At 53.0% G+C, this 54,758-nt stretch overlaps 1 protein-coding gene across 1 annotated transcript; it reads left to right on the top strand.

The window, feature by feature from the left end:
• Positions 1–1,700: 1,700 nt before the first annotated feature.
• Positions 1,701–49,651, top strand: SLC9A1 (solute carrier family 9 member A1). Its single transcript, XM_060624345.2, has 12 exons — positions 1,701–2,868; positions 36,314–36,774; positions 39,994–40,244; positions 41,159–41,376; positions 42,587–42,789; positions 44,308–44,397; positions 44,882–44,952; positions 45,072–45,245; positions 45,486–45,600; positions 45,737–45,838; positions 47,024–47,096; positions 47,755–49,651. The coding sequence occupies exons 1-12, from the start codon at positions 2,514–2,516 to the stop codon at positions 48,090–48,092; spliced, it is 2,451 nt and encodes an 816-aa protein (XP_060480328.1). The 5' UTR covers positions 1,701–2,513; the 3' UTR covers positions 48,093–49,651.
• Positions 49,652–54,758: the final 5,107 nt, after the last annotated feature.

Here is a 54,758-nt window from a genome sequence, read left to right on the forward strand (position 1 = left end):
CTAACCCTCAGTACCTGTGAATGTATTTGGAAATAGGATTATTGAAGATGATCAAGTTAAGATGAAGTCATTAAGGTGGGCTCCCATCCATCTGACTGGTGGGCCTTGTAAAAAGGGGAAATTTGGGGGCTGATTCCCCTTAGATGGCTCAGTCGGTTGAGCAGCTGATTCTTGATTTCTGCTCAGGTCATGATCTCGTGGTTCGTGGATTCAAGCCCCGCATCAGGCTCTACACTGACAGAGCAGAGCCTGCTTGGGATTTTGTTTCCCTCTCTCTCTGCCTTTCTCTCAAAATAAATAAAAAAATAAAAAAGGAAATTTAGACCCAAAGACAGAGACCCAAGGAGATCACCATGTGAAGACTGGATTTATGGTGCCACAATCAATGAACACCAAAGACTGTCAACAAACAAGCTAGGAAAGGGGCAGGGAACTGATTCTTCCTCACAGCCCCAGAGAAAAACAACTCAGCTGACACCTTGATTTTAGACCTCTAGTCTCCAGAGTATGAGACAAATTTCTGTTCTTTCTTTATTTTTTTTAAACAATGTTATTTATTCTTGAAAGAGAGAGAGAGCTGGGGAAGAGCAGAGAGAGAGGGGGACAGAGAATCCCAAATGGGCTCTGTGCTGACAGCAGAGAGCCCAAAGTGGGGCTCGAACCCATGAACCAGGAGATCATGACCTGAGCCGAAGTAAGGATGCTTAACTGACTGATTCACGCAGGCGTCCCTCTTTATTTTTAAAGAATGTTTTATTTATTTTATTTTGAGGGGGTGGGGAGCAGAGAGAAAAATCCCAAGTAGGCTCCACACTCAGCTCAGAGCCCAATTTGGGGCTCAATCTCACAAACTATGAGATCATGACCTAAGCCAAAATCAAGAGTCAGACCCTTAACCGTCTGAGCCAAATTTTTTTTTTTAACGTTTATTTATTTTTGAGACAGAGAGAGACAAAGCATGAACGGGGGAGGGTCAGAGAGAGGGAGACACAGAATCTGAAACAGGCTCCAGGCTCTGAGCTGTCAGCACAGAGCCCGACACGGGGCTCGAACTCACGGACTGCGAGATCATGACCTGGGCCGAAGTCGGCCGCTTAACCGACTGAGCCACCCAGGAGCCCCCCGACTGAGCCATTCAGACACCCCAAACTTCTGTTCTTTAAGCCACACAGTTTGTGGTACTTTGTTACAGCAGCCCTACCCAATGAATGTAACTATATACTAAGTTTTCTGATCTGCAAAGCTGGAATCATAATAATGGTTCTATATGCTGTGCTGTATTCTAAATACTTCATGTAGATTATCTCATTTAGTCATCATGGCATCCCTCCAAAATAGGTACTTCTACTATTTCCACTTTACAGATGAGAAAGCTAGGGAACTGAGAAGTTAAGTAACTTGCTCAAGGTTATATAATAACTAAATACATAAGGTAATAATATATCCTTCACAAGACTGTTAGGAACTCTTCATGAGACTGCAGATGTCATGTGAAAGCATTTTGCAAATGGTAAAGCATTTCACCCCTGTTAGTTAGACTTTCTCTTCAGTCCCTTTTTTTGCCATTTCTGACTCTTCCTCTTCTTACGCGTACTTCCTTCCCTTGGCGACAGGGGTCGCTGCGACGAGAGGGCGCTGACAGGTCTCTCTAGCCTGCTGCGCTGGCTGCTCGCTGGTGCCTATAAATTGCAGCCCCGGGCTTAGCGAGGCATCAGTGCACCGCCGCCGGGGCTGGGGCCGGGGCTGGAGCTGTCATTGGAACTGGACGCGGCGGACCTGAAGCTGGGCCGGGGCGGAGCGCCGCGCTGCGCCGGGGCCGCAAGGAGGGGTGTGTTGCTGCCGGCCCACCGCGAGCCGCCCCCAGCCCGCGCCGAGGTGCCCTCCTGCCAGGCCGCCTGCCTCCGCCTTCCGCCTCCCTCCATTTCCCCGGAATTTCAGCCCGGCGCGCCTGCACCCCGGCCCTTCTCTGGGTGGGGAAGCTCCGGGCCGCTTTCCGGCTTCACTCCTTCCTCGCAGGCTGGGCTCCCAGCCCCCTCTCTTCTTTTCCTGGATTGGCTCCCACCCCTTTCGTTCCCCTTCCTTTAGCTCGGGCTCCCTGCCCCTTCCCTTAGCTGAGTCCCAGCTCCTCAGTCACTTTCCTCAGCCAAGGGTCCCAGCCTTCCCTCCTCCTTTTCCTTGCCTGGGGTCCAGCCTATCCTGTCCCTTCCTCTGTCTCTAGGGTGCAGTCTCTTCCCCCACCCCTTTTTCCAGGCCTGGAGTTCCAGACCTTTTAGTCTCTTCCTGTGGTCCTTTCTGGGTCCTTGTCCCCTTTCCCCAGTTTGGAGTTCTCCATTGCAAACCCAGCCTCCCTCCATTCCCAGAGATCTGCTTCCACACAATTACCTCTCTAAAACATGAACTTTTCCTAGGAACTGCCCCAGACTGTCTCCTACCTGCTGACCCCTTGCTACCTATGTCCCAGGTCTTACTCTCACTTTGCTGACGGTCAAGGCCTGCTGAGCCAAGGGATCAGCATGATGCCTCTGTGGTCGGGCATCTGTGGCCGCTCTCCCCCACGAATCTTCCCTTCATTGCTCATGGTGGTAGCCTTGGTGGGGTTGCTTCCGGTTCTCAGGAGCCATGGCCTCCAGCCCAGTCCTACTGCCAGCACCATCCGAGGCTCAGAGCCACCACGGGAACGCTCTATTGGGGATGTCACCACCGCCCCACCGGAGATTCCCCCCGAGAGCCGGCCTGTTAATCATTCCGTCACTGAACACAGCATGAAGACTCGAAAGGCCTTTCCAGTCCTGGGCATCGACTACACACATGTGCGCACACCCTTTGAGATCTCGCTCTGGATCCTGCTGGCCTGCCTCATGAAGATAGGTAAGTCCAGTTTGCTCTGACACTTCTGGTAACACCAAATTGGTGAGCCTCTTGTCCCATCCTTACCCCTTGAGGCTGCCCGGGAATAAGGGTCTGGACCACTCCAACCTCCATCCAGCCATCTTTGTTCTTCTCAAACTTGAACTCTGTGGTCTGAGCCTTCCCGAGATCGGAGCCAGCTTTGTGCATGGGAGAAAGCAGGATTAGAGCATGGGATGCTTCTGGTACTGGGTACTTTGAGCAAGGGCTCCAGGCCTGCAGGTCTCCTCTGGCTGGGCCAGACCCCGAGGGGAGCCAGGCACCTAGCTGTGTGTGAGCCAGAGGAGTGTCTTCCAGCAAGTGGCACAGCCTGCTCTGTCAACAACAACCAGTGCAATTACATGCTTCATGGGAGGGCGTTCCAGGATGGAGTGTATATCTACTTGGCCTGTCTGAGGAGTTTAAGTATAGCAGGGGACCCGTGTGCTGGAGACCTAGAAGTGTGGCGGAACATGAGGGATCCCCATAGTATCACCTTCCCTTTTTCCCAGAATGTTATCTGTCAGCTCTGCCTGCCCAGGCTGGCTGGGAGCCCCTGAGTCAGTTTCCGGCCCAGGAATGCCATCCCTTATACAGTTTATGGGACTGGGGCCCTGGAAATTTCTGAAGTCTGTTTTGGAGGTGGAAGGGGAGTGGAGGAGGCTGAAGCCTGGTCTGGCCCCTGCTCACCTCCAGGTTGGCACCCGGCTGTGTCTCAAGGTGCCGTATGGGCTGGCCAGTCATGCTGGCCACCCACTCAACCAAGTGGGAGAGGGACAAGTGGATTGGCTTGGGATGCTCCGGTCTGAAGAGACTTTGAAATGTTCTTTTTGGGAGAAGGAACTAGAAAAGTTGTTCCCTCCCCTCCCTGGGCTCCCTCCCTCCTAGGCCTGAACACTCTGTTCTGCTGGGTGATTGATGGAATTCACCGGAGCCTGAATAGCCCAGAAGTCCCTGGAAGTGTGTGTCCGGGGGGCTTTGGAAGCTGCCTTTGAGTTTTTAGCCTCAGCTAGCTGTGGAAGGCATGAGGATCGGGGATGCTGCAGATTTGGGTTTGGGGAGTTGGTGACTCTTGGTAGGAAGCCTTGCAGCTTTTCCAAGGGCGTGTAGGAGCTGAGTGGTGATGCCAGGCTTGTGTGAGGCAGGCTGTGGGACATGCTGCAGGAGGACACTCTGTTTTGACAGATCCGGTGGCTGGCGTGTAGCTTTGGTGCTGTGACGGTAGCAGGGCCTGTATATGGAGCTGGGCCACCAGCACCTATGCCCTGATGGCAGCCAGCTTCCTGGTAAAAGTCAAGGACTGGGCAAGAGGAGCTATGTGTACTGATTCTGACAACAACATGACCTTGAACAAGCTGGGGCCTTTTTCTGCAGGTCTTGCCCAGCCGTGAAACTGGCAAGAATCTCTAAATGTGACCATATCAATTGAGTCATGAAATCAGTGTCTGAATTTTTTGTAAGAAACCGGTGACCATGATGTGTCATTTGTCTGTGTAAGATCAGGAGGAGACCTGATCACAATCACTGTTCATAAATTGCCCTTCTCTCTCCATCTCCCTCACCTCCCAACGACATCTGGCATTGTGTTAGGGCACCGGGAGCTGGTACACACACTGCCAGTCTCAGTGCCTTCTATTGGGACGACAGTATGACCACAGAGATCCTACTCAGGGCAGTAAGGAGTTTGTCCCTGCAGGCCTGATATCTGTTTTTAATGGGGTCAGGCTTGGCCTGCTTTGTCCCCACCGGAACCTGTGCCAGGGACCCTGAGCAGGTGGAGAACAGAGATGATGCCATGGCAAGGGCATCAGTCTAGAAAGTTAGGACTTGGCTTCTCATCCCACCTCCCTCTGTGACCTTGGGCCAGTCATGCCTCCCCATCTGTCAGCTGATCTTTGGCCCCTTCCAGGACCGACATTTCTGCCATTCCACTGACTCGGGTAACCCTGGCACGTCATTCCGCCTTGGGCCTCAGTTTTCCCATTGTAAAATGAGGAGGCTGGATATGATCTCCGAGGGCGTTTGCAGTTCCAAAAGTCTGTGTCTCTGGCTTGGAAGGGCGTTCTGAAAACAGAGGGGCCCTAGCACCTGGCCATTCTGGGAAAGAGAGTCAAGAGAATTAACGACCAAAGGATCTCAAGGGTCCCTGTTCAGGTGGCAAAAGTGAGCGCCCATTTTTTCCCTTTCCCTTTGCAGGGTAGAGTTCCGGTTAGATAAAGTCTCCACCACTCTGCCACTTAGCCTGTCTGAGCTTCAGTTTCCTCATATATAAAAATGGGGGAAGTAATAGTACCAGTTATAGTGCTGCTGATGTGACAGTGACATAAATTCACGCATGTACAGTCAACTGGGTACCTACAGGAAGCACTCAGTGAGTGGCAGCTGCCCCTGTTGGTATTTTAACCACCGAAGGCAAGTGCATCCCTACCTCAGCCACCCATGTGCCCTGCCGTCTTCCTGTGAAGTTGGAGGATTACAAATCTCTCAACCCTAGGCTGCCACTGGGTGTCCTTCCTTAAGGTTTCAGGGTTTTGGGTGTGTCCTACCCACTGTTCTTCTTTTCACTTCAGCTGCCTCCCGGGCTGGTCCTGGGGGGAAGGGAGATAGCACCTACTGACTTAGGGGACGGGGGTGGGGGCTGAGGCCACACTCCCTCTGCACGCCCAGATCCCCAAGCACCTAGGAGTTCATTCTGGGGTCTTGCCTGTTCTCCCAGCACCACAGTGTGGGTAGGAGCTGTGTTGGAGCCCTCATTCTGTCATCTCTGGCAGCTGCTTCCCTTGCAAGGTACCCCTCCTTTAAGATTAGAAAGTGCCGTGTGCAGTTCTCTTTCCTGCCCTGATCATTGAGCAGAGCCTCAAGTAGACCCCGTTGGAGATGGTTGTGGGAGGGTGGGATTGGCCAGCGCTGAAGTTCTAGAGTAATGCCTCTGGGTTCTTTTCTAACTGGCTCAAGGGTTGACATCTGGCCCGTCTCTGGGCCTCTTTGCTCCTTCCAACAGTCAGGGATTCTTGACTTTTCCTTGGTAGGGAGGGGCTGGTGGTGTGGCAGGGGGGAGTTTAGACAATTGGGAGTCTTGTGAGAATGACCCCCAAGAAGCCTTAGGCTGTGTCTGCCGCTGGCCCCCTCCCCACCTTGTGATCTGGACCCTGTGTGAATTCCACTTTGTCCCCGGTTCACCGGACTCCCAGTCTAGCCTTTTTCCAAGGGAAAGCCTCACGGTAACACAACTCACCACTGGCACCCCCTGCGTTTGTTTGCCCATATCCCTGACCTGGAACTCCTGGCAGAGGCCCGAGAGCCCATAAGGCAGGTATTCATCTTGTCTCTGGACCAGAGACAAAAAAAAAAAAAAAAAAAAAAAAAGCCTTCCTTTGTCTCTTCACATGTTATAACAATTTTTTTTGGTTTTGGTCTTTGCAAGGTGTATCCTGCCATTTCCTCCTTAAACAAGTTGTGCATAGAGGAGGTAGGGGTCACTACTGCCCACTTCACACACCTGGATATCAGCCCCAACAACCGGTCTCCTGTAAAAATAAGACCAGAACTCCCCTCTCCCACTTCTCAGGAGAGAGATACAACTTTAAAGGTCACCTTGAAACTGTCTCAAGAAGCCCAGATGGCACTCTCTAAAAAGAAAGGGGTGATCTTTTTCTCTTTGGGAAAACAGCTGCCTGACGGCAGGGCAGTGGGAGGGGAGGGCCAGCTGGGGGCTGGGAGGAAGCCTTCAGGTATTGAATATGTGTCTCCAGAAGCGTCAGGACACTTGGAGGGCCTCGACTGGTCATGCTGCTGGACTTCGTTCACCTGAGCTCCCACCCCTGCTCCTGCAGCTCTGGGAAAGCAAAGACAGGGTCAGAAATCCTGGGCCCTGTCCCTGCCCCTTGGTACCAGTGACCTTGGCCAGGTGCCTCATTTCTCTGTACCTGACTTGCCTCACTTGTAAGGCGAAGATACTGTATCTGCCTTCTAAGACGGGTATAGAGGACAAACGTGGGAATGCCCAGCCCAGTGCCCTGCTGATGAGGCAGCTTCTAGGGCCTGTTCAGACTCCACCCCTATGGGCGGTCTTCCCAGCCCACTCCAGTCCACGGCAGCAGCTCTGACTTCTCCCCCTGAACCCGTTTCCCTTATTGTTTATCCACAACTTTGGCATGAGGCCTAGCCTGCCCTGTGACATCTCTTCTGTTGGGTGTGTTTGTATTTTAATCAGAATTACCATTTATTGAGTATCTACAGAGTAGTGTTAGGCACTTTATAAAAGTGGTCTCATTTAATTCCTACTAAAATCATATGAAATAAAGGCTATCTGTTTTACAGATGAGGAAACAGCTCATAGAGGTTATCTTCTGTGATGTTGAATTGCTATTTATTTTCTGTTTGAGACTTGGCATAGCCTCTTAGAGGGGTGCTGTGAAGTTGGAGGATTACAGCAACTCTGTCTCCTGTCCCTCACAGTCACATCCACAGGGGCACACAGCCTTCCACTGACTAGGGGCCCAGCTTGCTGCGCGGGCACTCAGGAATTTTAGGACTCCCTCTAGGGTTGGGGCAGGCGTCAGTGGTGGGAGCCCTCTCTGCTGTTGGGGTTCTGTGCCTGGCATCGGGCCTATCCCCTGTCCCTCTGAGTTGCACAGATACAACTGAATCCTGCAGTGAGGCTGGGCCTTTCCCTGGTCCTTTGGTAGTGGCCCCACCTGCCATCTCTTTGGCGTTGCCCTCTCCGTGGTCTGACCAGAGCTTACTTCTTCCCTGCTTGGGGAGGGGAGTGCCAGTGGAAGGGGGGTTAGCCAGCAGGGGGAGGCTAACCTTGTGATTGTGATCTTCTGCCTCTGGGCTGCTTTCAGTTACCCTCAGGGCCTGGCAGGATCCCCTGAGAGGCATCCTCTGTATTGGGAGCAGGTGGCACACATTTTTTTAGCCCTGTAAGGCAGGCAGTATTTGGTAGTAATTATCATCACTACTGTAACTTGTTTCCAAAGCACTGCATATATAGTATTTAATTCTGATCGTCTCAGTGGGTTAGCAGGTGGTATTGATGTTGCCCATTGAACATCTAAGGACCCTGAGGTCACTTAGCAAGTAAGTGGCAAAGAACACAGTCCCTGGACTTCTAACCCAAGGCCCATCCTCTTTTCTGCCTGGCCAACACACTGGGTCATTATAAAGATCAAGGGAGACCAGAGATCCAAAGGGGTTTTGTAGGCATATCCATATTGGTAATCTGAATGGTTGCCAGGAGAGACACCAGTTCCCTCAGTAGGAGGGAAGAGCTGAAGGAGCAGGGAAGTCTGGGGTAGTCTGGAGCTCAGGCCAGATCAGCTCCAAGTTCTTATGGAGAGTGTAAGAGCTGAACTCAGCCTTGGGACCTGTCATTCTCAGAGCCCTGGTCAGTGGAACAGCAAACCTTTGAAATGGAGGGCTTTTCCTTTTCCTTGAAGTGTTGTAGGCCCTCCTGGAGGAGAAAGGAGAGGCAGGGAAGTGAATTACAACCGAAAACATGCTGAATAAATAGGCAGGAATGAGGCAGTTAAGAAACCTGCGATCTGGTCTTAGCTCTTTGCTGAGCTGTGTGACCTTAGGCAAGACACATCCTCTCTGAGCTCCTGTTAGGAAATACACGTAACAGTTTTGTCAAGTATTTGTTAATTACGTTAGCTGCCACTTATTAAGCTCCTGTTTCAGAAGCTGTGTCAGGTACTTGCACAGCTAGAAAATATTGGGGTTTAAGCCCAGATCTTTCTGACTCTAGAACCCGTGTTCTTCATTATGCCCCGACTCCCTTTCAACTCCGAAGTTTTATTTTTCTCATAATCATTTTGAACAAGGAAGAGTTTGAGTCTTGGCTGCAATCTGTGGATCATTTCTTGGGTTTAGGGAAAGACTGTGACACTCCTCTCCCCCAAGCCCCACCATGAATGAAATAGCCCTTCTCTGGGGTGTTGGCATTCAGAAACACAGGAGAGGCAGGGAACTGGAGTGGAGAGGCCTCAGGCTCCCTTGGGAATGCCAGCCTGTACCGAGCTGGCTGGCCTGCCTCCTTCCATCATCCCCTCACCTGCCCCCTTTCCTTCTGTGGTGGGGAGAGAAGGCTCACTCAGCAAACCCAGGACCTGGGTTATTCCTGAGTCATCCGTCACCTGTGTGGGCCTCATTTTGCAGAACTCACACCCCCTGCAAACGTCTGAGTCAGACATGTCTCCCCAAGGTTGTCTGCACACACCGCCCTGGGCCAAACCATCTCTTTAGATGCCGATAAACATCAACTGATACTTTTAGACAGCCCGTGATTATATGTGGGTATTTTTAATCTTATGGGCTAATCTAATTTTAACTGAACTAAGTTTTGGGTTGGGCCTGGATCAGTGGGCTCTCCCCCCTTCCATGCTGACTTCATTTTCTTCCCCCCTAAAGCTCATCTAACAGGCAGGGCCAGTTTGGGGGTCTATTAGGCCAGACCTGACCCCTGAGTTTTGATACTGACTTGCTGAGAATTTGGACTTCCCCAAATTACCCCGAGCGAGTTCTTTTCTGAAAAGATGTGTCCTTAAGCAGCTTGGAGTGAGGTCCAGGATAAGCGGTTCTGTTCCTTCCCAGGCCCCCTTCTCAGTCCCTTGGGGGGGACACTTGCCCCTAAGCCCAGTCTGGCACTTCCAGAGAACTCAGCCTATTTGAGACCAGGCCACTGAAAGCAGAGCGGTGACCTCACAGCTGTGTGTCAGGCAGAGCCCACGAGCTCACCAAAATAATAAATAGCTAACACTTATATAGCACTTGCCGTATGCCAAGCAAAGCTCACAAAGGCTGTGTCTTTGTACTGGTCAGCCAGGACTGAGAGCAGCTAATTAATTTGTCTCTTCAAGCCGGGATGGAAGAAGCAGGTCGGCCAAAATCAGCCACCAGGCGTTTAGCTTGTGGCCCATCAGGGAACCAAGAAGAGTGAAACCCCGGGCCCTGCTCATTAGGGCTTCCAGTGTGCTCAGGAGAGAATGGTCAGTCCATGCCGAGGGATGGGCAGACTCTGGGCAGGCAGAGTTCAGGGAACAACCAGTCTCTGGGGGCAGGAGTGAGTAGGGAAGGCTTCTCAGGTAAAGTGGAACTTGAGCCAGTCTTGAAGGATGGAGAGGAACGAGATAAAGATGTGGGACCAAGAGAGTTATTCTTAGCATGATCCCCATAAGAATGTAAGCCCCTTGAGGACAGGGCCTTTGTTTGCTTTCTCATCTGTACCTGGCACAGACTAAGGGCTCCTGAATATCTGGAGAACGGAGGAGTGCATGATTGACTTCCATGTAGAGATGGGGTCCATGTGACTGAAGCATGGGACAGACAGGAAACCAGTTTGCTCAGAGGGGAAGGAGAGCAAGGGTTGGAGAGGCTAGTTATCAGACCAAATGCCAGGCCAGGAGTTTAACTGAGCTCCGAAAGTGACACTCAGAGCGCTTTTAGGCATCAGCCTGTGTGTGAGTGGTGCTTTCAAGGCCACCTCCCTCCCTCCCTTGTCACCTCCATGGGCTTGGCTCTAATGCAGGGTCTTGCAAGGGCAACCTCTGTGGGCTGGGTGGGGTCTCTCCAGGAGAGTGTGGGTCTGTTCATCTGCCCTTGATTTGTGTAAGTAAAAGCAAGATACCAGAGCTTCCTCAGGGAGTTGTCAAGAGCCCTAATTGAATTAAGCTTTTCCTGGGAAGATTCTTCAAGCCATCAACTGCTCTGTGACTGTGAATGGATGAGACCAGTGGCCATAAACCATGCAAGAAGGCAATCTCATTAATTTATGGTTATGCCTAGACAGGTTGACTTATGGCTTCTCTTTGTTTTATGTGTGTTGGGAGTGGGCTGGGGCCAGAATCTCCTTTCTGTGGCAGATTTATTTTTAAAATATGAATAAATAAAACATGTTTGTGGTCAAAACAAAACAAACAAAAATAAAACAGTACAGAAGGGTACTAAGGTAAAAAGTAAAATTTTCCCTCCTCACTTCTCTGATTACTGGACTGTCATGCTCTCTAGAGTTAACTTTCTTGTGTATCTTTTCATAAATTCTCTATACACATATGAGTGTGGGAGTGTGAGGGCAGATTTAGTTTTCATAAAGCCACGTGTGTAAAAGAAAAGAGTTCTAGGCTGGGACCTGGGTCCTAGATCTAGCTCTGCCTCTTTCATGCATGTTGACCTATGGTAAGTCATTTTGCCTTCCTGGGCCTTAGTTTTCCTGTCCATCGATTTCAGTTGTTAAGAGGCTCTTCAGGACTTTTCAGCAGGAAAGGCAGTCATCCCAGGGGTGTCCCTGGTGTGGTGAGCCCTGGGCAGACCGTGAGGCCCTGGGAGGGGGATCTCCACAGCCCATCCTTTGGGAGATGGGCCACTACTGTTATTAGCCCTGGCTTCAAGAGTACAGAATTCTCAAGTACAGGGTCATGGTCTCCTGCAACTCCAGCTCAGGGTTATGGGACTAAATGAATGGGTTCGCAGAGAGCCAGCTCTGTTGTTGGAGAAAGAGAGAAATCACAAGTGGGAAGGTACGTGGCTCAGCCTGAGATGCTGGGGACATTGGATGGGAGGAGGAAACATGAGGGAAGGTTTCCTGAAGGAGGTAGTTCTGAGGAATGAGCCAGGCAGAGAAGAGGAACATCATTTGGTAAGGCTGCTGTTGGAAGGGATTCTGGCTTAGGTGGGAGAATGGACTGGATGACTGGCTTTTCTTCTAGGATCTAGATTTCTAAGGTTCCTTTTTTTAAATTTTTATTAAAGTAATCTCGGGGCGCCTGGGTGGCGCAGCCGGTTAAGCGTCCGACTTCAGCCAGGTCACGATCTCGCGGTCCGTGAGTTCGAGCCCCGCGTCAGGCTCTGGGCTGATGGCTCAGAGCCTGGAGCCTGTTTCCGATTCTGTGTCTCCCTCTCTCTGCCCCTCCCCCGTTCATGCTCTGTCTGTCTCTCTCTGTCCCAAAAAAAAATAAATAAAAAACGTTGAAAAAAAAAATTTTAAAGTAATCTCTACACCCAACATGGGGCTTGAACTCACAACCCTGAGATCAAGAGTCGCATGCTCCACCGACTGAGCCAGCGAGGAGCCCCTAAAATTCTTTCTGAGTCTATGATGGTGTTTGGGGACCCCTCAAATAGTCTGCAGACATTGTATATGTGTATTTTTATCAGAGGAGTAGTAGTAGTAATAGCCACAGCTTTTCCGAGGGATGTGTGGCCCCACAAAGTTGAAGAGCTTTGGCCCTGTGTGCAAATTGGAAGAAGGGTAAAGGATTTTCCTTGGGCAAAGTGTCATACTTAACCCTGGGATGAGTGGAGTTTGCCTGGGGGACCGCAGAACTCCTTCTAGGCAAGGGGAATGAACCCAGTCAGAATGAGTAAGCTGTGTCCTGGGAGAAGAAAAAGGAAATTGACCCTGTAAAGTTGAAGAAAGCTTTTCTGGGTTGGGCATCAAAGCAGATGTAGCTGCCCTCCTGTGTAGGTGGGGAAGGTGCTGGGCTCCTTCTGCCCCTGGAGTCCGCTAGGTTTCCGTGGTAAGTCCAGTTCACACCCCAGGAGGTAATTCAGGCCTCTGGCCCTTTGTCCTAAAGTTGCTAGGGCCCAAACATACCTCTGAGCCTCTGTTAGGGGAAGCAGCAGAAGCAAGGGATCCCCTCTGAAGGGGACGCAGTGCTAGGCTTTGAGGGCGCAGTGCTAGGTGGCCCCTGTTGGCCTCTGCTCTTGCCGGGACTGAGGATCCCTTATCTCCTGCTCTCACCCTGTTTCTGGGAGTAAAGTAGAGAAATTTTTCTGCCTGTAGAATACTAGAGGTAGAAAGTGACCTGTGGCCCCCGGGCCCCGAGGGGAGATGGAGATGTTTTGGTCCCATCCTCTCATTTTCCAATTGAGGCCCAGAGAGGCTGTGCCCAGAGCCACACATGAGTTAATGGCTGAGGGAGGGCTTTCCCTGCTCTGTTAACTAATAACCCAGGGGGCTCTGGGCAGTAAGAGCTGGGCCAAGAGGAGGGGCTGTGGTCTTTGGCTTGATTCTTGGTTCCTAAGCACTGGTAACTCTGATGGGCCGTTTAAGCCTAAGAAGGGCAACTTCCTGCTGGAGTATCTGTCCGAGAGCTGTTCCTGGCAGGGAAGCTACTTGGCCTTGGCCACACGGGCCCTTGCAGGAGAACCAAGCCAGCGTTGAGCCTGCGTGCTGTGCTTTTAGGGCATCTTTGCCACCAAGCCAGGCATCAAGATCTTATCTTTTGGGTCCTGGGCCAGGGCCTACAGGAATCCGGATGCTATACCAGGTAGGCAGGACGCCTGCTTGAGGCAGAGCCAGCTCACCTCGCTGAGCACAGACCGAGACTCCCGTTACGGCTCAGTGGAGGAGGGGAGCAGGCAGCAGGAGTGGCCCAGCCTCCCCTGGCCAGCCTGGCTGGTGGACCAAGCAAGGATGCACGAGAACTACTTCTTTTGAGGAATCAGGGGCTGGTCTGAGAAAGGCCATATAGATACAGCACACTCAGGCAATAGAAAGTGGGTGTGATTTGAGGTGCAGATGGAATTATGAGGGTTTAGAGGAAACGGAAAGACCCTCCCACCTGAGGACGGTGGCGGGGGATGGGGGGAAGGGGTTGTGTGGAGGTAACAGTTGAACTAACCCTTGAAGGATAAGTAGGATTTAGATGAGATGCTTGAGCGAAACAGGTTTTACTGGGCACATCCGGAAGCTTCTACCTGGGGATTACAGAGGAGTATCCTAGAGCAGTTCCCCTTGGAAACATGGTGGTTGGGAACACAGGCTTTGAAGCGCCACAGACTCGAGTTCAAATCTCGGCTCTCCCACTTCATGGCACCATGATTTTGGGTAAGTCACTTCCCCTCTTTGAGTCTCAGTTTGATCACCTGCAACCGTGATGGTGTAACACCTGGCAGGATGTTGGAAGGATTTGGGGAGAGTACCCGTGTAAGATGGTTGTCACAGAGTTTGGCACATCCCGAACACGCGATAAATGATGGCACTTGGGAGTCCCTCTAGGATCGGGAGGGAGAGAGATGCTGGGTTGTTTTCTCTGACTCCTGAATCGCCCAGCAACTGAATAATCACTCAGCAAGACTTACTGATGCCCTGCTGTGTGTCCAGTGCTGTGCTAAGCGCAGGGGTGAGGCAGCTATGGATAAATAATGTTTATCCTTTTAATGAGCACACTCCTAAGGTGGCGAGAGCACTTTCCAGATGCAGCAGGAAACCTTTTGGGGAGATGCTGTTCTTCTCCTTTTTATGAATGAGGACACTGAGGTCCCAAGAGGTTAGGTGCCTTGCCTAGAAGCGGATGGCCTGACTATGGCACAGCCGAAGCCAGACCCACAGTTTCTCATTCCAAGTCCTGTGCAATTTCTCCTATAAAACAGTCATTTCACCATGTAGCTGTAGTAGCAAGACTTATCACTTGAAGCATTTAATGAGCAAAGCACGATTTTGTATGACAACTTGATGTGTAGCTATAAAAGCACTAAATTTTGCAGAACAGATGATGGTTTTTAAAATAGGCCCAGCTCTGATGAGGTACCAGGTGAACTGTGCCAGTGTGCAGGGCAGAAGGTGCTGCCACTTTTGTAACTGCGCCGCCCTGGCCGAGCCTCAGTTTCTCCAGTGAAACGGATAATGCGTGTAAAGCTCCAGGCACACCGGAAGCGCTCCGAAAGGGGAGTTGCCACTATGGTAGGAAGGTGGTTTCAGTCATGAGAGCCAGGGGGCACCGGGCAATGCTGAATGTCACCAGGACTGGGGTGGGCATGTAGATGAGATCTTGAGCTGAAATGTCTGAGGTTTGGTCTTTAGTTGGAAGGGGGAGACACATTCAGCAAACACTGATTCATGCCTCATAAAGGCTGCGCTGAATGAAGACGGAAAGAGGAATAAATATAATCCCAGCCTCACGGGAGAGGCTGAGGTCTAAACAAGCACTTGGGATGTGCTGAGGAGTGCCACAGCAGGGCCCCACAGGGCTGTGGGTGCACAGGAGGCTTTGGGTGGGTGGTGGATCAGAGCACATGCCAGAGCTTTGAGCTGAGCCTTGAAGGTTGGGCAGGAGTTTGCTCATATGGAGGGTGGAGCCGGAGAAAGGCACGGAGACGTGAATAATGCAGAGCCGTAGATAATGCGGAGCCATTGACCTTTGCTTGTGAAACCCATTGGGGCATTTTTCACCCCCTTCACCTCAGCCCCACACATACTGCACCTGCCTGGCCGGCTGGGCAGAGAAGCTGAGCCACCCTGCGGGGCCGTGAGCACCAGTGTTGGCTGTTGCCGTATGGAGGCAGTAAGCAGCTGGGTTGTTTGAGACCCGCCGAGCGCCTGGCCTTGTGCTAAGGGCTCCACGTGGTACATGGTTGTCTGAGTGTCACGGCAACCCTGAAGGGTACGAGTCCCGGTGTCTGCCTTTATCCAGCTTACAGCCACCTCAGGGAGTGAAAGAGCAAATAAAAGTGCCCAGTGAAGCTGTGCCACTGCCTCAAAGCCCAGGAGGACTTCAGGGAGAGAAGACATGTGGCCGGAATGAGGGGGCAGAGGCCTTTGTGCAGGTGCGTTCACAAGGCCTTGACAAGGGGAGGGGAAGCAGCGGGTCAGGCAAGGGTCGTGGCACCAGCCGAGGCTCCGAACAGTGGGTGTGAGCGGGCACCCGGCTGAGGAAGGGGAAACAAGGGGCTAGAGAGGAAGGCCCACCAGCTGCGGGGGACGTCTGGGCTGGGGGTCAGTGAGAAATAAGATTGGGTGGGTGGGCTAGGCTAGATTCCCAGGCATTTAGAACTCCAGCCAGAGCAGAGGGCTGGTCAGCCCTCTGGAAAGCTCGATCACACACCCTTCACTCCATTTCCACCTCTGCTTTCCCTGTCCAAGCCACGAGCATCTCTCTAACCGGGTGACTCCAGGGGCCCCCTGAATTGTCTCCTGGCTGCACTCCCCTCTGCCTGTAATCAGCTCTCCACAGAGCAGCCAGGGGCATCGTTCAGAAATGTAAACCAGGGGCGCCTGGGTGGCTTGGTCGGTTAAGCGTCCGACTTCAGCTCAGGTCACGATCTCGCGGTCGGTGGGTTCTAGCCCCGCGTCGGGCTCTGTGCTGACAGCTCAGAGCCTGGAGCCTGTTTCAGATTCTGTGTCTCCCTCTCTCTGTGACCCTCCCCTGTTCATGCTCTGTCTCTCTCTCTCAAAAATAAATGTTAAAAAAAAAAAAAAAAAGAAATGTAAACCAGAACTCACCATTCCCCTGCTTCAAACTTTTCAGTTGCTTCCTGATGAACTTGGGGTGAAATCCAATCCAGGAGAGGTGTGGCGTTCAGCTCTCTCAGCTTCACTCCTTGCTGCTCTTCTCCTGACCTCACTCACTCCAGTCTTCCTGGGTTTCTCAAGTGCGCGAGCCTCTCCAGGCCTGTTCCTCCGCACTTGCTCTCCCCAGCCTGGAAGGCTGCCGCAGGCCAGCTCCCTGCCCAGGTCCTGGATCAGGTGTCCTCTCTTCAGAGAGGCCTCCCTGGCCACCGAGTCTAATGTGTAGAACCCCCACCTCCTCTCATTCCAGACACTATTCTGGGTACTGAAGACATAGCCAGGAGCAAGACAAGGAGGCTTCTGGTGTCAGGGGGTTCCCAGGGCAGTGTGGGGTGTTGGACAGTAGACACAACAGTGTCAGGCAGTGATAAGTATCCTGGAGAAAATAGATAGGAGAGAGATGTGCTACTTTGGATGGTTAGCTAAGGCCTCTCTGAGGAGGTGGCTTCTGAGCTGAGCAAATGACAAGGAGGAGCTTGCCTTTCAAAGACCAGCGTCCCTGGAGAGGGCACATTTGAGGAACCTGGAGTAGAGAGAGAGGGAGGGAAGGAGGTGTGGTGTGAGAATCTAGGTGCTATGTGGAGCCACTGAAGGCTTTTGATCAGGGTGACATGGTCTGACCTGGGGAGGGATGCGCAGAGCAGCCTGGGAGCCAGAGATAGAGGGTTGGCTCCGGCTTCGGGCTGGCCACAGTAAACCAAGCAAAGCAGGTCCCTGGCCCACAGCCACTCGGCCCAGGTCTGTGAGAGCAACAGGTGTGAAGCTTTGAAACAGGCTCCTGTGGCCGGGCCAGCGGTGGGCTGGAAGCTCCAGCCTGGGAGAGTCATTGCCAGGGAGGGGTGAATAGGGAGCAGGGCAGAGCAGGGGGGGATGAAGGCACGGGAGGAAGGGAGGGGCTGTGGGGACGCGAGGCCCTGCTGGACTCCTGCCCTCTCCTCCCCTGCCCCACCCCGGTGCCCACAGGCAGGCCGTCACCGGACCTGTCCTGTGCGAGCCTTGGCACGGCTGAGCACCAGGGCTGTGACGTGCCTGTTCCCTGCCGAATCCTATGATCCCACGTGGCCTGGGGGACTGCCGGGCCCGGAAACACCAGGCCTAGAATCAGAGAAGTAGACTTTATTGTCGGGAGGGATCTAGGGACAGAGTGAGGGATCCAGGAGGTGAGACAGAGAAAGATAAGGAAGGGGGTTGGGGGTCAAGAGGCTTAGACTGGGATGCCAGCTCTTGCAGCAGTGGGGGTGGGGCCTGGCACGTAGACCTGGGGACGGTCATTGACAGTGCTGTGGCGAGCACCCAGCAGTAACGGAGCCGGGCCCAACCCCCTCATCTCACAGAGGAGGAAGCAGAGAGCCGGAGAGGAAATGACTTGCCCATAGGCCGCAGTGGGAGGTGACAGAGCTGGGGTTAGTTCAGGTCTCCCAACCCCTAGTCCGGAGCCCCTCTGTGATGGTATAAGTGTGGGTCTTCTTTCCTCCACCATTCCCTCCGGGACGGCCCCCTGTTCCCTCTGCAGGTGAGGCGGCTGCCCCTGGCTCCCACCTGCTCTTCAGCTCGCCTCTGAGCACCTACTGTGTGTCAGCAGTGTGGGCAGTGGCTCCCACCCTTGTGGCGCTGACAGTTGTGTGTGGGAGACAGACGTGTAAACAGCTACAATACAAGACAGGCTGAAGTGACACAGGCAGGCAGCACAATGCAGTGTGGGCCCTGGTGGCAGACGGGTCTCGGTTCTGGCACTGCCACTTAGAATGTAGTGGTGACGAGGGCCCGAGTCGAAATTGGGAAAGATTGAGAAGGGCTCTGATTCGGCGTAGAGGAGTGTGGACACTTTTCTCGTGGTGATGGGAATTGCAGAGAGTTTGGGGTGAGGCATGACCACGACCAGCCTGTGTTTAGGATGAAGGTTCTCCCAGCAGGTGGAGAATGGACTAGATGAAGTTTCTCACAGTGTTCTTGGCTCTGGGAATTTTCCGCCTCCTCCCTCCATAGATAATTATCCTTCCTAAGAAACTGATCAGATGGGAAACTGCAGGAAATGGTTTGGGACAAGGATTGTGTAGGAGTTGGGGGGAGAATGAAAAGGATGTAGCAGGAGGCGGGATCCATGCCTAGCAGCAGGAGGTGGCTCCCTTGGAAGGAGGAGGGAGGGGAGCCTGAGCAGGCTAGGAATTTAAATCAGAGTGGGTGTCTCCCGGGGAGCCAAGTTCCTCAAAGTTCTTCTGCTCCCCTGGTGGGAAAGAGGGGTGATGTTGACTGGCGGGATCAGCTTTTCTGAGTCCTTGTGAGGCAATGTGGCCCAGCAGCCTCAGCACTGGTCCAAGTGTCAGAGCCAAGTCCAGGCTCAGCTCTGCTGCTCAGCTGTCCTTCCACATCTGAAATTCCATCATTGTGGGCCAGGGCCTGTTATGGCGAGTGGGTGCACCGGACACCCTCTCCAGGCACACAGCACACCTCCTATCTCAGCTCCCTGCAGGCCCGAAGTTTTAGTTGTAGGCCTGGCCTCTTCTCCCCATCGGCCTTGCTGGTTCAACAGCAGCTCTCAGTATGCTGAGGCTTCCAGGGAGCTAGGCTCCACTCAGTGTGAGCAGGTGACTAAACCACAGCCACCATTGATCAGCAGTGAGGAGCAAGCAGAGACAAGGTTGCCTGTGCAGGGGCCCGGATGGTGGAGATTCAGGGCATCCTTTGGTGCAGTCAGGGTCAGTAGAGTCTGGTGGCTTAAGGTTTTCAGAGTCCAGCAGACCTGGCTTTGAATCCCAGCTGCACTACTGCTAGCTGTGGGACGTTAGGCTGAGTACCTGACCTGTGAACATCATTTTTCTGTAGATAATTCTCCCTTGCGTGTCTTTTTTTAAACCTTTTCCTCCATTTAATTGAGGAATAACATACATATATGCATACAGTAGAGTGCACTACTCTTAAAGTGAATGGCTCAGTGATTACTTATAAATGTTTGCGACCATGTTAACAAATCAAGATAGAGGATATCTGTGTACCCTCCTAAGGTCCCCTCCTGCCCTTCCCAGTCTGTACCCCCACATTCCTCTGAGGTAACCGCTGTTGTGACTCCCGTCATCATCAGTTTGTGGTACCTGTTCCTGACCTTGATATAACTGGAGTCAGACAACAGGTGTTCTTTTGTGTCTGGCTTCTTTTGCTCACCTTATTCGGGATGTTCCTCTTTGTCGTCACATGAATGAGAGTTTGTTCTCTCTGTTGCCGTACAGCATTGCCTTCTATGAATAAGCCATGGTGGTTCACTCTTCTGCTAATGGTCATTTGGGTTGGTTCCCGTTTTTGACAGTTATGAATAAAGCTGCTATGAACATTCTTATACTCCATGGGGTTTTGTGAAAATTAAATGAAATAATTTATTACAGTAAAGTGTTTCTTTTTTTTAAGTTTATTTATTTATTTTGAGAGAGAGACCAAGCGCACCTGAGTGAGGGAAGAGCAGAGAGAGAGGGGGGAGAGAGTGTCCCAAGCAGGCCCTGCATTGTCAGCGCAGAGCCCAACGCGGGGCTCAAACCTACGAAACCATGAGATCCTGACCTGAGCCGAAACCTAGAGTCAGACACTTAACTGACAGAGCCACCTGGGTGCCCCCTATAATAAAGTGTTTAATACTGAGCTTGGACTCAGAGCAGATGCTCAGACAAATTTCCTCCCAGGTCTTGTTGTTCATAAAAAGGAAACAAAATTCAAACGCGACCTAAGTATGTAAAGAACCAAGTGCAAGTCCTATCCCTTTTATTCACCTGCTCCTTAGAGCTGATCACTTCACAGTTCTGAGCGTCTGCCTGGACTTTTCCCTAGCTTTGTGTGAAGTTCTTTTTAATAAAAATCATTTTAAAGTGGTAATCATACTGTTTATACTCTTTTGCAACTTACTTATTTTTTTTTATTAAGTCTGACTTTTTAAGAGTCCCCTTATCTGCGTTAAAGGAGCAACATCGAGAAAGACAGGCTGGAATGAGCTCCTGCATCAGTCGCTCGGGGCCTTCCACTCAGGCCTGGCAGGGCTGCCCTCAGGCTTTCCTCCGTGTGGAACCCAGGGTTTGGATTCTGGAACCCTGGGCGTGAAGTGCAGGCTTTCCTCCGTGTGGAACCCAGGGTTTGGATTCTGGAACCCTGGGTATAAAGTGCAGGCTCTGTTGTGCCCTGCCTGGGTGTGTTCTTGGGCTTAAATGTCCTGAGCTTTGGTTTTCTCCTCTTTAACGCAGGAGAACCCACACCTGCCTCATAAAAGGATGCCATGAAGTCTAACTCTAAATTCGATAACATATAGGAAAGATCAATATCAGGGTAGGAGATAACATATAGCAAAGTACAAAGTGGAAAGTGTAAGGTAGAAAGTACAAGGTGGGAGGTGACGCATGTATGCTGCTTATTCTGCAAAATCACGGGCTATCAGAACCAGAGGAGCCTCTGAGAGGCTAACCCAGCCCGCTGCCTTACATGTGAGGAAACCGTGGCCCAGGGAAGGCTGCAGCGCCAGAATCAAGCCAAGGGGGACATCAGCCCTGCAGCTTCCCAGTGGAGGGGGTGTCCACCATCCTCTGGTCCAGGAGGGTGGGGAAACAGGCAGGTGGGGCAGAGGAGATGCTGTCCCAGTCCAAGCTACAGCACTTTTTCTATCCTAGCTTTGCCCCCAAACCCGGACCTCTGTCCATTCCCACAGAGCTCACTGCCTCCCGCTAAGAAGCACCCCTGCTCTTCCTTCCCGCAGGTGACAGCCTGGAGGCGAGTAGTCTCTGAGACTTCTTGTAGTTTGGTGTTTGGATCTCCTGAGCCTTCACCCTCCCAGCTTTTATAAACGGATAGAGAGGGCTCCCCCAGGCCTGTGAGCCGATGGCCCAGGCTGAGGTCAGGAATCTGGAAACAAAACCCTGACCAGTATGGGCTGGGGCCTGTGCCTCATTCACCCTGCTCCTCCCACGGAAGAACTGGCATGATAAGATTTGTACCGGCCCAGGTGGGCCCCACTCTCCCCCGTATTTGGCCACCACACTCGGTACCAGGCACACAGAGGCGGAAGTGGCTCCTTGTGCTCCGTCTCCCGCCTCTTTTGGAGCCACAGCTCATTATGAAAGCACCCATGGCAGTGATATCAGGTTGCTGGGCAGGGCCACTGGGAGTGCCCTGTTGGTCCAGGGTGGAGTGTGAGCCCTTGTATCCACTTTCAGGGCGAGGTTGTAGAGGGACACATGTTCAAATGGCAGTGAATGGTGATGTCACAGACGTCCTGCACAGAGAATAGGAGGCACCGCCACCATGTGCCGGAGCTCTTGCCTTGCATGTCACCGTTCTGGGCCCTCTGCCTTCAGCATCTTGGGTGGGCCTCATCTGACCCTGTGAGGTGAGGGGAGGTGTCCTCATTTTATAAATGAGGACCCTGAGGTCTGGAGAGTTAACTAACTCGCCCAGGGTCACATGCACAAGAAAGTGGTGGAACCGAGCAACCTTGAATCCTAGGAAACCAGGGTGAGAGAGTCATTTGAGGTTACCTGGCCCTCTCTCCTCATGGTTGAGCAAACCCAAGGCCCAGAGTTAGGGCACATGGGGACTGGCACTCAGGGCTAGTATTCTTTCCTATCCATTGATAACAACCACAGTTAGTACCATAGTAAGACCCCCAGCCTGCTCCTTTGAACATTCTGAAACAGTCCAGTTAGGCCCATCCTTTGGAGAGTCGAGAAGATGATTATCCACCTTATTTTTCCTGTGGCTCAGGTGAGGAACCTGGTTGAGAAATGCCCTGGAGGACAAGTACCTGTCAGCTCTGGAGTCAGCTTCCTGGACTTGACTCCTGCTCGGCCTTACCACTTACCAGCTTGGTGGCCTTGGCCAAGTAGTCCGGCCTCTCTGAGCCTCAGGTTCCTCATCTATGATGTGAGTGTCATAGTGCCTCCCTCACTGGATGGTTTGAGGATTGAGGAGCCCTCAGTGAGTGCTATGATCATCAATGTCCCCATCTCATGAAGAAGCCGGCGACTGAGCTGATCAGAACCAGGGCTCCAGCCTGAGTTCTGGGCCTTTCTTGTTCTGCCCTGCAGTGCTGCTTCCTGGTTCTTGCTGCCACAGGAATCCCCACCTCTGTGCCGTGTGCAGAGTCATATGATGGGCCCAGCTTAGGTGGAAGCAGGTGCTGTTGGAAGCCTTTTTTGCTTCTTCCTGGGCACGGGACAGTGACTTATATGGAGCACACCGATGGCAGGCAAGTAGGCAGGCCGACAGCCTCTCAGCCTGCCTGTATCTTGCCTCTCTGTGCTCGGCTCGTCACGGATGGGCGCCTGCCGTCATCCAGGCCCTCACCGCATAGCCACGTGGGGGCTGGACTCCGGAACCTGTGCCTGCGGATGAGAGTGGCAGCAGGAAGCAGTTATGGGCCATTTCCTATCCAGCAGCCTGGTGTGAGGGCAGAGCTCAGCCTCTGGGATGAAGCAGTCCTGGGATCAAGTACCAGTCTTGTTGCTTACTGGCTGTGTGCTGCTTGGGCAAGTTCTTTAAACTCCGAGCCTCAGTTTCTCCTCTGGAAAATAGAAACAGTGCCTACTTCGTGGCATCGCTGAGGCCAAATGAGAAAGCACGGGGCTTGATGACAATTCTCCCTTCCCATGCTGGCATGTGACTAGTGGGCTGCACTGTGTCCCCCAAGGCAGTGCACACAGGTGTTAAGCAGGGGCCTCGTAGGCCTCACCCCAGGCCTGAGAGGTGCCTCTGGAAATTTCTGTTCCTCTTCCCCAGGGTAACAGACAGGTCCTGGTCCTCCCTCTGGCAGAGCACACACAGAACCAGAGCTGGGGTACTGCTCTGGTACCTGGGGGTACTCTGGTACTGCTGGGGGTGGGTCTTAGAGGGAACCAGGAGTTTAGGGTGGGTGAGTGTCTCACTCCCAAGGTCACGTAGCAAGCAAATGACAGCCGAAGCGACCCGTGCCTCCTGTTCCGAGCACGGCAGGACAGAAAGCCAGGGCTCAGAGCTGGAGGAAGCATGCCGGGCCGTGGCTCTGGAGTCAGAAAGACCCCACGGTAGGGCCTTGGTTAAGTCTCTCCACCTCTCCCTGCCTCGGTTTCCTCAGCTTCAGAATAAGGATGTGATACCAGAGATTTTCGGGGACTCATGCAGCTTAAGGTGTGCAGACACATCACACTGAAGTGCCCGGTAAAAGGTAGTTGTAAAGAAAAGGTGGGAGTGATGAGGGGCGGCACTGTGTTCTAAGTGAGGACTGGCTTTGGAGTATGAGTCCTGGGTGTGAATAAATCCCGACTCTGCCAACACCTCGCCATGTGACCTTGCCGAGTTCCTGCCCTCTCTGGGTATTATTCTTTGCATCTAGGAAATGAAGGGGTTGGATTGGAATGGTCTCGGAAGGCCCTGTCTCCTCTAACCTCCTGTGGCTTCATGCTGAGGTTCTTCGTGAGCCCCGGGAGAGGCCTGACCTCCCTTTGCTGTTCCTGGAGCCCTGGGCCTTCCTGGCACCAGGACCAAGGCCTGCAGCCAGCCATGTCCTCATCTTTTCTCTGCAGTGTCCTCTAAAGGGCAGCCTCCTCTGAGCATGCTCAGCTCTCCCATCCACTCAGTATATCTCCTGGCTCTTAGAGGCCTGAGGTGACAAACTGTCCCAGTGGGCAGGGAGAGGCCCTCCAAGTGTGCCCTCTGTGTCTCCCTCCTCATGATGCTCAGCCAGCTGGGCTGTTTTCAGAAGTGTGTGGGAGCCTTTCAGGGCATCCCCTGGGCACCTGCTCAGGGGAAGCTCTGACCTCCCACCCTGCCAACCTGCCTCTGGGACCTGCTGCTGCCTGGCTCAGCCACATCCACAGCTCCTGCGACCTGTACCCAGGTGCCCTAGAAGGCAGTTTTATAGATTTTATAGGGGATAAGAAACAGGTTCAGTGGGGATCCAGAGGGTTTCTGCCTCCTCTCACCTCCCTCTGCCTCCCCACCTCCTCCCGCCCCCCCCTCTTCTCCACTTCCCCTCAGCACCCCTGCAGGCTTCTGCCAGCTTGGCTCAGCCTGGAACCAATGATGACAGGGACAGGGTACGAAGCCCTGTTTCAGAGGGGCTCTCTCAGAGTGTGGCCCCGTCTCCTGAGTCCAGCTCCCTCCCTGGCAAGTGTGCTCTGGTGCCAGAAGGCCCTCTCTGGGCCTGGGGACTAGGGGCTCGGAGATTGGAGCCGTGCCTTCCACTGAGCGCTTTCTTTGGCAGTTGTTTGCTCCGACACATAATGTCGTTGGATCCTCAGAACAGCCCTGTGAGACAAGTGGTTATGAGCCCGCTTTTCAGATGAAGAAACTGAGTTTCACCTAACACTCAGAGGTTGAGTGCCTGCCAGGGAGACCTGGCTAGGAGATGGCAGAGCCAGGAAACCAGGCTGCCGGTTCTCAAGACCATGCTCCCTCTTTTTCTTGTTTATTTTTTTTAATGTTTATTTATTTTTGAGAGAAATAGAGCGCGAGTGAGGAAGGGGCAGAGAGAGAGGGAGACACAGAATCTGAAGCAGGCTCTAGGCTCTGCGCTGTCAGCACAGAGCCCGACACGGTGCTTGAACTTGGGACCGGCGAGATCGTGACCTGAGCTGAAGTCGGACGCTCAACCGACTGAGCCACCCAGGTGCCCCTTGATCATGTTCGCTCTTAACCACAGGCTCACTGCTGGCTGAGTTTGGGTTGAAACCTTGGACAGATCCCTGAGGCGACTGGACCCCTGCTTGTTTTTCCAGATGTCACCCTTCCCAGCCATCTCACTGAGGATCTTCCGGCCTACGTGTGGGACAGCTTCCCCTGGCCCGGGCCCAGTTGCTCGGCCTCAGTCCTCCAGAGCTATGGCTGTCACTTGACTGCTGGGTCCTCCTCTTACTAAGGCCTGGCTCCAGTGTGAGCCAGTGAGTGACTTCTGTTCCAGCGGAGGGCCCCCAGCCCCTCTGGTGTCTTGATATTTCTACTGTGCTCTCCCATGGAACCCACGTCTAGGCGGCAACCATGCTGGGCTGCAGAGCGGGCTGAGCCCTGGAGGGCAGACATGCTCTGCTCCCCGGGAACAGGGAGGCCCCTTGCCATCCCGCCCCTCCGTCCAAGACAGGTCTTTCTCTTTCTCACAGCCACCCAGCGCCATGAGCGTTGCTTATCCCCATGCCGGAGAGGAAGGAAGTGAGGCGCAGGGCAATACTGTGATTTGCCAGAGATCACAGAGAAGTTCGGGTTTAGAACTGGGACAGAAACCAGCTCCTGTGTTGGCAGACCAGGGCCCTTTACACCAGCCCGTGCTTCGTGCTATCTTACTCCGCATGAAGACTGTCCTGGGCCCAGACACCGTGCTTGTTGGCATATGGACAGAGATGGTGAGTGTGAAGTGCTTTGTCCAGCGGCAGAGCTCATCGGTCAGATGTCAGAGCTGGAAAGGCTCTCAACATGCCTCTGAGAATGGGGAAACTAAGGCCAGAGTAAGGCACGGGCTTGTTCAAAGCACTTAGTGGGTTGGTGACAGGGTCTGGGCCGGAACCCAGGTCTCCTGCGGCTTGGGCTCTTCCTCCCCCAAATGTAGCTTTCTGGTCTCTTGAGGCATCTGGGGGTGAGCTCACCCATCCTGCTGGCGTCTGCAGGAGACAGTGGAAGCCGCTCCTGGAACCTAGACTTAACAACCCTGCAGCTGGACAGCTCTCCCCACCCCAGGGTGCTAAGCCTAGACTGCCAGCCCCGTCTCCCATCCCTTCTTCCCTGAGGTGCTTGCAGGCAGGACTTTCACACCGTCCCAGACCAGAGCCTTTCAGTGACCCTGGCTGAACACTGGATTGGGAGGCAGCAGTCCCACATTTGTGACCTGGCTCTGCTGCTACCCATGTGATCTTGAGAGTGTCTGGATCTCACTGACCTTCTGTTTCCTCACCTGTTGTCTACTGCCCAGACAAGTGGCTGCTTTGTGCCTACCTAAGTCATCACTTCCTTTCCAGTCTTCACTGTCCCCTGTGCCCGATAGAAACCCACTACTTATACCATGTTTGTTCCCCACACCTTCTGTCTTTCCCTATGCTGCTGCTTTGCCCAGAAGGCTCTCCCAGTGCCTTCCCAACCCCAGCCCTGCCTTCAGGCTCAGGCCAGTTCAGCCAGTGTTTGGTGCACTGGAGCTTAGTGCCACAACCTGGAGGTGAGGTTCAATCAGACCTGAATTCTGCCCTTGGACAGTCACACAGGCTCAACAAACAAGTTTTGGTCTTTGCCATGTGCCGGGCTCTGTGCTAAGTGCTGGTGGGTCAAAGATGACTAGGACAGGGTCCTGTCCTTGAGAGCAGTCTGGAGGCGTAGACGCCCCGCCAACCACACAATGTGGAGGGCTACAAGATTCCAGACTCTAAAGTGACAAGCTTCCTCCCTGGTGGGGTATTTAGGGAAAGCTGCTAGAGGAGCTAGAGTATTTCTCCGGTAACCCACCTGACAAAGCCCATGGTTTGCTCAGTGCTCTCATATCTGTGATCTCACGTGGTCCCCACAACACCCTTGTTAGGTCATCGAGTCAGGAGATGATCTCGATGAGTAAATACTGATTGTGAACCTACTGTGTGACGGGCGCAACTCCAGGTGCTAGAGATTCAACAGCGGACCTTGTGTTCTGGGTGGGGGACCCATCAGTGAGCACATGCAGATGTCGGGAAGTGACGGGTGCTGTAGAGAAAGATAAAGCAGGGTGAGTGGATAGAGAGGCCTGGGGAAGACCTCCCTGAGGAGGTGGCAATTGAGCAAGGACCTGAAAGAGGGAAGGAATCTGCTGTTCAACTATGTGGCACAGAGTGGTTCAGGAGGAAGGAAGAGCAAATGCAAAGGCCCTGGGGTGGAATTGTTCTCGTGCTCAAGGAAAAGCAAGGAGGCCACAGAGCCAGACAAGAGTTTGGGTTGGATGTGGGGTGTGAGATGTGTCAGGATGATTCTAGGGTTTGGGGGCCAAGCAACTGAATGATACTGGAGCGGTGGGGAACAGTGTAGGAGGAGCGTGTTTGGAGGTGGAGGAATGAGAGAGTTCAGCTCCTGTGCCCCTGCCACGCAGAGTCCACCCCATGTGCACATGGACACACCGGCCTAAGGGTCACCCATGCCCACCCCTTTGGGAAACCTCCTCCTCCTCTCAGGCCTATTCCAGGCTCAGTCTTCTGAGGGTCATGTTCTTTCATCAGTGTCTTTCTGGCCTTTCTGAAAGGTCCCCAAAAAGCCCAAGTTGAGGGGTGCCCAACACCCCTTCTTCATCACCACCCCCAGAGGCTGTGAAGCACTGATTGAGCTGGGAGGGGTAGAAGGGGCCCCAGATGCCTCCCTGGGTGCTGTTCTCTCCCACGGCGCCTCTGAAGTCTTGTCTTGTTCTCCCTTCACAGCTGCCCCCCCTCCCCTGGAGCAGCTGAAAATGGGACGCTGGGCCTCGCTTTCCGCAGGGCCGTTGTCCTGGAAATGGCAGAATTTCTCTTTATGTTGCTTTGATGATCTTGTGAGCAAGTTCAAGTTCTATATAACAGATCTAATTGTTAAGCTTCTAAGCTAAGGGACTCTCAACTGGAAGGGACACTAAGAACAACAGGTATTTGCTATACTCGATTTCAGTTTTTCTCCTAAATTTGCATTTTGCAAACCCTACCCTACCCTCACTAAAGGAAAAGAAAAGAGAAATCCAGTTTTCCCAAGGTCTAAAGTTTCTGGAAATGGAACCTCTCTTATCGAGCTTCTTGTTTCTTCGCCTGCCTCTGGTGTGGGCAGACCGGTGCTAGGAGCTTCTGCGAGTAGGGCCTGCAGGTCCTGAGAGCAGGCTGGCAGGAGGAGGGATGCGGATGGGTGGGGGAGTGGAAGACGCACACCTGGGCACCCGGAAAGGAATGGGAGGGTGGCTTGAATCCAGACTGAGCCCAGATTCTTCTCCAGCTAAAGCATTCTGTGCTTTTGCTTCCTCCACCCCGCATGATTGAAATTTCAGGGAGCCCAGAGGGCCTCCTCTGCAAGGGACACGATTTAGATGTTTCTGGTGCCAGTGATACTATGGGATCAGGGGAAGGTACAGAGAAAATGGAAGCAGAGGCCCTCTGGTTTCACTGCCGGCCGCAGGGGCAAGGCCTGCCTGGGGCTCTTAAGGAGGATCTCAGTATGGAAGCCAGCCTCCACCCCAATGCCATCAGGGAGGGACTGTTCAATATACTGTGGCACAGGCAAGGCCATGTATATGATGAGACGGCTCCATGGGACGGCTGGGGAGGAGGTAAGGTAATCTTGGGTCTGAAACACTGCTCCATGGCCCTGGCTCCGTGACCTTGGGGCCTGTAAGCAGTCATCCTTCTGATGTTCTCTTTCTTTATCTTAAAATGGGGATAATAGTAGTGCCTACTGCATTAGGGGGAGATGATGCTTCAGTAAAGTGCTTGGTGCGGTCCCTGCCCCATAAAAGCAGTTCTAGCACAGTATACAGAATACCATTTATACTAAATTCTAAAACTATAGGTACCGAAAAGTTTGGAATTTTGCACACTGAACTGTTAACAGTGTGGGTTTAAGGGGGAGGGGTCTTGTACAGCAGGGAAAGGGAAAGGAGGAGAATCACTGGGAGATCATCCTCTTCCTGTTTAATGCACTTATATCCTGTTGGGGAAAAGTTTTCATTGACCAGGCGTTCTGTTTAAAATCACCAAAGCAATAGATTTCCATTTTGGAAAAAAATCAAAAGAAACAGTATGTGTAACACATACCTGCCAAGGACCCAAACCAGCCACAGGTCTTTGGAGCCTGAGGTCTTACCCCACCCCCCTGAGCTGCTATCCTTACTGGCTGCCTGGGAACCTCTGGCTTGCCAGGTCCTATTGCTGCCTGCTGGAGCTCTATATCTTGTCAACACACACGACTGTTTATTGCCAGTCCCTGGTCCCTGTCCCTATTCCCCTCCCCCCCACCTCCGGCGCGGCGGCGCCGTGTGACTCATCCTCTACCTCACTGCACAGGGACTCTCAATCCCGAGCTTTCCTGTGGGGGATGGGGAGAATCTGCTGGAGTGAAATGCATCCCACAAATGTTTATGGGGCGCTTAGGTGATTGGGGAGGCTGGGCTGGGTACCAAGAAGTACTGCCCTAGTGGGGTGAGGTGGGGTAGGGGCTGCTGATGTGTGTCCCTGAGACCAGGGAAAAGGCTAGTGGGAATGAAAAGCAGGGTGGAAGTATAACCTGGCTCAAGGCCGGGTCATGGTCATTGGGGGCCAGACCTAAAGGGTCAGGGGACCCTCTGAGGCCTGCAGCATCAGCTGGGGCCCCTTGACTCTATTCCCTTGTGACCTGCCCACTCCAGCTGTGAGCCAGTGTTGTCTCCTTCCCTGCACAGTCTCATCTCCAGGCCGGCTGGAGGTTTCAGGGCCCTTGGAAAGACTTTTGAGATCCCCTCTCTCCTCTGTTCACACTCTTCCCCCTCCAGTCTCCTGCCCATGAGGCCCAGGTTCAGTCCCACATCCTCTAGGAAACTTCCATCATTCCCTGAACCCCCTTTTCCTATCACCCTTGGAACAGACTTACTTATGGCTCCCTCCACAGTGGAGGCATATGGCAAACTTGAATCTTCTTCCCATTGGTCCTGACAAGCTTTGTTTTCACTGATGCAGCACGACACAAAAAAACTGGCGATTAGGAGAGCTGGGTTCTAATTTTTAGTCTGTCACTTGCCAGCTCTAGGTGGCCTTGGACAAGTCAGCTCAGTTTCTTCATCTATCAAATGAGGGTCAGGATACAAGAGAGGGAAATGAGAGGTGCCTGGGTGGCTCAGTCGGTTAAGTGTCCGACTTCAGCTCAGGTTATGATCTCACAGCTCATGGGTTCGGGCCCTGCGTCAGGCTGTGTGCTGACAGCTCAGAGCCTGAAGCCTGTTTAGGATTCTGTGTCTCCCTCTCTCTCTGCGCCTCTCCTGCTCACGCTCTGTGTGTGTGTCTCTCCCTCTCAAGAATAAATAAACATTAAAAAAATTTTTTTAAAGAGGGGAAATGAAAGGAGATACGTAAAGGCTCCAGCCCCACACCTTGCATCAGACACTCTAAGTGCGTCTATCTAGTGAGTGCTTTTTTTTCTTCTCCGTGTAGAGATTGTATCTTAAAGTGAATCATGATCAAATACAGTATTATTGAGTGGGCACTATTGATTGACATGTTTATAAGTTGTCATTCATTGGGTGACTCCTATAGGCCAGGAGCTATAAATAAATGATCTCAGTGACCCTTACAGCTACCCTGAGGGTGGCATCATCACCCCGGTTACAGAGGAAGGACCAAGATTCAGAGACACATGTAACGTGTACCATGTAACATTTAACCTTCACAACGGCACTCATACTTGGATATTGGCAGAGGCTCGTTGAAGTCAGCCTGCCTTCCCCTTTGTCTTTCTCTTTCCTCATGTTTCATTTATTCATTACCTGTATATTTATTTGCTATGTGAAGGATACTTGTCCTGGGCTCTTTAGAGGATACAGATCCTAGAATGACATTCCTTCTGCTTCTCTCTCACTCTCTGGCAGACTTGTGTTGATCCTTCAAAGCCCAATCCAAATGGTCCCTGCCCTGGGAGCAACACCTACCCTAAATCAAATGTAGCCATCCCCACCTTCTTCCTCTTTCCTCTTTCCTGACATCTAAAAGTCAGTTTTATCTCAGTTCACAAGTAGTTAATGCCTACTATATGCTGGAAGCTGGAGTCCCAGATGACTCTAGAGAATTTCCACCCTCGGGGAGCTTAAGGCCCAGTGATGGACAAGTTTACACTGACACGTCATGATAATGTAGAGCGATTCACATTATACTTGGGTTTTGAAGAAAATTATAATAGTAAAAGCAGTCACCACTTTTTGCTAACGGTGAGTGCCAAGCACTGTTTGGCATTCTCTGCCTGGATTATTTCCTCTTGTACTCCATAAACCCTCTGAAATAGGCTTTTACACAGATGGGGAAACTGAGAATAGGAGATAAAACATAAATGCCCAAGGCTGCCCAGCTGGGAGCCCTGATTGGAACCCAGGGAGGAGAGACTAGTGCCACACATCTTTGTCTCTGCTGGTCTGGCTGTGAAGCAGCTGGGGCAGTGGGGAGTGTGTTCTGGTCTGTTTACCTTTTTCCTTGGTCCTCATAGCTGACATTGTAGGTGGAAAGAATCAGATTAAAGAAGAATCAGAGCCCCTCCTACCCCAAAGGAGCCTCCAGCCCCAGCGGAAACCGGAGCTGAATACAGATCAGGCAGGCAGGGGCTGAGCAGTCTGAAAATTCCCACCTCCTACCTTAGGAGTTTAGTGGGTAAGACTGAGCGCTTCTGGCTGAGTTAACACGGGGAGGGCTTCCTGAAGGCAACAGACCTAGACGATAGAAAGGATTTCCCAAGGTCTTTACGAGGCCACTGGAGTGAAAGGGGAGCAGTGGTAAGACTTTCCTGGAGGAGAGCTCGTGAAGAGAATACCGTCTCTGGCCTTCTCAGGGCCACTTCGGGCCTCTTTGGGCCTGGGTGCTGATGCTCCCCTTAGAAACAAAATAAGAATAAAACCAGAGATAATGTGTTGAGTGGCTAAGAACACAAACCCTGGAGCCACGCTGCCTGGGTTTGAGTCACTTATCAGCTACTTGACTTTGAGCAAGTTGCTTAACCTCTCTGTGCCTCGGTCTCCTCATCTGTAAAATGAGGGGATGGTCACTGTGACCTCCCGGAGCTGTGGTGAGGTGCAAACGAGATGGAAAGTACGAGAGCACACCGCTGTAAACTGTAGAGCGCCAGGCTTTCATTGGGAGGTATTACCTTTCAGGACGGGAGTTGAGACTGGTTGCTGGGGCAGTTGAAGAGGGAGTTAGAGAAACGGAGTCGTGTGCAACCAGGAATCCCTCGGGACCTGGCCGAGTTGCAGCCCCAGAGCAGGCCTCAGGCCCGGAACTAGGGCGGCAGAGCCCCTCGCACACCCCTGGGTCCCTGGTGACCAGCACTGGTGGCCCAAGGAGGCCCCTCTTCCCGGCACTCCCCTCTGACTGGCCAGGCCAGGGGTGAGATGCGGGAAGCGGGATCGGGGGTGTCCGGTCACCCTGGCAACCGAGGGTGATGTACAACAGCGTTGCCTGCTGCTCCACTGCACCAGTCTCAGCAGATGGGGACCGTCCCAGGAGATGTAAATCAAATGTTCTCGTGGAGGTTGCAGAGGCACCGGGAGCCCCTCACCACTTTGAAGTTCGGTCAGTGTCTGCTCAGTGTGCGTGTGTGCGTGTATGAGAGAGAACTAGAGTGTGTGAATGTGTGTAAGAGTGTGTTATGAGAGAGAGTTAGAGTGTGGGTGAGTGTGTGTGTCCCCCAGTCCCCGCAGTTGCCCATCTGCCACCTACACTGGACAGAGTGGGAAACATCTCTCCCCTCCCATGGTCGGAACTATGTCCGTGGGTTTGCCCTGTGGCCCAGGGATGTGGAATTTCCACACCCTCATGGGAGGCCACGTGGTTTGAGAGATCACTGGGCCTGGAGCTTCCTGGCTTCTCACCGTGGAATGGTCACGTGACACTGACAGGTCACTGGCTGTCTTTGAGTCTCAGTTTCCCTGACCATGTGGCAGAGGGTTTGGATGGTCTCCAGGGTCTGTTCCACTCTCCTGGCTCTGGATCTGATTCCAGCCGCCTCTGCCCCACCCCAGATTCCATCCTGATGATATCACTGCTGCCACAAAGTTTGGGCCCTGGAAGTCCAGCCTCATTTCCTGGCATCTTGGGATCTCCCCTCAGTGCTGGGCCTTTGTCAGGGGATTGGGGCCTGACTATTCCCCTTTCACCACACGTGGTGTCAGCAAACTTCCCGCACCTTGAGATCTCTAGGGCTACAGGGTGGGGACAGCTGGTAGAGTCAGGGCCTTGGGAGAGGGACAAGCCAGAACAGGCCTTCATGCCCCTCCCCACACCAGTGTACCACTGCGCCCTCCCCACTGGAAACTGCTTTCCAGTAATGTACCGCCTACCAGGGGTAAGGAGCCAAGTGTGGATCCCAGACCTTCCTCTTCAGTCTGGGCTTGGCCCTTCCCTGTCCTTGCCCATCAGGGTCTGCTCACCAAGAGGCAAGGCCAGCACAGGAAGACCCGGGGAGACTCACTCTGGGAACATGGCTCCAGTCCCAGGTACTCTGGGAGCAAGCTTATGTGGAAGAAAGTGCATTGCACTCAAGTCAGGAGGCCTGAGACTTAGTGATCCTGGGTAGCTGGGACCTGTCCTGCCTCCTCTGAGCTCTAGCTTTTCTTCCATCAAATAGGAGTGCCAGTTGTCTCCTAGCCTAGCAAGGGAGGCCTGATGGCCTAAAAGTCCCAAGGGTGAGTAAAGCATGGCCATTCCCACAAGTTCTTCATGAAGGTTCTGACTTTCAGTAACCTCAGTGTCCCCAGTGCACAGCACCAGCCTGGGCTCAGAGAAAATACCCATGTTTCAGTACAAGATTAATTAGCTCTCTCTGCTACAGATATTCTAAGCTAGAGTAGAATTCTTCCCTTAGACTCTGGGGAAGCCACCGAATCTTGCCAGGCCCCACCTTTCTCTTCTGCAAAATGGGGACAATACTTATCCCACGGGGCTGTCGTGAGGACTAAAGAGATGCTATATGCCAGGCTCCCAGCACAGTGCCTGGCTCACAGTGCATCTTTAGGAACAAGGAACGTTCTTCACGTTACTGCTCTTGGCTTGTTTTGCATGTCCCCCTACCCCGTCCTCCCATGTGGTACTCCTCTCTGGGTTTCCGATGCATGGTGTGGCACTTCCCGGTCCCAGGAAAGCTTTGTGGATCGCACTGATAGCATTGGGGGGTGGAGGGGCAGGGAGGAATTTTCAAAGCCTAATGTGCTAGATGGAGGTGGAGGCTGTCGTCTGCTTGCCTGGGCTGTCTCTTTAGACTATGCCTTCTCCTAAGGCAGCTAGCTGTTGGTGCTCAGTTCCAGGGCAGGATGTCAAGGTCAGCTGGCTAGACTTGGAGCTGGACTCCTGGCCTTGAGGAGCAGCTTCCTGGTGGCCGGCAGGAGCTCTGCTCCCCCAAAGTCCCACGCCATCCTATTTCCCCTCCAGGGCAGTGCAGGTCTCTGGGTGTGGTACCATTGTCCCGTCTCCACTGCTCCTGCCTGGGTTGTCTGACCTTGCTGGGTGCCGGGGAGAGCGAGAAATCTGGACAGGGTCTGTGGATTGAAGGTTCGAGAAGGGGAGGCACCAGAGAGGGACTCCTGCCCTAATGTGAACAGACAGGGATGGTCAGGGAATGCTTCCTGGAGCCGCAGGAGGATAGAAGCATGTGGCATCAGCCACACACGTGGGGATAGAGGTACAGGAATGGCGTTCTGGAGAGACAGACTAGACCAGGCAAAGATCTATAGACAAGAGAGGATGTGGTTCATTTGGGCGAAATGCCCCTTCCATTGCACCAGCCAACTGAACACCGGGTGTTACTCCTAGACACTACAAAGACTGGGGAATTTTTCAGCAAGAGGTGAGTTTGGTCAGGTCTGTTTTGAAGTCAAGAGAATTGTACTGGTGGCTTTGGGGTTCTCTCCTCGCCTACAATGGAGACGTGTTTTTTTCTAACATGTTTTGAGTGTCTCCTGGGTGCTTGGCACTGTACCAACGGTTCTGGGCCTAGCTAGTGTTTTGAGGGTGAGTCTTGACTTGTAGCTATACTGGCACTACCCAGATCGGTATTGGAGAGTAGAAGGGGCTTTGGGCATGAGGAGGGATGTTTCTTCTCCTTCCCACGGATCTCAGGGGTAATGAGAGCCAAAGCTTGGCCAGATGGGTTGTCAGGAATTATGTCAGTAATGGCCTAGCCCTGTGCGTTTTCAGATCAGTAGATACTTGTTGAGTTCCTACTATGTCCCTAGCCCTGGGGATCTCATTATAAATGGATAGGGAATCTGCCTGCACAGATTACAGACTAGGGAGGGGACGGGAGCAAGAACTTTTAACTTAAACAAATCGTCATACTCTCTTAACCAAGCTTACCCTGGGTTTTATGGTACTCAACATGGGGTTAGATGCCTGGGTCTTCTCCACCCACCTCCCCACCCAAAAATAAACCCAAAACCCTTAGGGAGCTTGGGACCAAACCTGGCATTGAAGGAGCACCTCTCAGAAGGGGATTTTTGCTACTTCCTAGCTCTGGGTTTGGAGCCTCAGTGTGGACCACTGCTGCTAGCTTGGGGAGAGGGTGTCAGGCAGAGGGGCATGTTCATGCCCTGATGAGGAGGAGGGAGAGTGAGGATTGACTTCTAGAACTTAGGAGTTTGATGGGAGCTACGGGGGTCAGACCTGGGTTCTGTCCTGGTTCTGCTACTGATTTGCCGTGTGCCCTCATGCAAGTCCCTTCCCCTTTCTGGGCCTCGGTTGCTCTATCTTTAAAGTGGATGGGATTAGGCTAGAAAACAGGATGGCATATAGGTTTTGTCTCACATGCAAAATGGACTGATCGCCATTGGCTTCTTGAGCAGCTCTCTGGGCTTAGCAGGAAAGCACACGAATCTGGAGTTAGGGGTCACTGTGTACATTCTGTAGGTTTGCAGACGTCAGGTGGTTTGATTCCCAAGTTCCTTTCTGTGCTGATGTTCTTTGATTCTTCTGTGCTTCCTTCTATCTCCTGTGTTATTTCTTGACCAACCGGTTGTCTGCTTTCTGCTTAAACACCTTCGTGATGGGGAACTCACTTCCTTCCCTCAGACAGAATCATTAGATTGTTGTGCCTGGTCTTGAGCTCACATCTGCCACCCTGAACTTGTACCTAGAAAGCTGACTTGGGTTCAGGTGTAGCTAATGCCCTTAGATACTTGGAACGTCGGTAATCAATGTATGCTTTCTGTCTTCCGGAGGCATACAGAGCTGCTTCTTTCCACTATTTTATGACAGAGCCAGAGATAGCATCTGTATATCCTTTGGAAAAAACACTTTAAAAACATTGTCAATTAGTTTATATGGCAAACCCGGTGAAGCTGGTATTACTGCTTCCATTTTACGGATGATGAAGCCAAGGCTCAGAGAGTTAACAGAGCGGCCCTCCGAGACCAAGCCTGTGCCCCTCTCACCAGCTGCTCCTCTGTCCCCAGCCCTGTCCCCAACCTTCCGTCCTGGCTCGCCGCAAGACCATGGCCTGTTCTCTCACCCTCCGCAGGTTTCCATGTGATCCCCACTATCTCCAGCATCGTCCCGGAGAGCTGCCTGCTGATCGTGGTGGGGCTGCTGGTGGGGGGCCTGATCAAGGGCGTGGGCGAGACGCCCCCCTTCCTGCAATCCGACGTCTTCTTCCTCTTCCTGCTGCCGCCCATCATCCTGGACGCGGGCTACTTCCTGCCGCTGCGGCAGTTCACAGAGAACCTGGGCACCATCCTGATCTTCGCCGTGGTGGGCACACTGTGGAATGCCTTCTTCCTGGGCGGCCTCATGTACGCCGTGTGCCTGGTGGGCGGCGAGCAGATCAACAACATTGGCCTTCTGGACAACCTGCTCTTTGGCAGCATCATCTCAGCCGTGGACCCCGTGGCCGTGCTGGCCGTCTTTGAGGAAATTCACATCAATGAGCTGCTGCATATCCTTGTCTTTGGGGAGTCCCTGCTCAATGACGCCGTCACTGTGGTGAGGGGCAGTGGCCACACACACGTGCACATTGGGCACAGACCTGAATCCAGGTCCAGAGTGAATCCCACATCCACTCGCTAATCACAGTAGCCAAACAGCTTATGTCCACTCCTGCTTACTCTGTGCCAGGCATCACTCTGAGCACTCAGTGTGGATTATCTCATTTAATCCTGATGATGATCTTCGGAGGTGCTTCTTACTTTACAAACGAAGAAGCATCAGGCTCGCTGAAGTTAAACAACTGGCTAACATATGATAGAGCCAAGGTTAGAAGTCAGGTCTGTCAGACGTCCGGACCTGAGCTCTTGGCCTTCCCGGGGCATATTCTCTGTCCCTGACTCAGATCGTGATGTGATCTTGGTTAAATTACATATCCTCTTGAGACTTCAGTTTGTCCTTTATAGGCCATTTAGTCTATGAGGGCCATTTCAGCTTTATGTTGGCTGGGTCTTGAGTTATAGTTAGGTGTGTGCAGTTTGGGGGCAGCAGTGGTGGAAAGGGACCCTGCCCTCAAAACCTCCAGAAGGGGCACCTGGCTGGCTCAGTTAGTGGAGCAGGCAACTCTTCATTTCAGGGTCACGAGTTCAAGTCCCACATTGGGCATGGAGCCTACTTTAAAAACATAAAAAATAAAATTTATCAAAAAAAAAAAAAAAAAGAACCCTCCAGAAGGTGATAAGTAAAATAGATTGTCTGGGGTTGGCCACTTGCTTATTACCTGGCCTTAGGCAAATCACCATACCTCTCTGGGCCTCACCTTGATAGCTGCAAAGTGGCAGAGCAGATACTGCTTTCCTCCCAGGATCTAATAAGAACAGACACCCCCAACACAGAGTCTGGCACATGGCTGTGCTGTATGTGCTCACACATGCCCTTCCTCCCAGCTGGTTTCCTCAGGAAACAGGTATGTGTATGTGCACACTCACATATTGTGAAAACACTCCAGTTCTCCTAGCTGGCCCCCTCAGAGAGCACTGCACACACGGGAAAACACAAGGACACCTGCACGCCAGTGCATGCTCACACACACGCTCCCTCTTCACCCTCCCCAGCCCCTCAGGAAGCCGCACTTCAAAGAAGAGACAGACAGCAGGGGGGTGGGGGGGGCCCCCCCGGCAGCCTCAGCTTCCTCTTCCTCCCCTGCTGCCTTCATCGGGTCCTTGTGGGGCTGGGGGAGCAGCAGTCTGGTCTAAGCAGGCAGGCCTCAGTGCTGGGTCTTCTGGCACCAGCTCTTGCCTCAGTTTCTCCATCTGTAACAAGGATTGCAGTACCCAGCCTGTCATCCTCCCAGGGTTCTTACAGGAGGCACGCTTACCAGCAAGTACCAAAGCCAAAGCCCTCCCCAGTTGGATCTGGGTGTTGGGGTTCAGGTTGGCATTATCGGGGAGCAGTGGGGCCTGCTTATGTCAAGTGGATACCGCAGTCTGGCCAACTTGGGCATCTGGCCATGCCTCCCAAGGTGGTGGCAGTGCTGGTAGTAAGCTCACTTCCTATGTGAGCACTTCCTGTCTGAATATGTATTTGCCTCATCTGATCCACACAGAAACTCCGGGAGGTTGGGACTGTAACTATCCCGTTTTTCCAAGTGAGGAAACTGAGATACTGAGAGGTTAAGGAGCTCATCCAGGGTCATGTTAGCTGATAAATGAGGTAGCTGGGGTTCAGATCTACACAGTCGGAGCCCTGAGCCCACACACTTACCACTATGCTACACTGCCTCTCTAGTCTATAGCCAGATGGGAGAGGAGGACCTCGCCCTTCACCTGCCCCACTGGCCCAGGTAGTGCACTGTGAGGACCCATGAACCTCCTCAGGCCAGGAGTGAGTTTAGGTAGCCGAGGGCTAAGAATGCACCTGCTGTCCACTGCGGGAGCCCCAACTGGCCAGTGCTTGGCATCTCCCCTTCTGTCTGCCCCAAGTCAGACCCTTTCTGGAGCTCTGGCCACAAACGTGAGTGCCCTGTTCCCAACGTTAAAGCTGAAGGCTCCCCCTGAGTCCCATGGTCTCAGGCTTTTGCCCTGGAACAGGTCACCACTCCTACCCAGGCCTCCTTGTCTCTAGGTGCTGGGGGCTTTGGAGAGTCCCCTTTCAGTAACCCTCAGGTCCTTTTCCCTCTCCCTCAGCACCCCCAGGCCTGAAAACTCCAGCTGGTTTCCTGGCACAGCTGTCTAGGAGAAGGCCTGGTAGCCAGGGAGCTGGCACCTGAGTGGGGGTGGATCCTCAGAGCTGTACCTGCTGGGGAGGGCCTGCCCACTGCTGTCAGGGAGTAAGTTCTGGGCCTGGCTTTGCTGATGGGGTCTGGGGGCCCTGTGTCAAGTCGCTCCACCACTGTGGGCTTCAGTTGAGCAAAGGAGTGGGCATCCTTGGCTCGCTTACCTCATGAGGCTGCTGTGTGTCAGGCAGGGTGACCGTTGTCCAAGGGCTTTACAATATATGAAGTCCCATTTAAACATCTGACAATAGCATTACAGTGACTGTTTCTTTCCCAGTCCAGGAGGTGGGGAAGCCTTAGAAAGCCTCTAGTTCCTTAGTATCTGAATTTGGCCGTTCACGGTAACCCCCTGAAGAGCTTGTTGAGTAGAGATTTCTGGGCCCCACCTCCAGAGAATCCAAGGCGGGTGTGGCCCGCCTGTGTATATTTTCAGAAATTTTCACAGGTTAAGAAGTCCTGTTCTAGTTCACTGTCTGAATTCTCCCTGATTTAGGCTGAAGAAGAGACTGAAATCCAGACAGGGACATGACCTGCCCAAGGTCAGACAGTGAGAGAGGCCCCTTAGTGCCAGGAATAGCCAACACTGTGATAGGCATGGTCCTGAGCACTTTGCCTTTATTAACTAGTTTAGTCTTCACAATAGTCCTGTAAGGTTGGTACTGTAATCCCATTTTATGGCTAGGAGGATTGCAGCACAGGGAGACAGTAATCTGCCCCATGCACACAGCTAGGGCACGGCAGAGCCACTGTTCAACCCAGACAGTTTGGGTTCAGAGTTTGTGCTCTTGGTCAGCACGGCACGCTGCCTGCCGGAAGCGAGGCCCTCGAGCCCCTGGCCCAGTGGTTTGGACCACCTGCTTGGCACTAGCGTGTCTCCGCTATCACGTGGCCTCTTCTTGTGGCCGTGGTCAGTGGAAGGCACATGATCACCCTGGGGTGGACCCCAGAGAGCTGGAGGGCCAGGGCCCTGCCCTCCTGCCAACCAGCCTGCACGTCCTCCCCAGGTCCTGTATCATCTCTTTGAGGAGTTTGCAAACTACGACCGAGTGGGCATCGTGGACATCGTCCTTGGCTTCCTGAGCTTCTTCGTGGTGTCCCTGGGCGGGGTGTTTGTGGGCGTGGTCTACGGGGTCATCGCAGCCTTCACGTCCCGATTCACCTCCCACATCCGTGTCATCGAGCCGCTCTTCGTCTTCCTCTACAGCTACATGGCCTACCTATCAGCCGAGCTCTTCCACCTGTCGGGTATCATGGCGTGAGTCTGGGCGTGGCATGGGTGGGGGGTGGGGGTCACGGCCTGCCAACACAAGGGAGCTCCCCATCGCCCAGCCTCCAGCTCCAGGGATAAGATTCATGCACCAGGCTCCAGGTCCTGGGACTGCCCCCGGAAGCACTGAGTTTAAAGTTCTGGAAAGCCTCAGCCCTGCTACTTCTTCCCTTCATTGGCCTCCAAGGGGGTTCCTTGGTTGTAGCTAGACACAGGCTCCTGCATTCACTGTGCCCTTCTGTAGCCCTAGCGAGGAGGCTTGGGGCTTCCATTGCTGTGAGGAGTCGTAGAGGTCCTGAGGCCTCAGCTGGGCCTTGCAGTCAGGGTAAGGTGGAGAAGCAGTGAGGTGTGCCCGGTAGAGCAGGACATTGGAAGTGGAGAGGCCGGGTTGGATCACAGGATTCAGGGTGACCTTGAGGAGGCCAGGCCAGCAGGAGCAGAGCTCAGGTATGGACCCCAGGCCGGGAGAGCTTGGGCAGCTACTGTGGAGACCCCCATCTGTGAGACACCGCACTCCAGGGTAATAAGCCAAGGCCACGGACATGTGTAATTGACTGCTGTTAGGCAGAGAGGCAGCACGGCCTTGGGGAGGAGGCACAGGCCTTGGAGTCGGGCAGACCTCAGTTTGCATCTTAGCTCTGCCACTCACTGGCTGGGTAACAGTGGAAGGGTGAAGTGTCTCTTAACTCTCAGGTCCCTCAGCTGAAAAATGCAAAAACATGACGGTGTCTGAGGGTTGAGTGAGAGGATTGAGCTGGAAAAGTCGCTTGAAGCCCACCGTGAGTGCCCGACCCGTCAGAGGAGCTCAGTAAATGGGTATCGCTCAGCCTCCCTGGCAGTGGAAGGGCTTTGGGAAGGTGCAGCTCGCCTGAGCCCCGAACTCTGCTCTTTTCTGACCCCAGACTCATTGCCTCGGGAGTGGTGATGCGCCCCTACGTGGAGGCCAACATCTCCCACAAGTCCCACACGACCATCAAATATTTCCTGAAGATGTGGAGCAGTGTCAGTGAGACCCTCATCTTTATCTTCCTCGGTGTCTCCACGGTGGCTGGCTCCCACCACTGGAACTGGACCTTTGTCATCAGCACCCTGCTCTTCTGCCTCATCGCCCGAGTGCTGGGTGAGGTCCTGGGCTGGAGCCGGGTGGAGGTGTGTGTGCGAGCGTGCACGGTGGGGGCAGGGGGTCGGCTTGGGGGGAGGGAAGGGTGCCCTGTGTGGAGAGCCCCTGCTTGGCTGTACAGCAGGTGCTCCCCTGCCCCTCTCTGCCACACTGAGACCACGATGGGTCCTCGAGAGGAGCCCATGCTCACGGTGAGTCTGTGACCTCTGGGAAGACAGTCGTGTGTGAGTGCACAGAGGGGCCTCGGGGAGCCTGTGCCCCAGAGCTCGGATCTGTGAATGTTTTCTGCGTGGTCCTGTGGCGCTGGTGACTCGAGCCCTTGGAAAGCTGGGGACGGCTCCTCCAAATCTGGCTGCACCGCCAGCCCAGGGCCACACCCAGGGACCAGGCCTCCAGTCCTTGGGTCCTGCTTATACTTTCCGGACACGCCTCACCACAGAGACTGTATCACTTCCCCCTCTGGGTCTCACTCACCTCTCCTCTGAGACTCGGTCTTTGGTCCCCAAGCCTGACTGGGTGTCACATCCACTTGGTGCACTGTTCTAAATCCCCTTTCTTCCAGGGCCTCATCCTCCAGAGAATCTGGTTCTGTGCTTGAGGTTGCATCCAAGTCTCTGCATTTAAAAAACAAAAAAAACCCAAAATACCCACAACGTTTTAGGGGCGCCTGGGTGGCCCAGTCGGTTGAGCGTCCACCTTTGGTTCAGGTCATGCGTGATCTCGCAGTTCTTGAGTTCGAGCCCGGCATTGGGCTCTGAGCTGTCAGCACAGCTGGAGCCTGCTTCGGATTCTGTGTCTCCCTCTCTCTGCCCCTCCCCCACTTGCACTCTGTCTCTCCCTCTCAAAAATAAAGAAGCATTAAAAAAAAAAAATTAAGAAAACTTTTTTATTATGGAAAATTTGAAGCACACAGAAACTTTGAGCCCATGAACCCATTATAATTAATAGATACCAACATGTGGCCAGCCTTGTTTCAGCTCTTCTCCCACCCGCCTTCTGACATCCAGCCACCGGAGGCCTTGTGATATCTCTAAAGCACATCCAGGTTGGGAAACCCTCTGAGGGATCCACCCAGCTGTCGGCTGAGGGACCCAGGAAGTGAGCGCGCTGGGTGGATGTACTCGCGGAGGCTTCCTCCAGACAGAGCGGTTGCGGGGAAGCCGGGAGGGGCTGGGGACAGTTTGACACTCTTCCTGCCCTTCCCTGGCAGGTGTGCTGGGCCTGACCTGGTTCATCAACAAGTTCCGAATCGTGAAGCTGACCCCCAAGGACCAGTTCATCATTGCCTACGGAGGCCTGCGAGGGGCCATCGCCTTCTCCTTGGGCTACCTCCTGGACAAGAAGCACTTCCCCATGTGTGACCTGTTCCTCACTGCCATCATCACTGTCATCTTCTTCACCGTCTTTGTGCAGGTGCTGGACAGGGCGGAGCAGCCCTGCCTGGGGACCCTGGGTCTGCCAGTGAGAGGGGGCCACGGGTTCTAGTCCACTGATCACTTGCTGTGCAATCTTGGGCAAGCCACTGCCCCTTTCTGGGCCTCAGTTTCCTTAATTGTGAAGGGGGAATCATGATAGTGAGCAACCGATCAGAAAGTAGACCAGCCAGAATGCTGCCTAACTTAGTTAGAGATCCAGACGGCATTGAGAGAAGTGGGTGCAGTCAGCAGGCCCACAGGCTCTTTACAGGGCTTTGGGGAAGTGATTTAATGTCCTAGATTCTCAGTTTCTGCGCCTGTAAAATGGGATAATCATAGCACAACGGGGGGAGCTAGAAAGGTTGTTGAGTTGGGCAGCAGGAGGTCTGGAGTCAGCCTGAGCTGTGCTGCCCCTGTGTGACCCTGGGAAAGACCCTCCTCCCGTTTCTGGGTTCAGTTCCCCATCTGTGAAGTGAGGGCATCAGCTTAGATGATCCCAGAGTCCTTCCAGCCTTGCTGGTCAGTATTTTCTGTGCATTTAAATGAACCTGGCTTAGCTGAGAGTCCCCCCAAACCCCTCAGAATCCCCAAGGAAACCCAGCCTGGATGGCGGAAATTTGCTCCACCTTACCTGACCTGTGACTTTGGGCAAGTGAGAAATGGTCTGTCTAGGCCTCCATTTCTATCCCCTCTGTCTTTCCTAGATATAAATCGTGGCAAAGCCTTAGCTGGGAAACAGCATTGCCTTCTCAAAAGAAAAAGATATGGCGGCATCCTCCTGGGGCTAGACTTACCTTCTGTCCTTAATAAGGATAGGGGGCTGCCTCTTTCACCCGCTTGCCCTGTTTCCATCTTCAAAAATATTTTATGACCTTAACTTTGCAGTTGTATATGGTAATGGTTTACCGAGCCCATTTTCAATGAAGTCAGCATTGAGGGAGGGCCTTCCTGCTTGGGTCTGAATCCAGCGTTACTACTCCTGAGAGACCTTAGAAAGTTACTTACCCTCTATGTCAGTTTCCTCGTCTGTAAAATGGGGACAATGGAAAGATCTACCTCTTAGGGTCATTGTGGGTATTCACGAACTAATACTAGTAAATCACAGCTGGCTCTGGCACCTGGAAAACATGCAGTTAAATTTGCTGTCACTTCTTACTAGGTTATCAGTGGCAGTCCTGTGAGGGAGGCAGAGCAGAAGTAGTTTTCCCTATCAGCCAGGCCTGACTTCTCTGGGCTTGCAAAGTATGTCTGTGGCGGAGCCCACATTTGAACCCAGGCCCTCCAACCCCTCGCCCGGGCTACGGGAGTCATTCCCCTGGATGGGCTCGTGTCTTCAGGAAGAAGCAGCCCTTAAGGACCTACCTTTATACGATGGCTGGCACGGAGGTTGGGAGATTGGGGACCTCAGAGCAGAGGGCATACCAGCCTCAGGAGCTCTGCAGGTGGGGGCAGGGGAGGCTGGGCCTCCCTGCCAGGGTAGCAGAACTGGAGTGCCTGACACCTACCTGCCCCCCAGGGCATGACCATTCGGCCCCTGGTAGACCTGTTGGCTGTGAAGAAAAAGCAAGAAACAAAGCGTTCTATCAACGAGGAAATCCACACACAGGTACTGGAAGCTGGGCCTTGGCGCTCGGTTGCAAAAGGCTCAGGGAGCTGGGGAGCAGCCAGGCCTCATGTCCGTTGCCTCACTCAGCTCCTTCCTCCCTCATCCCAGTGTTGGGTCATCCTTCAGCCCCTTGAGGTCACCATATTGTGCCATAGGCAGGTGTGGTGTGGGCAGCCAGGAGTGCCGGGGGGGGGGGGGGTCATGCTATCTCTACCTCTACTGGGAACCTATTGCAGGCATTGGGCACAGGTGGGTTCAGGGAAGGGGGCTCAGCCAGGCCCCAGAGGCAGAGGGTTTGAGGTGCCATGGGTTCAGGATGAGTGAGGTGTTGGTGCCACCTCCTGGCTGCTCCTGGAACTACAGGGCTGGGCTGAGCAGAGCTACACTAGAGTGGAAGGTGGGGTGGGGTGGGGGGGCCATTCAGAAGTCTCCGTAGGGAAGGAGCCCAGTAGTGAGGCTTGACCTGGCCCTGGGCCCATTTCAGTTCCTGGACCACCTTCTGACAGGCATCGAGGACATCTGTGGCCACTATGGCCACCACCACTGGAAGGACAAGTAGGTGGCAGGCCTGGTGGGCGGGGAGGGGCAGGTGAGGGTCTCCCCGGGCCCTGGGTGTCATCCCACCCTGAGGAACTGGCTCCACGCATCTCCTCCCTCCTCCCTCCTCCCGCCAGGCTCAACCGGTTTAACAAGAAGTATGTGAAGAAGTGTCTGATAGCCGGGGAGCGCTCCAAGGAGCCACAGCTCATCGCCTTCTACCACAAGATGGAGATGAAGCAGGCCATTGAGCTGGTGGAGAGCGGTGGCATGGGCAAGATCCCTTCTGCTGTCTCCACTGTCTCCATGCAGTGAGTGCCCGTGGCCGATGCTGGCAGCTTCTGCACGCACACCAACCTGGCAGGCCGCCGGGGGTGGGGGGGGGGGCAGGCCCCTCTGTTGTCCAAGCAGGGTGGGTGAGAGGGCTGCAGGGCCGCAGTGAGGACCACCCCCACCCCCAGGCCACCCCCTGGGTGACCTCCTGGCCCGGACCCTGCACTCCAGGGTCACAGGAGTTCTCCCGGGGACCTAACCTGTGCCCTGTTGTCCAGGAACATCCACCCCAAGTCCCTGCCTGCCGAGCGCATCCTGCCAGCTCTGTCCAAGGACAAGGAGGAGGAGATTCGCAAAATCCTGAGGAACAACTTGCAGAAGACCAGGCAGCGGGTGAGGGGCTGCTCCCCGCCTGGTGCCCCTCCAGCAGAGGAGTCTCTCTGCTCTAGCCTTGCCCCGCACATGCCCAGACCCCCCCCTGGCTCCTCCAGGCCCAGCTTCTAGTGCCTGACGGCTGTTCCTCCCACAGCTGCGGTCCTACAACAGACACACACTGGTGGCAGATCCCTATGAGGAGGCCTGGAACCAGATGCTGCTGCGCAGACAGAAGGCCCGGCAACTAGAGCAGAAGGTGCGTCTAGGACTGGAGCTGGCTCCCGCCTTTCCGGGAGTCTGGGTTCTTCCCACACCCCCACCACCAAGCCCCTGTGAAGAGAGAGCCACTGCAGTCTGGGTTTTTGGGGTTTTTTTTGGGGGGGGGGCCTCCTCCACTTGTATTGAAGGCTGAGCCCCAGGGCAGGTTCCAGAAAGCTGCTTCTTCCTCCACTTCCTTCCCTCTCAGAGCAGCAAAGAGGCCATTGCTCTCTCATCGTATCCTCAGACATCTGAGTCTATCCATGTGCTCTAACCTCTCATTTTCTTTTTTTTTTTTTTTTAACGTTTATTTATTTATTTTGAGAGAGAGAGATTGCACGCACACATGTGAGCAGGGAAGGGGCAGAGAGAGAGGGAGAGAGAATCCCAAGCAGGCTCCACACTGTCAGAGCAGAGCCCGACACAGGGCTTGAAAGTATGAGAGACAGATACCTGGGTGGCTCGGTTCGTTAAGCATGTCGGATTCCAGGTCATGATCTTGCAGTTCATGGGTTCAAGCCCCACATTAGACTCTGGGCTGACAGCTCAGAGCCTGGATCCTGCTTCAGATTCTGTGTCTCCCGCCCCCGCCCTCTCTCTCTCTCTCTCTCTCTCTCTCTCTCTCTCTCTCTCTCTGCCCCTCCCCCTCTTGTGCTCTCCCTCTCTCTCAAAAATGAATAAATAGACATTAAAAAAATATATGAGAGAGATCAGGACTTGAGCTGAAATCAAGACTGAGCCGACTGAGCCACCCAGGTGTCCCTAGGATAGAACAAGGGCTTAAGGGAAGATAACCTGAGTTCAGTTTAGACATATTGCACTGAGATACCTGAGGGCCATTTGGGGTCCAGTTCTCCTGAGCTGACTTTATGGACCTCAGGGGCGAGTGTGGACTGGAGTAGATAGAAACCAGGGCAGTGTCACTGTGTGAGAGGCAGGGCAGTTTAAGGCTGCTCAGGAGATTGCGTGGCCTGACCACAGGCTGGGCCAAGCCTTCAGGAACCCCTAAAGTGCCAGCATGGCCTCAGCGCTGGCAGAGGCAAGTGAAGAGCCTAGTGAGGAACTGCCAAAGAGGGAGGGGGCACCCGGGCACCAGCTCGCCAAAGGAGGGTGTGGCCATCGGCCTCAGGCGCCATCCAGAGGGGCTGCCCGCACTCACCCCTGTCTGCCCTCTCTCTGTCAGATCAACAACTACCTGACGGTGCCGGCCCACAAGCTGGACTCACCCACCATGTCGAGGGCCCGCATCGGCTCAGGTAAGGCAGAGTGCAGGGTGCCTGATGAGGGGCCTTGAGGTGGGGCACTCATTGCCAGTGTCTCTTGAAGATGAGGCTCTGACAGGAATGGGGCTCAGAGAACCGCTGGGGAGGACAGGCTACTCCCTCTGACCTCCTCCCAAGCCATGAGCTCCTACATCAGATGGAGTTGGGGATTCCCCAAGGGGGCAGAAGAATGGCCCTGCTGTCCTCCCTAGGGACAGAGATGCTTCATGTGGGGCTCACGGTGAGGACCGTGGAGGGGTTTGGTGCCTGGCGGTGAGGCAAGAAGTGTCTGCACCATTGGGATATCCCAATATGTGAGGGAAATGGCAGCGGACCTTCTCCCAGGCCTGGGCCCCAGGGGCAGGTGGTGACTCAGGAAGGGGCCCTAATCCTTGGTCTGAGGAGGGTCACCTGTGGGAGTCCCTGGTCTAAGGAGAGGAGCACAGTCTTACCTTTGGAGCCCCAGCCTGAAGGGAAGAGAAACCATCTGATAAGGGCTCATATGGAGCCACGTGGAGTAATCCTGAAACGTGGCAGCATTGCCATGCTCCTAGGAAGGTTCTGGGGGGGTTGCTGACCCACATCAAGGTGGAGCACACGCCAGGCCAGACTCAGGGCAGAAGCCAACGTGTGCCTTGCTCTTGGTCCCCAGACCCCCTGGCCTATGAGCCGAAGGCCGATTTGCCTGTTATCACCATCGACCCAGCCTCCCCGCAGTCTCCCGAGTCTGTGGACCTGGTGAACGAGGAGCTGAAGGGCAAGGTCTTGGGGCTGAACCGGGATCCAGCGAGGGTGGTGGAGGAGGACGAGGAGGACGATGGGGGCATTGTGATGCGGACCAAGGAGCCCTCATCCCCAGGCACCGATGATGTCTTCACCCCTGGACCAAGTGACAGCCCCAGCTCCCAGAGGATACAGCGCTGCCTTAGTGACCCAGGTCCTCACCCTGAGCCTGGGGAGGGAGAGCCTTTCATCCCCAAGGGGCAGTAGCGCTGGAGTCAGTGGGCAGTGCCCATCCCACCACAGACTCTCCCACCAGAACAGGGGCTGCTGGGGGAGCTGGGGACTCCCCTCGTCCTTCCTGACCTGGATTGGCCCTGCCCCTACCTTGACCGCATGGCAGCTGGGCCCACAGCCCCAACCGCAGCACGGCTTCCCCTGCCTCCTGGGAAGCGCCCTCCCTCCCACCAGAACTGCCTTCCCAATCCATTTGGCAGAACTCTTGGGCTGGGAGGCAGATTCTGCCCCTTCCTGATCCAGGCTGTCTCCCAAACCTGGTCCAGGGCCTCTGGGATTCCCAGCCCTCAGAGGCCTGCCTCCTACTCCGTCGCCCTTCTCATTCAAACCAATCTTAGTTCCTAACCAAAGAGCCTCTGGCTCAGTCTTGGTCCCACCTGGAAAGGGAAGGAGCCGAGACCTCTCTTGGCCTAGGCTGGGCCCTACATTAACAGTGGGAAGACTAGGGGACCAGGTATCTGACTGGGGTACGAATCAGTGACACACGGCAGGCCCACCCTCCTCCTGCTGGCTCTGTCACCTGGCCAGCCACCCTGACCTGTCTTCACTCAGAGCTGCAGGCCGAGGGCATATCTGAGCTTCCCTGACTGGAGCTGGGGCACTTTGGACAGTGATGTGACTTAGCTTTCCAGACTGCTTCCCCAGGGACCACCAGACCCTTCAGGGGCTACTGTCAGGGGAGGGACTGTCAGGGGATCCAGAAAGTGCTGCCTTTTTATCTGTTTTGTTTGTTCACACTCCATGTATGATTCAGTTTGCACAGAGGGCATTCCTGTTTTTAAAACATTTTGAAAACCCCTGATTGAACAGAGCTCTGGCCCTCCTACTCCAGAGCATTACCCCTCCTCATTTGTGCCTGTGTGCCCAACACTCTCCCCCAGATCAGTCCTCTGCCTCCTGGGCTCTTAACTGTGGCCCCAAGGCCGTGATTTTAGAAGTGACCACACACACATCCCGATTCATGATTCTCTCTAACTCACTGATGCTGGGCCTCCTGGCACCTCCTTTGCTCTTGGGCCTGACCCTCAGTCCCTGCTGACCTGTTCTTTCTCTCATTCCCCCCACCCACCCCCTAGGCCCCTGGACCTCTTATGTGCCCCCAGACTCCCCCTCTTATGTGCACCGCACCCAGCTTGCTGTGGAGCCCAGCCCTTGGGGGAGAAGGCCTTCCCCCAGCATCTCCCACCCCACCAGGGCTGGTGGTGGGCAGAGTCCTGGGCCCTTAGGGGCCTTTGCTCACAGGCACACACTCCACCCCCACTGCCACCATGGCCAGACCCAGGCCTATTGGTGTCTGTCCTTCCCCAGGATTGTGCAATAGTCAGAGTGCCCCTCTTCCCAGTGGACTGGGCAGTGGGTGCTCATCTGTCCCCCTCCTCTCCGTGCAAGTGCTGTTTTGGGCAGGAGTCCCCATGCAAGGGTGACATTGACAACCATGTTCAAAGCCACCACAGCTGCTGCCGCTCTGCTGCCTGTACAGAAGAAACCGAATCTTTTTCATATTCTAATAAACACGTGTGAGTTTTTATACAGTTGAGGGCTGCTTCCTAGGGACCAGGACTTTGGGAAGGAGGGTGGCCTGGCCTGGGCGCCTGAAGGACTTAGCTCAATGGCTAGCGCAGAGAGATGCCTAATCCGTGTCAGCGGCTGGTGTGGTTATTGCTGTGTGCCAGGCCCTGGAGATAACAGCAGTGGGCAAAGCAAGATGGTCCCTGCCCTCCGGAGCCTCCGGCCTCCTGAGGAGAGAGCACTATCCAGCAGACGTTCATGCAGACCACGAAAAACCCAGTGTGTTTGTGAATGACAGCGAGTGAGAGGGGGTCGGGAGTGGCAAGGAGGACTATCCTGAGTGATCTTAGGAAAGGACTAGAGAATAAGCTGAGATTGATCAGGTGACGAAGGTTTCAGAGAGTTCCTGAATATTCTAATCGGGAGCTGCACATGCGAAGACCTTAGGATCTGAGAAACGACCGGTTTGGCTGGGTCAGAGAGTGACAGGAAGGGAGACAAAGATGGGACCTTGTAATCCTTGGCTAGATTTTGATTTATACATAATGGCAGTGGGAAGGTTCTGGTACCTGTAAAGTGGGGACAGTAACGTGGATGAAAGTGCTCAGATGTGTAAGGTTCAGCACTGTGCAGGGTGCCCAATGGGCTCAGTTCAGTGGAGGTTGGATCCCTGAGGTGCATTTCCAGGAGCTGACCACCAGAGGGCAGTGGGGCCTTGGCACACGCCCCAGGCACCCTTGGAAGGTGGGCTGTCCAGGAAATCATCTTGTTTGCTTCGACTGGGAGTCAGGAGTGGTCAGTGCAAAAGGACTGTAGGGAAGGACCATGCCATCCGTTCCTGTGGCAATCAATGTCTCAACAAGAAACAGACGATACACCCAAAGGGATACTGAAGAGCCTTCAACTAAAGGATTCTTTACAGAGGTGTGGGCAGGGTTAAGGGAACCTACCAGGAATGGGGCCCAGGGGACTCACACTTCAGAAAGCCATTACAACCCCTAGACTCCCTCCCCCTAGAACAAGAAGAAGGAGCTGTTCCTAGAGGAGGGGGCCACCCTGCTGGAGCCACAGCCATAGGGAGCAGAGCAAAGCCCCTGCCAGAGGGGAAGCAGGAGATAAATATTCTGCTTTTGATCCTGCTGGTGCCTCCCCTTAGCCAAATCCATTAGGGAGCCAGAAGGGAAGGCACCTGAGTAACTTCACGGAGTTCAGTCCACAAGGGTCAGCCTTGCAGTAAAGGGAGCAAGGAGAGAGTGGATTTAGGGGACAAGACATCCAAACAGCCATGCCTTTTGCCCCCACCATCCACTGATCCTTCAGATGAAAAACTCATGTCTCTGTTGCTTAATGATTACATAATTTCTGTTTGGGGTGATGGAAAGTTTTGGAAATAGATTATGATGCTGGTTGCAGAACACTGTGAAGGTACAAAGTGCCACTGATCATTTACTTTAAAATGGCTCATTTCATGTAAACTTCACCTCAATTTTCTAAAAATGGAAGGAAAGCTCACCTTCAATAGGAGAAACACAGTCTCATCAACCACCACCTCCTTCTCATACTTAACCATACTCTTGATATCCTCCGGTCATACCCTTTAACTTAAAATGTCACCCATCACCAGGGCTCTTCCAGTAAAGTGGGGTGGTGGGTGGGTGCAGAAAACCAACAACAGAAACCCAGAAACCCACTACAGCACCCCCTTCTGCCGCTGGTCACAAGACGTAATTTTCCACTCAATGGCAACCCTCTTCCACCCCCTTCTCTGTCCCTCTTACCAGCTGCTAGCTCTCTAGCTGGTTTGGTTCTTTACCTGGTGGGTAAGAGCCATACAGTTCAGGTTCTTCTTGGTCTTAGGTTTGCAGGGTTGCCAAGTTTCCCGTTGATGGTCGTTATTGGACATGGGAGATCCAAGAGGCACCCAGTACTCTGGATTCCAAACATAGTCTTCCTGCCCATCCCCCATTTTCCTTCTGGTAACCTAGATCAATCACACTATCTGGTACAGTTGATCCCCTCTCTGCCTTTTGATTAGATAACATACAGAGCTCCAATTGAGCCAAGGGAAAACTCTACTTCCAATCTAAAGGAACCATTTATGTGCTCCCTGGAGGAAGTATTCCTCCTTTGGGCACTAAGGACTGTAGACCCACCGAACACAAAGTTGAGGGGATGGAAAGCAAAAATTCCTCCAGTGGGTTATTTGGAATAATATTGAGAGGAGCCACTCCCATTGCTACCTACTCCTTGGCCCCTGGGCTTCTGCCTTCTGGCTATGAGAGGTGGAGCCGGATATTGGCCACTGATTTAAAGCACATACTGCTTTCTACTTGTCAACCTAACCTTGCAGAGTACCTCCCAACTGGTGCTTTAACACTATTCTATCCATTCAGCTGTTTCTGAGTGACAGGGTACGTTGTAAGTACAGTGCATTAAGACCACTGCTGTTTGTCCCTCACCATAAAATGAAGTTAGGCAATGTGTGACATGGCCTAGTGATGAGTAAGGCATTCTGGAAAGTCCAGAGATGATGGTGCTGGCGGAATCCTTGCAGGCAGGGAAGGCAAGTCGATACCACAAATACATATTTATTACCGTGAGCTGATAACTGTTCCCTTCACAAAAGAAGGAGTTAGCGTAATCAACCTGCCAATGGGAAGCTAGCTAGCTGGTAACCCTAGAACAGTGGTTCTCAAAGGTTTGGTCTCAGAAATCCTTTACATTCTTAAAAATTACTGAAAAATTATACTCTTAAAAATTAAAAAGGGATTCTTGGGGGGGGGCATATTTATTTTCCTGGATTAAAAATTAAGCTTTAAAATACTCGTTTAAAATGAATAAATCTAGTACATGTTAATATAAAGTTTTGAATGAAAACTTTTTCAAAACAAAAACTGTGAGGGGAGCAGCATTACTTAACATTTTTACAAATTTCTAAAGAGATTGGGCTTAATACAAGACAGCTAGCTTCTCAAATCTTCAGCATTTAGTGTGTTGTACATATGTCAGGCCTCTGGAAAATTCCACTATACACTCATGAAACAATGACAATGAAATAAGCAAAGAATGCCTTAGTATTAATATGAAAATAGATTTTACCTCACAGAAGTCTTGGAAGAATTTGGGGGACCCCCAGGGGTTCCTAGTTTACACTTTGAGAACCATTGCCCCAGGGAATGGTGCCACATGGGAAACTCTTGGTCTTTGCTGCTGGCAGCTTGGGTGCTCAGCAGTGCCAGCTGTCCATTCGATTCGGTGAGGGAAATGAGTTGAGCCTGTGTGTATTAGTTTTCTGTGGCTGCTGTAAAAAATTACCACAGATTTAGTGGCTTCAAATGACACAGATTTATTGTATTACAGTTCTGGACGTCAAGAGCTTGGCATAAGTCTCACTGGGCTGAAATCAAGGTGTCAACAAGGCTGCATTCCTTTCTGAAGTCTCTAGAGGAGAATCTTTTTCTCGCTTCTAGAGGCTACCTGCATTCCTTAGCGTGTGCCCTCCTTCCATCTTCAAAACTAGTCACAGCCAATCCTTTCCCACATCACACCACCCTGACACTGACTACCTCCTGCTTCCACATTTCAAGACCCTTGTGATTCCTTTGGGCCCATCCAGATATTGCAAGATAATCTCCCTACTTTTACAGTCCGCTGATCAGCAACCTTAATTCACCTTTGCCATATAAAATATATTCACAGATCCCAAGAATTAGGACATCTCTGGGAGGTCACTTATCCTGCCTACCTTACTATGAATAGCCCCTATCCCTGCCACCATGACCACTTTGTATGTGGGCCCATTGAGTAAGAACCAAGGTAGCTGGGAAAAGAAGTTGACATCTGCAGAATAGATCTCATCCAATTATTTAGAGGCTTCTTCATAATGGATGCTCTCTCAGGGCATTTGTATGGGTCAGAAATAGCTTTACCACCTGTGCCCATTTCAGGCAGTCTGTCCATATATTCCTCTCTTAGACCTCACCACCAATCTCTCAATCTTGTTATTTTCAGGTTTCTGACCAGCCAGCAAACTTGTTAGTCCCTGTTCGTGAATCAGTGTAGATCCGTACCTCAGGTCATCTCACCTTCCACACAAAATGGACAATCCATATAATCAGAAGTTCTACCCTGATACCCTGAGAGGTTATCCCTTCATCGCTGTTTTTTAGAGATGCCCTCAGTGTGGCTTTAATGCAGCAGCTGTCCACTTGTGGCCGGTGCTTACATACCGTGCAGACCCATTTGGAAATCACGTCTGTGCTTTTCCCTCCATGTTAACTGGTCAAAGCAACTTCCCCAACTAGAGGGAGAAGCAGTGAAGCAATGAGAGGAGATGCCATGGGAATTTGAACCACCTGCTCATGCAATTTCCCTGTGCCTTCTGGACTTGCTCAGACCTGATCTCCTATATACTATTTAATAATAGAATGCTACCATGCATGTCCAATTTTATGACTAGCTGGATCAGATAATATCCAGTTCTGGTTGCATGGGTCACTTGGTGTCCACAGTCAGGCTTTCAGTCTCCATTTATGTCCAGTTGTGAGCCAGGAGCTGTCTTTTTTTTTTTTTTTTTTTTTTTTTTTTTTTTTTTTTTTTTGAGAGAGAGGTAAAGAGGGCACAAGTGAGCAAGGGGCTGCGAAAGAGAATCCCAAGAGGGACAGAGGGAGACAGAGAGAAGCAGGGCTCATCCGAAGCAGGGTTCAAGCTCATCCAAAGTAGCGCTCTAACTCACAAACCGTGAGATCATGACCTGAGCCAAAGTGAGATGCTTAATGGACTGAGCCACTCAGGGACCCAGGAGCTGTTTTTAAATGGAGACTAGTTATTGGAAGAAGAGAGCATGAATTAATCCAAAACCCTAAGGGTCTGTAACTGTGCTGCAACTCTCCCATTGGAGCTTGTCTGTACAGCATCTTTTTCGGCCATAGTCACTTCCAAGCCCTAAAGCACATGTGACAGGGCAGCCTGGGCCTGAAGTCTTCTGTCTGCAGGGCCTCACTTGAAACTTACAGTCTTGCAGGTTTTTCAGTAAATGGGCAGAACGGCACGACCAAATGTGATAAGCATTGCCTCGAAAATCCAGTATCCCATCAAACATTTTGCCCCTTTCTTTGCAGTGGGCACCAT

This window comes from Panthera onca, chromosome C1 (genome assembly GCF_046562875.1).
Source record: "Panthera onca isolate mPanOnc1 chromosome C1, mPanOnc1 haplotype 2, whole genome shotgun sequence".
Lineage (NCBI taxonomy): Eukaryota > Metazoa > Chordata > Mammalia > Carnivora > Felidae > Panthera > Panthera onca.

Excerpts from the sequence above, each read along its gene's own strand:
- SLC9A1 (XM_060624345.2), top strand. The coding sequence starts at position 2,514 with ATGATGCCTCTGTGGTCGGGCATCTGTGGCCGCTCTCCCCCACGAATC. Across the intron at positions 42,790-44,307 it reads TCTTCACCGTCTTTGTGCAG|GGCATGACCATTCGGCCCCT; the intron begins GTGCTGGACAGG and ends CCTGCCCCCCAG. Across the intron at positions 45,246-45,485 it reads GTCTCCACTGTCTCCATGCA|GAACATCCACCCCAAGTCCC; the intron begins GTGAGTGCCCGT and ends CCTGTTGTCCAG.